Source organism: Nicotiana tabacum, chromosome 3 (genome assembly GCF_000715075.1).
Source record: "Nicotiana tabacum cultivar K326 chromosome 3, ASM71507v2, whole genome shotgun sequence".
Lineage (NCBI taxonomy): Eukaryota > Viridiplantae > Streptophyta > Magnoliopsida > Solanales > Solanaceae > Nicotiana > Nicotiana tabacum.
In genome coordinates, this window is record NC_134082.1 from 79,018,647 (window position 1) to 79,090,735 (window position 72,089).

The 72,089-nt window shown below is 38.7% G+C and overlaps 1 long non-coding RNA gene across 1 annotated transcript; it reads left to right on the forward strand.

Annotated features, from left to right (window-relative positions):
• Positions 1-3,743: 3,743 nt before the first annotated feature.
• On the forward strand, positions 3,744-17,490 carry LOC107790443 (uncharacterized). The gene is made up of 3 exons (XR_001649042.2): positions 3,744-4,014; positions 4,104-4,203; positions 17,064-17,490. It is a non-coding gene; the product is annotated as an uncharacterized LOC107790443 (long non-coding RNA).
• Positions 17,491-72,089: the final 54,599 nt, after the last annotated feature.

Genomic DNA, 72,089 nt, shown 5'->3' on the forward strand with positions numbered 1-72,089 from the left:
TAATTCCTCTCTTTACAATTCAAGTCAACAACCAAATTTATACTAGGTAAATTTCTTATTTTAGTTGGCAATGTAGAAGTGTTGGAATCACTGCAGTTGTGGTAGTCCTTCTCTTCTGCCTTTTTTTCTTCCTCCTCTCTGTTCATTATATTTTCAGCTCCCTGTTGTCATCCTGCATATGTATGTTAGGCGCTTCCTCCTTCCCTTGCCCTTCTTTCGTCAATATTTCATCAGAATTGGACTATTTTTCATCATTTTGCACAGCATAGCCATCTTGGTTCTGTAATTTGTCCCTAATCTCCGCAATGGATTAGTCATTTTGTTTGCTCGTCGATGAAGAGACAACATTCTTTTTGTTACTGTTTTGGGCAGGTTTGAACCTTACTTTGCTTTTCTTCTTTGGCATCTTCTTGGATTTCTTCTTCTTAGTTCTTTTTTTCGTGCTTCTTTCCTCCTTATCGATAATGGTCTTAGAGTTGTCAACCTCATCCTCCTGCTGCATTTGACCAGTGTCCATAGTCTGAGAATCAACTTGAATTTTGTCTTCCTTATCAACATTGTTATTATTCGTCGTCTTGTTCATAGATTGAGCATCGTCCTTATTTGTTGTCTCATCTTCATTTCCCTCCTCCTTAACTTGATTGGCCATTTTCTTTTCTAGCGCCCTGCAATTGACTATGTAGTGGCCCAATATCCGACAGTGTTTGCAATATTTCGGACGCTTCATATTCTAATTTTTCAGTATAACCTTTTAACGAAGATTTGTCATATTCCTGTCCCACTAAAATACTTTGTGACAATGGCTTCAACAGGTCCACCTCCACTCTAATTTTGGCCATACTAGGCCTAGTTCTACCGATAGTAGCAACATATAGAGCAAGGGGCATACCTACATAGCTCAATAACTATTTTATATAATGCCAGTCATGCATATGGAAGGGGAGAGCCGGCAGAAGAGCACAAGCCAGAGCGACTGGTAGATCCTCCTCTGGTTTTAAGTTCGGTGACCACTTTTGTAGCCACATTTGCATTCTGTCGATTTCAATTACTCTTCTAAACCAAACAGACTTCCAGTCATCCTCGTTGAAAAGGTAGATGAAGACGTTGTGATTGTCATACACCCCAATTCCGGCCGTCCCTTTTAATGGAACAATTTCCTTAAATCTTGACCTAGTTCGGTCAATTTGGGGACGGGGTCGAAGAAATCTTCCCACAATTGTGTACTTACATGAATCCGCCATTATGCCATAGTAGTCTTTTGCTTTGAATATCACTGCCGGCATGCCATTTTGAGTCGTGTGTCTTGCTATAAATTTTTCTTTATATTGCCGATTGGGATTTGGATGGGGGATCTAAGAGGATGTAGATGGGGCAGTGATGGTGTTTGCATATGTTGGTTTTCCTTGTTTAGGATCCTCTCTGATGGTCGATTCGCCTGTTGGGGGCGATTGTGCTGTCGTACGCACCGGTGGGAAGCCTCCAGGCAGCTCCATCTAGTGGAGCGTGAGTTGTACGTGCAAGGTCAGGGGAAAAGAAATAGCCGGTTTTGAGAGAAATGTTTTTAGAGAGAAAGAGAATAAAGTTAAACGGTATATGGATTAACTGACTTAAAACCATATACTAACTAGTATTAACAACTGCTTTTAAAAAAAACTAATATTAACAACTTTTGGATCCTGAAATAGGGCCCTTGAGAAAAGCCTTTACCTGCTTGGGCCTTGAGCAACCCACGCTGACAACCACGAATAAAGGTCTTTTCAGAAGTATTTCTTTTTGGAAAATTTACTTAGCTATACTATAATAGAAACCTAATTATCATCTTTAATTAGATTCTTTTGTAATTACATTTATATCTATATTTATAATTTATGTACAAAATCTTATAAAAGAAGAAAATTGAAAATCCCTTAAATCTGGCCATTATTTGTTATTATCCACGATACCTACCCCCATTTCCAATAACCCATCCTACATTTTCAATTCTTTTCCTTTTCCAACGGATTTCAAACCCAATATTTCTCTTTCTTACTAATTATCCAAAATTTCTCTTTCTTTTTGATTCTTCTTATATAACTCGTTCAACCTTATCCTTCTCTGTATTCTTAATTTATATGACATTTTTTATAGAGATCTTCCCAAATTGCCATGTCTTTACTAAAATTTTATGGGTTTGAACTTCGATTTGCAACTAATCTCTTCACTGATAGGTAAAAAAATCTGAATTATATTATAATTCTATTAGATTTATTTAAGAATTGTACCACAATTGCATCAAAACTGTATGTAACTTATAGATGATACATCAATAACCAAAATAATACTTGATACAATACTAATATAATTATAATACCATGTTATATTATATTTTTAGTTTAGATTTGTGACTAAAACTTGAACAAGATGAAAATCCTAATTGTATCATAATTTTCTAGAAATGCATCGTGATTATATTTTAATTGTAGTTGTACCATAATTATTACAGAAATTGTATACAAATGTATGATAATTGTATTTTCATTGTATATTACTACGAGCATTTGTGAGTTTGAGACCAATTTCACAAGTTGTATCGGGTATTGCTTTGGGTGTTAATGTACCATTTACCAGTTAGACACAATTGTGATACAAGTATGATATAATTATATTTTAGACATTGATATATCAGATACAATTCAAATACAATTATGATACAATTCCTACAACCACTTCTTTTTCGAGTTTCATCAATCTGAAATTTTACTTAAAACAAACTCTATACTTAACTAATCTCCCTCAAAACTGAGATATAATTTCCAAAGAATATTTTTAATCATTTGCAAGAATATCCAATCCAAACAAATAACAAAATCTAAAAATCTGAATATAGAATTCAAAGCTTCAAAGCATCTTAATGGAACGACATTAAGAATAATTCTGGCAACAATCTGAATGTTTCTTCATGTTCAATGTTGTCTAGTCTCCCAGCAAAAGAACGACGCAATTGACAATTTTTTTAGTAATATAGAGTTGTCGTCAATGATAGGAAGAGAGAAGATGGAGAATTTGGTGTAAATTTAGGGATTTTGATATAAAAAAGGAGAGAGAAGCGGAGAGGGAAAAAATGGAAAGGATGAATTTGAATATCTTAATTGAAGACACTAATAATGGAGTGAAAACCCTTTAAGGGGGAATATATACAATTTGTAAGAAAAATTTAGATACTTATTAAAAACTACAAAACATCGAGAAAATAGGTAAATAAGTTTCTATTATAGTATATATAGAGGAGAAACTCCCTTTCTTTTTAGAGTTAAAGTTTTATAGGAGTAAGTAAATTAACAACGTGAATAATTTCTATATTATTTGTGTAAGTTATTCAATTAAAGTTAAAATTGAATATTTCTAATTGCTATATCAAGTATGATATGAAATAACTTGTTATAATAGGCTAACTTAACATGGTAGCGTAATAATTTTTATAGTATTAATGCCCAGAATCCAGTTCAAATTTTAGGCTAGTTTCACTAAAAAGAAAAGGGACTTTTTGCGGCAACATTTAGTGGCGACTCTATTTGTTGCAACAAATATTATACTAGTAGCGGCGACCGTTAAAGTCGTTGTTGAAGGTAAATATTTAGTGGCGAGATTTTTACGTTGCCACTAATATGTGCTACTAATACTGAAATTTTATATTCTGCTAAGAATATAATTTTGGTTACGTAGTTAGCAGCGACTTGTAAATAGCCGCCTCAAAAAGGCAACTTGTAGCTACTTGGTCACTCCAAATAGATTAATTGATTTTGTCTTAAGATAAAAAGTACTACAAAGAATGTCCAAAAATATCAAATGTTCTCTTTGCTAGGTTTTCTTGCTCCAATACTAGTTCTTTGCTGCACTTCTTCTTTGTAAAATTCTAAAATTTTCTCTACTCGACACCTCAGAATCTCTCAAATCGCTAAAATTACAACATGTGAACCATTCGGTAGAGACAACTCAAAAGCCCTAATCACACATTGTGAATTGTGACTCCATAAGGTATGTGCTCAAATCCTAAATCATTTACAGTGATAATTATATTATCAGATTTTACCTCAAATTTCTCTGACCCACTTTAGAATCTACAGGAATAGCCTATCATCTAAAGCCAAAGAAGGAAGGAGGAAAGTTCAAAGTTTGAAAATCATTCTGAGGGTAAGCTATTCGAAGCCATTCGAAGGTTTGAAGGTACAAAATCTATCTATCTCTACTTTTATTTCCCAAGTTTGTCGATTCTCGGTCTTAATAGTGGTCTCTCAGTTATCACTTTCTCTGGATGTGGTGAAAGGTTTTTTCTGTAAATTCTAGGCCTTTTGGTGTTGTTATTGTGATTGAATGTTCGATATTAAACTGGGTATCTCAAATTTAGTAATTTTTTCAAAGAAAAGGGCTTTTTTAAGGTTATATTTACCTGGATTTTTAGCTTTGAAGATATATTATGTTGCTTTTTAAGTATCTGAGTGTTAAGAAATTTCCTGAAGTGTTTAATTTCCATATCATGAGCATTATTTCTTGTTTTAGTCCCTCCCTAATTCATTTATGAGCATTCTTCATTTCAGCCTAATATATTCTACTCTTTGTACATTCTCTATGTATGTAGAAAAATGGCATATGTCACGACCCAAAATCCACTAATCGTGATGACACCTAACCCAACCCGCTTGGTAAGTCAACTAATAACTATCCAATTCCATTAAAGTCAACCAAACAACTAAATTGAGAAGTTAACTAAATTTTATACATTCTCCAAGGACTGATAGTATAAATCATGAGCTTCTAAGAATAGATTTCATAAAGCCGATATGAAGAAAATATATCTTCTGTTTGAAAAATACATAAACAGAGTTTTATAAAGCTAAGGCGACCATGAATAAGAGGCAGCTACATCAAGGACGCAGGTACACCTTCAAATCCAACAACCATCAGCAACATCGGCATCCGGAATCTGCACGCAATGTGCAGGAAGTGCAGTATGAGTACAACCGACCCCATGTACTCAAAAAGTAACAAACCTAACCTCAGGTTGAAAGTAGTGAAGAGCTAAGACAGGATCAGGTCCAAAGCCAATATTTCCACAACAGTTCATAACAACATAAATGCAAGTATAAAAGAGATATCTCAAAAGTAAAATACTCAGCTCGTTCACAGTTCCAGAAAATGGTCATGCTTTTCAAATATCTCAGTGAAAGAAAATCCTAGATCTCTTACGAAAATGCCAAAAGTACGAGTAAGTTTGAAAACTATAATTTTCCAAATATCCTTTCCAAAATAAATAAAATGTTTTATTTTCTTTCCAAATAACAAGTATAAAGTGCTTCTCCATATCCACATATCAATGTATATAATAAGTCATGAATGACGTGATACTATATAACATGAGGAAGAATGCATCTCTATGCCTATATCTCATGTATGCATGGGAATGCCATGTATCTCAGAGATAAAACATGTACTCACACTCTCAGAGTACTCAATGTCATTACCTTGCATCCTCTCTTACTAAGCTCAATGCTCAGCACACTAAATCACTCAGCGTTGTATAATTAACTGTTGCGGCGTACAGCCCGATCCATATATATGTATAGTCAACTGCGCTCACTGGGGGGTGTACAGACTCTGAAGGGGCTCCTACAACCCAAGCACTATATCGCTGCGCCGTGCAACCCGACCCAATATCGTTGCGGCGTGCAGCCCGATCCATATATACTCACAATCAGGCCCTCGGCCTCACTCAGTCATCACTCTCTCTAGTCTCGCTCACAGGCTCAAAATGTCATGAAACTAGCCCGACAACAATGATATGATGCATCAATAACAATATCTAAGACTGAGATACGATGTGAATGCATGAATATGACTGAGTACATCAATGGAAATCAGTGAGATGATAGCAAGAAATAACCACTATGGGTACAAACAATATCAGCATAAAGCCTAAACATGATATTTAGCATGATTGACAGCTCAATTACTTTATCACATGATAAAAATACAAATATCAATAAAAGAGGGCCATTATACAGGGCCATGGGAACAACAGAGTCCCATTTCACTGGGTGCACGCCCACCCGCCTGTCACCTAGCATGTGTTTCACCTCAATACCAATCACATAACACATCGTTAGTGGTTTCATACCCTCAGCACTAAGCTTAGAAGAGTTAGTTATCTTAAACAAGCAAATTCCGACACCGAGTAAGCCAATCAATGCTCCAATAATCCCATCAATTGCGTTCCGACCTCTGAATGGCTTGAAACTAATAAAAAAACTCAAATACATCAAACAATGCTAAAGGAACCAATTCCAAACAAAAAAGATCAAATCTTTAATCAAAAGCTCAAAATCGGCCAAAAAGCCCATCCCAGGCTCGCACCTCGAAACCCAACAAAAAGCTCAATATCCGTCAACTCATTCAATTACAAGTTCAACCATACTAGTTTCACTCAAATCTGATTCCAAATCGGTGTTCAAAACTCAAAAATTCATATTATGAAACACTAGGTCAAAACCCCCAATTTCTTCTTTAAAATTCATCTACCAAAAACTAAAATCGAAGATAGTTTCATGAAATATAATCAAAACCGAGTAGAGAACACTTACCCCAATTCATGTACTGAAAAGCGCCTCGAAAAATTGCCCAATTCCGAGCTCCCCAACTCAAAATATGTTAAATACATAAAACTCTCGTTTTAACAATGTTCTGCCTCATTTCTTGTGCCAAAATATCTCGAAACTCACTTTTGATAACTCCAATGGATTCCTTGTGAAATTCTAGTCAAGTTAGATTGTTGAATTACTCCATTTAACCTTATATTGAAGTAGATATGTTGGTTTCAATATTTGGAAATAGTGCAAATTTTTTTAAATATGTAGCAGTGGCAATTTCCTAATTAATATGAAACAAATCTGGTAACCCAATTCTTAGTAAAATGACAATAATATCCTCATATGATGTCCAAATTTGATGATTCTTTTTGCTATGGCTCCGTAATTACGATATGGATCTAATGATTCAATAAAAATAGAAATCGGAGATCTTTTGTTCAATGTGGTACCATTTATGCTTGAAGAAACGACGTCGAAACATAAGAAAAACGAGCGCAACACAACCCAAACCTATCTGAAATTCACCTGAGCCCCTTGGGACCCCATCTAAACATACCAATAAGTTACATATCGTAATATGGACCTACTCGAGGCCTCAAAACACACATAACAATATCAAAACAACGAAATGCACCTCAAATCAAACTTAATGAACTTCCGAACTTTCAACTTCCAAAAACTTACACCGAAACATATCAAATCAACTCGGAATGAACCCAAATTTTACACACAAGTCCTAATACATCATACGGAGCTACTCGTTCCCCCAAACTACTGAGCGAAGTGCAAAAGCTCAAAACAACCGGTCGGGTCGTTACATCCTCCCCCATTTAAACATATGTTCATCCTCGAACATGCCCAGAGTTGTTCCAAAAGCCAAAAAATCGTTGTATAACCTTACCATGCACATATTCGGGGGTGATCCGATGTCACCTTATCCCATATAGGTCTGATAACATAGCATGATTGAAATTCCTTAACCCAACCTAGCCCATAAGCCTTAGAATCAAAATTCTAACATTCGGAATTTTCTATAAGATTAGAGTCTCGCATCTACACACTGTATAAGTCTGAACAAGCTGTATCAAGCCATACCCGTAACTCAAGACGTAATCATATAATATACCTCAAAACTCAAATACTTATAGCGATAATTTCTAATCACAGTAGCTGCTCAAAATAACCTAATGTCGGTAATAAACCTTTTATCAAACAAAGCCTCGTTCTAGCACCTTCATATACTGCCAATGATGAAAGGAACACACAGAAACTCATAACATTCACCAGATTAACAAGTTGTGGAATTCTCTCTCCTTTGATAGGAACTATAGCAAATTTCTAAGCCGATCAACAACAATATCCTTCCAACCATGTTGTAATCAATTCCAATAGTATTCATTCTATATCTAATAACCCAATCTCATCCAACACGACCACTCTAGCGACATGACACATCAATACAATTTGAAGCCACAACCCATGCAATCCGTGCACCAATAAGTAATAGTCCAAATATACTCAAAACATAAAAATGACTCAAACGAGGGAACCATCCCGCAAGCTCAACGAGTACTGCTACAAAGCAATGCTAAGAGCCTATCACACACCGCAAAAACCAAAACACATGAATCTAACACAAAGGGTTATACCTCAATATAACTTTGCTGCAATGTGTGACCCTATCCCAATGTCGGTCCATTTTATATTCCTCGAGCCGCCTTGCTCAAAATCAATTACCACACAAAATTTGACATCAATTACCCAAAGTACATTACAATAACCACAGAGGGCAAATAACATAATGCCATTATCCGAAAAGAACACAGCCAACACGCGATTAATCACACAATACCCGAATGCTCATCTTGCTCAAATTTCTGTTATAAACCCAAATAGAACCGCACCATGTGTGCTTATAACCAATGATTCACAACTCCTCGTAGCATAGAAGAGTAACTCATAGGTCATTTCAGAACACGAACAAGCTTAATAACAACCGAATAACATATCTCTCAACAATAGCAGTTCGGTGTCAACCAATTGACCCCCAAATCAACTCTAGTCATCCATAAATAGATAAATAATCCTCCGAAAGTCTACAATGACTGAATCATAACACATACTATCAGCTGGATAGCTTTGGCCACACTTTATAGTCCACAACCATGCAAAAATCTGCTTCTGAGAGCTCCCAGTCTACAAATCCATAGAACACATGAATCACCATATCCGATCCCAACTCCACCGCCTGAATGTCTAACACATCTCTCATACACGATCATCCCGTGAGGAATACTTCTATAATTCTTCTATGCCACAAAGAAAAATTTGAACACCGACAGTCGATCAAATAGGAGAATACCATAGCGTGGTATGAACACCAACGTCGATCCACATACAGTCAATCATTCTGCGAGGAATACTTCTATAATTCTTCTATGCCACAAAGGTTTCCGCAAACGTGTGCATACCATAGCATACATAATGCTACCGACTGCACTGGCATAAGGAATCTTTGACATATGCTCCACCTCATCCTCGGAATGAGGCATTTGTAACTCTGAAAGTTTAAAATAAGGAGCTAATGTTATACTTACAGGCTTGCACGTATGCATATTGAATCTCTCGAGAACCCTTTCAATATACCTCTTCTGAGAAAGATGTACAACACCGTCTTCTCTTAAAATCTCCATACCAAGGGTTTTCTTTGTAGCTCCTAAATTCTTCATGTCAAATTCCTTACTCAACAGTTTCTTCAAAGCATTTATCTACCTATCAAATGCACTCCTTGAGAATTCATGTGTAGTCATGAATGCATCAAACCTCTTGTACCACTGTCTAGGGGATTACTTCAAACCATCCAAAGACTTCTTTAGTTGGCATACGTGATCTTCTTTTCCCTTAGTTGGCATATGTGAACACCAACAGTCGATCAAGCCATACCAAATAGTAATTGTTAGTGGAAACGTAAAAGAAAGAACACAAGATTTTACGTGGTTCGGATCAAAATAATCCTACGTCCACTAGAGAACAGTTGCCTTTTTAATATTAACAAAGGAAGGGGAGATTTCACAATTACACTAAAGAGAATTTCTCTCTTAAATCTTTACTCACTATAATGTATTGTATTATTTTGGGATGGTTCTACAAATAAAAGAGTGCATCTATTTATAGAGGTAAAGTCCTCCTCTTGATGTCATTGATGACATCAAACTACCTCCTCTTGATGTCATGAGTGACATCAAAGGAGGAAGCTTCCTCCTAGCATCCACACCAACTCTTTCCACCGACTCTTCCAATTGCCACGCCATTGTTGACTAAACATAAACCAACACTTTCAGTAATGTTATTTACCTAGTCATTTGAAACTATCCATGTTGCCTAAGGACTCATGACCTCCCCTTCAAAACTGAACCGTGATCTTTCACATGCAAATCTCAATCCTACACAACATACCGCATATATACTATGCCATCATACGAATAATAAAAATTACTATACATCACATGCTCCTTATGCCAGTAGAAAATATACTCCTCGAACCGTGGTAGAAACTATTAAAATTGCTTTGAAACCCATTTGCACATAATTAAGCCATCAGAACTAAATCTCTCTAACTCAACCAAGCTACGCAAGTTACCAAAACCCAAGAGTATCGCCACATAACACCTATAGAAACCCATCACATCATACGCACCCAAAAAACCTATCATATCCATTACTATGCCGATCCAACCTACTACTAAGCTATCATATTTCTTTGAGTTCCTTCTGAATTACCTTCAAATTGATACTCCTCCTCGGCATAATACCACAGTCCTCAACCAAGACTCACCACACGACACCCTAAGATAAACCACACCGCCCTAAGGCTCATAAGTTGCTGAATGCTCTTTTAATCACCCCAAAAGTACCACAACCGAGATACCCACTTTGAAGAGACCTTCTGTGAATTTAAAGTTGTTCATTTTACCTTCCTGATACTGAATGTAGAATCCATAGTGATATAGAAATACTGTGAATCTCAACACCATCCAATGTAGCCCTCCGATTCTAGCCATGTACAAATCTGCAAAATTCTCAATTGCCACATTTAGATCTTACATCCATTAGAACCATTCTTGAGAGTCTTCCACTCTACTCAGATTTCAATTAAACTGATCAAACGAACCGAATGACCTGTTCCCCATTAGCACAACAACACCCAAGGAAGTAATCCACTTTTCTAAGCAACAGAGTGAATCCCTACTCTATGCACGCTACATCCTTTACAAATAACAACTCAAATCATTCCGTGATTCTCATATACTCATAAAGTTTACCCAGAATTTCCTTTACTCAAGTCATCCTCGATCTCATGCTTTGCAGAACATAACTCATTTACAAGTATACCTCAAACCGAAACCAATACAACACATAATCGTGACATCAACTTATCAATAGCGGACTCCTCCACTTAGATCAAAGCCATGGATCAAAACACACCATAACTCCTAATGCCCATACTTTATTACAACCATAATATCGTAGGGAGATTCAACTGATTCCTCCATAAGCTCATGTAACACAAACCATATAATACCTCAAATCATTTGCAAATCTCGTATTCATCCTTGTAATAGTCAAGCCAACTTTCACAAGCGATCCAAACTCAAATTGCACTACATATAATTCACTGGTAAAAGAGAACTCTCAATGAAACAACATAGAGATCACACAATCTCAGGACATTCCGTAGGAGATAACCCACCTGCTTAGCCTCAAACTGACATCTTTCTATACCCTTCCACAATCATAACTATTACGCAACCACTTAATCTTCCCGAGTCTGAACTCATGTTACGACATGAAAATCTACTTCTCTCCTCAACTAAACAACATGAAAAGGATCCTTCAACACACCCATAACTCGAGACTATACGTCAAATCAAGATGGAAATCAAGCACCAAATAACTCTTTCTACACCACAAGAAAACCCTTCTCGTCACATTCAAATCATATGAACACATCTCGCGGTCACATCATACTCATCACATAGCCATCCAGCCACAAATTCCACTAATAGGGACACTTCCGGGCATATAAATCCAAAAGCACATGCTCACACAATCAACACCTCAGTGCTAAAGCTATAGTCAAAACTTAGCCTCAAGTACTCTAGACTGGCCCATCATCAGCATACTGAAATTACATCTCGCACCTCCTCCATAGAACCACAAGCCATCGATGAACAACTGATACCGAGCGCTCACATGCATATACGAATACGTGGAAGGAATTCAAAGAGTTACGCTTCAAGCTGAATCAATGTCGCACGATAAGGAAAGAAATATGGAAAGTATATCCTAAATGTCCTGTAGCCTCTCGAAGATAGATATGGATGTTGTCATACCGATCCGCAAGACTCGACTAGACACTTGCTCATGACTTGTCGAACCTATGAACCTAGAGCTCTGATACCAATATGTCACGATCCAAAATCTATTAGTCATGATGGCACCTAATCAAACCCGCTAGGTAAGCCAACTAATAACTATCCAATTCCATTAAAGTCAATAAAACAATTAAATAGAGAAGTTAACTGAATTTTATATTGGAACAGACACAAATACATCTCAATGACACACTACAAGAGAATCAATATCTAACAGCATCGCAATTGAATGACTCAATTCATATCCGACAGTATCAAAATCCCCACATATCATACTTCGAAGCACATCTTAGCTCAAAATGAGACAACCACATACTAGGGAAACAACATAAAGATGGTATCATCATTAAGAATGTTGATGTTTTCAAACAGAAAAATGAAAACTTCGAAAGTTCTTTGAGATAACCTGATTTGACAAAGAATATCAATTATATATGCTGAGTTTAAGACGTGACTCACATTCTCTCCTTCCTGAATTACATACAAGTATGTTGTAATGACCTGACCAGTCGTTTTGAGCATTTGCACTTCGCTCAGTAATTTGGGGGCACGCGTAGACCCATATAATATATTAGGACTTGTGCGCAAATTTTTGGTTCATTCTGAGTTGATTTGATATGTTTCGGCATAAGTTTTTGCAAGTCGAAAGTTCGGAAGTTCATTAAGTTTGATTTGAGGTGCATTTTGTCGTTTCGATATTTTTATGTGTGTTTTGAGGCCTCGAGTAGGTCCGTATTATGATATGGAACTTTTAGGTATGTTTAGACGGGGTCCCGAGGGGCTCAGGTGAGTTTCGGATAGGTTTGGATTGTGTTGCGCTTGTTTTTCTTATGTTTCGACGTCATTTCTTCAAGCATAAATGGTACCATATTGAACAAATGAGCTCCAATTTCTGTTTTTATTAAAGCATTAGATCTGTATCGTAATTACGGAGTAATAGAAATAAGAATCGTCAAATTTAAACATCGTATGAGGATTTTATGGTCATTTTACTAAGAATTGGGTTGTCAGATTTTTTTCATATTAATTACGAAATTGTCACCGCTGCGTATTTAAAAAATCTGCACTATTTCCAAATATTGAAACCAACATATCTCCTTCAATATAAGGTCAAATGGAGTTATTCAAAAGCCTAACTTAACTAGAATTTTACAAGGAATTCATTGGACCTATCAAAAGTGAGTTTCGAGATATTTTGGCACAAGAAATAAGACAGAACAATATTAAAATGAGGGTTTTATGTATTTAACATATTTTAAGTTGGGTGCTAGAAATTGGGTAATTTTTCGAGGCGCTTTTCAGCATATGAATTGGGGTAAGTTTTCTCTACTCGGTTTTGGTTATATTTCATGAATCTATCTTCGATTTTAGCTTTTGGTTGATGAATTTTAAAGGCGTAATACATACGGAGACACCTAAAGTTGGCACGATCTTTCACTTAGATACTTAAACTAGACCTCTCTTTCCAATTAGACACTTTTCCTAGGCAATTCTCATACCAATAAGACACGTTTTTTGCTGGCTTATTAATTAACCAAGCGCGTGTTCTGCAATCTCCGTGTACGTGGCAAAAGTAACCATTATAAATCGTGCCACATCATTTTATTTGTCCACCTCACTGTCCACCTCAGCTATATAGTGTTATTTCCACTAAAATACAAATAACTAGCCCTAAACAAACATCTAAACATATTACCAACCCACCCCTCCCCTCCGTCATCTTCCCCAACGACCCCCGCCCCCCTTCCTTTCCATCTTCATCTGCAAACAAAGTTGGCTCCCCTTCTCCTTGAACTTGAACCACCCCAAAAGACTCTTCTTCTCCATCCCTAAAATACCAGCCAGCGCCCACCCACAAACGACCACTACATCTCCACCTCTTTCCGCTGCTCAAACCTAACACACACAACACCAGCGACTGAATCTCTCCGCTGGCAGACCCCAGCAGTCGCACCGTCTTCTTCAGCCTCATTGTCTCCATCCCCGCCACCAGAGCTCGTCGCAAAACACCACTCTCTGCTGCCCAGAAATAACCACACACACACGCATAAATAGTGAACAGACAAAGAAAGAGTGACGAGAAGGAAAAGAGCTAGGTTTAGAAAGGAAAATTTCTGTTTACCTTCTTCATTATCCAGATTTCTTGACATAATTAATTTCAGTTCTGGCAGCTGGGTTAGGCTTCTTCTTCTTCACTTTATCCTTTTTGTTTTCTTCCAATCACAAATACTCACCTTTTCGTTTTCGGCTGAATTTGAATCTGGTATGGGATTCGAAAGAAGAATAGCGATTTGAGTCGGAGAAGATGACGGAAAGTGGAGGAGGCAATGGTGGAAATGGTGGTGGGCATAAAGAAGAAGAAGGAAATAAAAAAAACAAAAACAAAATCTGTTTTTTGGGCTTTTCACGCGCCCATATTGGGTGAAACTCACTTTATGTGCCAACTCAGCAAGAAGTGTTTAATTGGAACAAAGTTCATGTAACGTACGTGCTCAATAGGAACTCTCTTAAGTTCAAGTGTCTAAATGAAAGATCGTGCCAACTTTAAGTGTCTCTGTATATATTACGCCAATTTTAAAGAAATAATTGGGGGTTTTGGCCTAGAGTTTCATAATATGAATTTTTGAGTTTTGAACATCGATTCAGTATCGGATTTGAGTGAAACTAGTATAATTGAACTCGTAATTGAATGGGTTGACGGATTTTGTGAGTTTTGTCGGGTTCCGAGGTGCGATCCCGGGTTGGGCTTTTTGGCCGATTTAGGGCTTTTGATTAAAGATTCGACCTTTTTCGATTGGAATTGGTTCCTTTAGCATTGTTTGCTGTATTTGAGTTTTTTTATTAGTTTCGAGCTATTCGGAGGTCAGAACGTGCGTGATGGTATTCTTGAAGCATCACTTGGCTTGCTCGGTGTCGGAATTTGCTTGTTTAAGATAAGTAACTCTTCTAAGCTTAGTGATGAGGGTATGAAATCCCGAACTATGTGTTATGTGATTGGTATTGAGGTGAAGCACATGCTCGGTGACAAGCGTATGAGCGTGCACCTTTTGAAATGAGACTCTGTTGTTCCCATGGCCCTGTATAGTGGCCCTATTTTGTTGATAATTGTGTTTTCATCATGTGATAAAGTAACTGAGATGTCAATCATTCTAAATATCATGTTTAGGCTTTATGCTAATATTGTTTGTACCCATATTGGTTATTGCTTGCTGTCATCTCACTGGTTTCCATTGATGTACTCAGTCATATTCATGCATTCATATCGTATCTCAGTCTCAGTTGTTGTTGTTGATGCATCATATCATTGTTGTCGGACTAGTTTCAAGACATTTTGAGCCTGTGAGCGAGACTAGAGAGAACGATGACTGGAGTGAGGCCGACGGCCTGATTGTGAGGATATATATATATATATATATGTGTGTGTGTGTGTGTGTGTGTGTGTGTTGATCGGGCTGCATGCCGCAGCAAAATGTGGATCGTGTTGCATGCCACAGCGATATTAGGCCAGGTTGCACACCGCAACGATATAATGCTTGGGCTGTAGGAGCCCCTCCGGAGTCTGTACACCCCCAGTGAGCACAATCGACTATATATATATGGATCGGGCTGTACGCCGCAACAGTTAATTATACAACGCTGAGTGATTTAGTGTGCTGAGCATTGAGCTTAGTAAGAGAGGATGCAAGGTAATGACATTGAGTACTCTGAGAGTGTGAGTACATGTTTTATCTCTGAGATACATGGCATTCACATGCATACATGAGATATAGGCATAGAAATGCATTCTTACTCATGTTATATAGTATAACGTCATTCATGACTTATTATATACATTGATATGTGGGTATGAAGAGACACTTTATAATTGTTATTTGGAAAGAAAATAAATTTTTTTATTTATTGTGCAAAGGATATTTGGAAAATTACAGTTTTCAAACTTACTCGTACTTTTGGCAATTTCGGTAAGAGATCTAGGATTTTCTTTCACTGAGATATTTGAAAAGCATATTTTCTAGACCTGTGAAAGAGCTGAGTATTTTACTTTTGAGATATCTCTTTTATACTTGCATTTATGTTGTTATGAACTGTTGTGAAAATATTGGCTTTGGACCTGATCCTGTCTTAGCTCTTCACTGCTTTCAACCTAAGATTAGGTTTGTTACTTTTTGAGTACATGGGGTCGGTTGTACTCATACTGCACTTCCTGCACATTGCGTGCAGATTCCGGATGCCGATGTTGCTGATGGTTGTTGGATTTGAAGGTGTATTTGCGTCCTTGATGTAGCTGCCTCCTTGTTCATGGTAGCCTTAGCTTTATAAAACTTTGTTTATGTACTTTTCAAACAGAAGATGTATTTTCTTCATATCGGCTTCATGAACTCTATTCTTAGAAGCTCATGATTTGTACTACCAGTCCTTGGAGAACATATTTGACTACTCAGGTATATCAAAAAGGAAATTAAAATAGACTTCAGCATTTATATATGTAGGAAAGTGAAACAGAATGATGGAACCTGCTTACTGCTTTTGAACTGAATCTTTGGTAGTGTTACAAGTAGAAAATACTTGTCCTACTTTTTATTTGATATTGTTTCCCAAATATAGTTTGAGTTTCTTACTTTAATGGTTTCAAACATTGAAAAGTATTGAATATGAACTGAATCAAAAAGTTACAGGGGTTTAGTGATATTTTTGCATCTGGCTCCAATTCCAGATGGTTGTTTACTTTTTATTTTATTAATATATCAATTCTTTGAAGGAGGAGTTAACTTTCTAAATGCTGATAAAACGGTAAGCTGTCAAGAAATGTGTTAACATGGTTCGCTGCATCTTTTATCATACAATAATATAAATTTTCAGTGATTCAGTTGTTCTAAGTGTTTCACAAATATAGTTCATGATGCTTGTATCTTTAATTTCGTAAATAGAATCAGTACTGAAGTAGAACCTGTGCTTTACTGATTAAATTTGGTATGAATATCAAACGTAATATTACATTTGTGTTTAGGATAAATCTGAAGCTTGTGGCGGGCTGCGAAAGCATAAGTTGCAAGCCTTTGTGTTCAGTACTATGCAAAAGCTTTTTTGAGCATGGAAAGCCGAGTTGCAAAGGAATATGGAACAGGAGTTGCAAAGGAGGTGGGAATAGGAGCGTGAACAAGTGGATATAGAACAATAAGCTGCTTTCATGACCCGAATGCAGCAGGTACTGCTAATATTTTTGTACTCTTCATGACCTGGTATTATCATAGAAGGAAATTGGATTCTATATCTTCAACATGTGGCTTTTTATCTGAATCAACCTGAATAGACTTTGGAACTGAATTGTAGTAATTACTGATACTTGTGTTTTTTGTTAGAATGAATAAGATATTGTAAGCCTGCATTATTTACATGCTCTTTTAAATATGGAACTTTGAAAGAGGCTTCTCCGATCTGATGTCTTAGCTTCTTCTAAAGCTTTTGACCCTTATGTTACAGCAGTAAACTTCAATTACACCAAAGCATGAAACTAGCAAGTTCCATCGAACTAGGTCCATTTTCTGCAATTAAGAAGTTTACTTTTTCTGGTGTCTTTTCTATGAAAATAATTTGATAGTGATAATATCAAGATTATACCATATCCTTCCAGGATTTAGGGTGAAAAAGATTGTAAACAAGTCTTATGCACTTATTTATAACATTAGCATGTATCATCTGTTGAATATCATTCTTAAGATACATTCCATTTGAGCAACACATGATCTGTTTACTTGGTAGAATTATTGCACATTGAATTTCAGATGGATAGATATATGAACAATCTTCTTTCTGATAGAATAACTCTCGCACAAAGTACACTGCCTTGTTCTATTTAGAGTTGATCTTTCATTTATGTCTTGGGATTATTGTCACCCCTTTTACTAGTTGCATAAAATTATGAGAATTGTCAAAGTGATCTTGTGTTTTTTTTTTTGGGCCATATGTATATGCGTAGAATGAAAATGAACAATAATGCAGTCTGTATTGTAATATACTTTTTAGTAATGGAAGTAATTTTAATATTTTATTTGAGAAATGCTTTTGGGTGTTTGTTGGACAATATTGGATTCTCTTAATACTTGTAGGCAATTGATAGAAATATATTTGTATTTTAATTTTTGACAATTGGTTGCCACTAGAAATGTAGTATAATTTTAGTCATTATAGTTGCTGAATGAATAAGTTTTAGTGGCGATAGAACCTTGTCACAAAAAATTAGTTGTAGCGAATTGAGATAATGCTTTTTTGTAGCGACTACAGTCGCCGCTAAATATCGTTATGTGTTGATAATTTAATAGTTTTATTTAGCTCGAACTGAGTAACAATTATATATTTAGCGTTGTTCTAACCAAGTGTCCTGCGCATCCGTGTATGTCCATTAAAGCAACTAATTTAGTGTTTCACATATGACTAATTAATTTAGATTCAATCTCTCATCTATATTTTATTATGTTAATTTGAGTGCCTCTTGGATTACTAAAGAACTTGGTTCTTTACTTTACTCCTTATGCGTAAGAAAAATAAGTAGCAAAGTAAACTGTTACGATCCCAATTTCTCACTGTAGGATATCATGAGACTAGGTAAACCTAACTCATTCTGAATATTAATGGAATTTAACGGACTTAACTGCAATACATTAAATAATATGTGTAATAACATAGTTTAACCAACATCAGTTACATAACGCCAAAACAGGTAGTACAAATCATAATCTTTTATAAGAGTTACTAGAAATAATAATACATCAATGTCCCGGAATAATAGGAAACAATGGAATTAAAATACAACAAAAGGTGACTTCAGAGCCTATGAACGTCCAGCAGGTGTACCTTGAAATCTCCAGTCGCACACGCATAAGTCTCCCAACCAACTCATCCGAAGTACCTGGTTCTGTACAAAAATATGCAGAAGCGTAGCATGAGTACACTACAGTGGTACCCATTAAGTATCAAGCCTAACCTCGGTAGAGTAGTGACGAGGCCAGTTCAAGACACCTACTAGACATTTAAATGTTTACATGATATAACATAAAGCTAACAAGGAAAGAACATCAATATAAGGCCAATACCAGAAGGATTTCAAATTACAACCAATAGTGAAAATAGTGGGAGCACGAATGGCAACGAGTGATAACCAAGTAACTAGGCAACAACATGGCCGGGGAACATATGAAATATGAATGTGTTCGAGTAAGGGAAATCGATGATAACTCAATCAATCAAATCATCCTAATGCACGAATTTCAACAAGAATTAACCCAAGTACCACTTCTCGTAATCTTAGATAAAAAATTCATAACTTCCAAACCTTATATACATGGCACCTCATGCCCACATATTTCAAATCACTCCCGCATGGCAATATTCACGTGCTACCATGTACATAGTATTCATGTCAATATTAACTAAGATGACCGATGAATAATTTAAACACAATCTCAAACTTGAATACAGTAAAGCGTCAAATGAGATATAAATCCTAATTTAGGATTCAAATAAAGTAAAATAAAGAAGAGGTTGTGTAAATAAAGTATCAGATGAGCTTAGTTTAGAAATAAATGAGATGGAACAAAATATCGTATTTAAGCAAAGTAAAACATCAATTAAAGTTAGCGAGTTAAATATATAATTTGTTAAAGTAAAATGTAATAACAATTTTTAAGTAAATTACAAAACAATAAGATGATGAGTAAATTTGGGAAACCAATTAAAGTAAAAGTGTAATAACCATTTAAATTAGTAAAACGCCGAATGAGATACGAGTTTTATTTTTGAAAGACACACAAGTGAATCACTTTAAGAATTCTTTCATTTGAATCCGCTAAATTATCAACAACTCGATAGGATATAAGTTAATGACCCCGTGCATATAAATTCACCTTGACAATCAATTTATCAAGAAATAATAGAGGCACAAATTTGGCATATTGAAGCAACACAAAATATCACGTAGAATGCATGATTCGCACAAGAAGTCAATATCCTTCCATTATCAGAATACTAACAGTTAATCAAATACGATGAAGTTATTTAAGAAACAACAAATGATCCTACATAAAATTTACCATGGGAATTACAACCAGAAATGAACTTAATAGCACAATAATTACAACATGTACATCTGTTGCAGCGTGCAACCCGATCTCACACAGTAATAACATATCCGTTACGGCGTGCAACGCGATCCCATACAATATCATCATTTATCAATATCATAATCCTCCCTTATTCCACTATATCATCATTTTCATTACTGTTGCAGCGTGTAACCCGTTCCCTAAGCCACATAAATTATGCGAACAAGTTACAACCAACTACTGTGTGCCACATGATCAAAAGAAATGACGAGGCTACACAAAGAAGTCACAACGGATGGAAAAGTTATAATTCACAAAATTAAATAGCAAGGAATGACAATTCCATAAACCAAGACACCATTTATGAGAATCAATTAACAATTAAGGCATATAGTAGATAAACACATGAATTCAACAAGTAATTGCAATTAACAATTAGCATAAATGGTGAACTTGACAACAAAAGATAGAACATGTACTAACAACTTCAGGTAAAGCACGTAAGAGCAATCCTAACGAAAAAAGATATAACATGAAACGATAGCTATAATTAATTGCATGGAAGAAGCCTTACGGTCTAAACAAGTCAAATACCACGTATAAGTTCGTGTACACACGCGTCACCTTGTGTACACGCCTTCCACATAATTCAAATAGCATCATCAATCCAAAACCTAAGGGGTAGTTGTCCTCACACAAAATTAGGCAAGATACTTACCTCAATTCGGCTAAATTAATACACAAATTAACTTTTTCTTTACAAATTCACCTCCGCTCGACTCAATGTAGCCTAAGACGACTTAAATACATCAAATAATGCAAGTGAAAATAATTTCAATTAATAAATTTATGATCTTTATACAATTTCCAAAATATTAACAAAAGTCAACCTCGGGCTCGTCTAGTCAAAACCCGAGTACAAGGGTAGGTCTTGACTACCCAATACTTCACGAGTCCATATATGTGTTTTGTTTCCAAATCCGAGTCCAATTCGACTCTCAAATCCCCAATTTTTATTTTCAAAACTTTTACTCTCAAGTCCATATATGCCATGTATATTTTCAAAACTCTCAAATCTCTAAATTTCCTCGTAGATTCTCATGAATTTGGTGTTAAATCTAATATATTATCACGAAATATAATTAAAAGTTGATTAAAATTACTTACCCAATATTTGGTATGAAAATCCCTCCACAAAATCGCCTCCCATCAAGGCTAGGGTTCAAAACATGATAAAATGAAGCTACGTCTTGGAATACTCAGCTATATGCTGGTTGCAGATGTCGCATTTGCGACACGGGGTTCGCAAATGCGAACCCCGCAAAAGCGAGCATTTCATCGCAAAAGCGAAACATGCGACTTTATGCTAAAGCCACATTTGCGACCAAATTCATTGCAAATACGAAGACAACTGCCCTCGCAAAAGCGAACTATAACACTTCGCAAATGCGAGGGAGCTCTTCGTAAAGGCGATGTAACGACCCGACCGGTTATTTTGAGCTATAGCGCGTCGTTCGGTGATTTGAGGCCATGAGTAGTTTCACTTCAAGTATTATAACTTGTACGCGTGGTCGAAATTTAAATTTCGGAAGTTCGGAGTTGATTTGGAAAGAAATTCTCATTTTGGAAGCCTTAAATTGTAAGAATTGACTAAGGCTAGATTTTTGAGTAAACGACCTCAGAATTGGGATTTGAAGGTTCCAGCAGGTGCGTATGCTGATTTTGGACTTGGGCATATGTTCGGACTGGGTTTTGGATGACCCGAGAGCATTTTGGTGCCTATTATGGAAGTTAGTATTTTTGGAAGAATTTCATAAATTTGGGTTGAAGTGCATTTCAGTGTTATCGATGTCCATTTGGGATTCTGAGTCTGGGAATAGCTCCATATTGTGATTTTGGTATTAGGAACGCGTCTGAAAGTGGATTTGGAGGTACATAGATCATTTTGGAGTCATTTGGCAAAAATTAGAAATTTGAAGGTTTTGAGGAGCTTGATCGGAAGTGGACTTTTTGACATCAGGGTCAGATTCTGATTCTAGAAGTTGGAGTAGGTCCGTAATGTTGAATGCGACTTGTGTGCAAAATTTGAGGTCAATTGGACGTGATTTGATGGGTTTCGGCATCGAATGTAGAAATTTGAAGTTTTAAGTTCTTTAAGTATGAATTGGGGGGGGGAGGGGGGTGATTTGTGATTTTAGCATTTTTTGATGTTATTTGAGGGCTCGACTAAGTTCGTATGGTGCTTTATGACTTATTGGTATGTCTGGTTGAGGTCCCGAGAGCCTCGGGTTGATTTCGGATGATGAACGGATCAAGGTTTGAAGTGAAGAGCTGCTAAAGTTTGAGGACTGCTGGTGTAATCACACCTGCAGAGTGGGCACGACAGGTGCGAGCCCCCAAAGGCAGAAAGGGAGCCGCAGAAGTGGAAAAAGGACTGGAGCAGGGGGAGTTGCAAGAGCGGACATTTGGGGGCACCTGCGGGCGCGCAGGTGCGAAGGCGAAGTCTGCAGAAGCAGAAAAGGGCGCAGGTGTGAAATAGACGCCGCAGAAGCGGCTAGTGACCGTAGATGCGAAAGTCGTATGGGAAAAAGGGTTCTTTTAAAATTGGGATTTGGCCCATTTTTTCTCATTTTCTCTTGGTTGGGCGATTTTTGGGGAGCTCCAAATGGGGATTTCATCATTCAAGTCAAGATAAGTTATTCCCACCTTACTATAAGTTTAATACATGTATTTTATAAGGATTTAAAAATGAAAATTGGTAGAAATTGTGGGATTTTTGGCAGAAGACCTGGAAATTTTATTTTTGGATTTTGACCACAAAATTGGACATGAAATTTAGAAAAAGTTATATATTTGAGTTCGTGGTGTTATGGGTAAAGTTTATTTTCGAAAATTTTCGGAATCCGAGCATGTGGGACAGAGGGTAATTTTTATTAACTTTTCGATCTAAATAGGATTATAATGAGTATATGAGTATATATTTATGGATTTGCTCATTATTTACTAGCTTTGGAGCGTTGGGCATCGGTTTGAAGTGTTGGAAAGGCTTGGGAGCCGGCTATGGAACTTCGGAGCGAGGTAAGTCTACTTTCTAACCTTGTATGAGGGAATTAACCCCATAAGTGAACTAAATTAATATGTGCCTTTATTTGTGGGGGCTACGTACGCACGAGGTGACGAGAGTCCGTACATTGCTACTATCCATGCCTATGTCCGGGTAGTTTAGGCTTACATCATGCCTTGTTGATATTATTATTAATTTATGTTTATTGTTTGCCTTAAGAAGAAGCGAGATTTAGTTTGCTTATTAAATATTTGAAAAGGAGTTGAAATTGAGGAAATATTTGGGATCTTAAAAGTTTTCATTTGAATTTCATATTTTGTAAAAGAATGGAAGAATACTATAATAACTTAAGAAATCTATGTGTAACCGCGTCGCAAGTATGATTCGCGAGCGGGGAAATTCCTTAAATTTATATTTGACTGTGTGTTAAGTATGATCCATGAGCGGGGTAATTTCTTACACTTAAATTTGATCGCATCGCAAGTATGATCCGCGAGCGGGGTAACTCCTTCTACTACTCTAATGGGAGCGGGTCGATTGCCTCAGCAAGTTAATAGATGCATCTACGATTTGCGCCGCTTGACACTTGGCAGTGCATAGTTTACTTTTATGTCAGATCGGGCCGTACGCCTCGGTATTTTCCTATATATATTATCATCATGGAATTGTGCGTAATCTTTGGCAAGAAGTCAGTGTATCTGAGAGTTTTTCCCTGAATTGAGTTATGACAATCTCTTTGATGAAATCCACTATATCTATATATATGCTCCGATTACGGAGGGAACTTGCAAGTTGACAGATTGAGTAAAATTGTAAAGAGGGGAATTATACCACGCATTTTATACTTGTCTATTTCACATATTTACTTTGTTTCATATATATTCACTTCTTTACTGTACCTGATATTATTGGACCACTAATAAGTATCGAAGTCGACCCCTCGTCACTACTTCTTTGAGTTTAGACTGGATACTTACTGGGTACGTATTGTTTTCGTACTCGTACTACACTTGCTGTGCATTTTTGTTGCACGGGCACATGTATGTCTAGTGGCCTAGTGGGTGCAGCGACATGGTTGATACAGAGACTTAGGTGAGTTGCATCTTATGAGACGATCCGCAGCCAGCAAAGTCTCCTTTAGAGTATTCGTATTTTCTCTTTCGTCCAAACTTGTATTCCGCACAGTTATTATATTTCATTTTATTTCCTAGTAATTGTGCATGCACTTGTAACACCGGGTCCTGGGATGATTATGCGATAATCAGTATTGAAATTGGAAAATACTATTATTATTCTGTAAAATTCATCTTTTACTAGTTAAGTTAAAGGAAATTTAAGATTTCAAAAAATTAAAATGATAATTTAATTAACTATTTTGTGTTGGCTTGCCTGATAGTGGTGTTCGGTGCCATCACGACCTTTTAACAGATTTTAGGTCGTGACAACATGGTATCATAGCAGTAGGTTCACTTTGGTCTCAAGAGTCATGAGCAAGTCTAGTAGAGTCAGATCGGTACGGTGACGTCTGTACTTATTTTCAAGACGCTACCTGGTAGTTAGGAGCACTTCCCTTCTTTATTCCTCATCGTGCGATTTGATTCCGTTGAGGCTTATGACATTATTTCCTCCTATCCAATCTTATGCGACTTCAAACGCTTGCTATCGATCGGTAATTGAGGAATCGTAATGGTACTTCGGATGTGGTGCAGGATGTTTCTCCTTGCATAATTGATTAGGCTATTGTCGTCGCCTTGCGGAAGGATATTCTATCATTTCAGCTCAATAGCTGTACTTCTGAGAGCTTTAAGCCTATGCCGAGGTTGCTATGATGCTCATGAGTTGTTATCGCACAATATTGATGTTATGGTAGGATGCTTGTCTATGTGCCGGGGTAGTGAATGACCTAAAAGGAGGTTTACTTAGTACATGATTCAGAGATTCAGTATTTTATTTCCGGTAGAGGAAAAGGCAATCAGACTATAAATGTCCAGGTATGGGTTGATGGAGAACGAGAATTGGTATTTTCGATCATGGTGGAATTTTCATCTGTGATGTGGTGTCATTGTCCTTGTTGAATACGTTAAGTTCACCGGTGTTATGGTTTTCTTCAATTCACCTTTGGGTAGGGTAGCTTGAAATAGTGCCAAAGAAGCGGCTATCAGAGATCGCGGTGTGTGGTGGCTCAGGATTTGAATCGATGTTCCTGGTGTTGATGGCTCGAGAAACATGGTCTTTGAAGGGGTTAAAATTTGTTAGTGATCTAATGGTTCATATGCAACAGAGATAGATATTTACTTAAGGCAACAATTGGGCAGCGAAGGATGAGGAAGGACATGTGGGAAGTGTCATGCGGTAGTTAAATTTCTAGAAAGCCAGGTGTAAGAAGCAAAGTCGAGTAGTTGCTTTACGGAGATGGTTTGACCAAAGTGGGAGAGTGGCAGAGTAGCATATGGGTTCAATGGTAGGATAACTACATATGTTGAGAAAAATGTAGAGTGATTTCGGATTCATGGTAGACAATGACTAGGTCTACGGACTTAAATTTGGAATATTGGCTATTATACGGCGGGAGATTGGATACGACAAAAAATAGTTGCTTAATATGAAGAAGGGTACAACATGACTTTCGATTGGAATGTACTGTCGGACCTTTTAGTTGATGACCACGAGGAGTGAATGGACTCGTACTGCGAGCGATGAGCACGGGATCAGGAGAGGTTACTGATTTGGTAGTAATTGTACCTAGTGCAGCGACGTTGGAAGTTGTTGGCATGTAATTTCAATAGGTGGGTTATCTCCTGCGAGCAGGTCAGCGCTCTCGTGGCCTATGAAGCTTCTATGAAGAATTCTACTGGCTATCCAGTGAGAGGATGAATATGTAAACATAACTAGTGATTCAGAGTGTTCATGAGATGCTTAACATGATGATTTCGAGGAGTTTGGCAGGTTGATTATGCAAGATCATGTCCATGATGAAGAAAGAATCTTGGTGGGTTCCAGGTTTATGCAATGGTAGCTTCAAGCTAAGTGGGAGAGCCCCACCACCTACGATTGGATTGTATGGTTATATACTTATGATGTTTCTGGTTATCAGCATATTAATGGGTTATTGCAACTAAGGAAAGAGAACATCAGTGGTAATTTGAGCAAAGGATTTGAGGAATGTGTTATATAATTGGCATTATCGATTCATGTTCAGGCTTTGAGAAGACTCAAGAATTATGCTTCGTGTAGAAGTAAGTTACAAGGAAGGTGATTCAGCTGGGTGCTTCCTTGAGAGAGTGTTCATGTGCTAGTAGAGCCTTGGAGTTGATTATATTTGGGACCAATTCAGAGTGGGCGACTCTCAGCAACGGACCTAGTGGATTCAAAGGTTAAATTGTGGTGCCTAAGGATTTCGAGTCCATAGTATGGCTAAGTATCGATTTTTTGCAGTGGATTATAATATAGGATCTTGGAGTGTTTTTCATTACCACTTGTCTACGGTGTAGTATAAGAGGAATGCAAGGAAATAACTTTGGATATATAGAAGAATTATCAGAATAGATGTACTAGTTGAAGATGAGATTATGCGCACGAGGAGGGTACAAAATGGTTCGTAGTTTTGAGACAATGTGGTCTTGTGAAATGGGGTCACTCAGGACGAGTGCGGATTGAGTTTGCTATGTTTTGAATGGAGCTATTATTATTCCTAAGGCAAGTCCAGGGTAAATTAAAAGAAGTCAGATCGGTTAGCAATGGTTGAATCGCCATAATTATGGCAATGATCAGCTCCTTCAGCGTGTTGAGTTACTCATGTGATTTGTGATGGTACGTGCGAGGTTTGGCGATCGCCGTAATTGATTTTATTTGGAGGCTTTCGAGTATTATGGCCTGTTATGTGCAGATGGATCCCGAAAGGGTTATGGTGGTTTAGACCACTACTTGAGGTTGGTATTTTCTGCAGATATACGAATTCAGTCATGTGTTGCAATGGTCCTCTTGAAATGAGTTAAGTAAAAGTTTTCTATATGATGAAGTATTTACCCTATTAGTGGTTGGGGAGTTATGAGGAAATTCTTGTACTCTCGCTTATTGGTATGTTAGGCACAGTGAGCGGTATGGGGATTGGAAGTTGAGGATCAAGGTTGTCATTGGAATTGGCAAGAATAGCATGAGCTCGGATGAGCGAGAAAAGCCTCAGATTGTTAGAGTCAGCCGATATTGTCTTTAGCGTCACCTGAGATCGGTGTCCTGTGGAAGAGCCTTTGTGTATTGATTGTGGATTCTTGATTTGCTTTATCGAATTAATGTGGCCGGTGGTATGAACATGTAGACTTGCTAGCTGGTGCAGAAGGTCATGAGAGCGTATCCCATGGGAAGATTATATAAATGTGACGTGTAGTCGCTTGATTGATCAAGGATTGGAACCAAGTATGGATATTTTGGTATTATCGTTCATGGGAGATTTTATGCCTGAAGGGAGCTCGGTTCATTTGGCTGTGGACTGTAGAAGTTTGTTCCGGGTCGACGTCTGTTCTTGTGTGTTATGGAAAAAGGGTTATTGTGGATCCTTAAAAGATTATTAGCCAGTGCGGTACGATCAGAATCAGCTTTAGGTCTATGGATGGGACCAAATATGAATGTGGGCTCTATATTAGGATGGATGTGTTCATTTCAGCATAGCGCTCCTTATGGAGGAGTATTCAAACTTTGGATTTTATTTCATCATCGGCTATTTCATGTAATACTATATTGTGTTGTGCGAGTTGTGAAACAGCTTGATAAATTTTCTGTGTTGAGAGTTTGCATAGCGAAGTTGTTATGTGAGCAGGATGGCTCTCGAGAATTTAAGATAATATATCGCACCTTAGTCGTGCTTGAGTTTTGTAGCGTACAGTGCTGTCGGTCTCCCCAAGAATTTGCGTTATGCACTCCGCGTGCTCGTGGTTGATATTCGGGTATTTTGTAGGTATGAGCATTCTAGCTCAGTAAGTAATTCCTTATAGATTATTCTGTGTGAATCGGGTGGCACACCACCACAGACATGTTGTTTAGATCGGGTTGCACGTCGCAACACTGTGATGTTGAGTACAGTCCCCTATATCATTTCTTGAGTATTTTGCTTCCCATTTTTCTGAGGAAGGTTCATAATGCCTTCGATTGTCTAAATTAGTTACGTGGGTTGAGTAGTTCTTTCTAGAGTTTGTGTTCCCTATGTATTACATTCGAGTGGTAGCTTAATGACGCGTTGTAGCATCATATTAGAGTTTTAGCAACATCCGAGGTGGCTTATTTCCTGGGCAGCTTATACTGGGTGAGACGAGATTTTTGGACCTGGGATCACTGCGATAGGATTTGTATAAGGCACATTAAAGAGTGATTATCAATATTTAGTTCAGAATGAGGTAAAGGTTCTGGTCAGGAGAATAGAACCAATGATTTGTTGACTCGGTAGTTGGTTATGAGTTTCTACACATCTCTTCCGTCATGGAAGTATTGCAAGAGTTGGATCAAGACTTATATAATTCATGAGGAGTGTTGTGAGCATCAGATTCATGACATTTTGGCTATCGTTATCAGAGAATGTTATTATGGTCATGTGAGTTATGCAGTGCATAGTGTGGATTCAGCAAGGGCATGCAATCATGCATTGTTGCATCGTGTAGTGATTGATACGGTGTTCGTATGATGGGAGCATGCCTAGTAGAGAATTCAGGATGTTGGAATTGGGCTCTGAGGCTTATTTGACTAAGAAAAAGGGGGAATCTTCAGAATGGCTCAATCTAGTGTGCTCAACTGAGTTGTGGTAGCACGGGTAGGTGCGCGAGGTGTCAACTAGTGATTTCAGACAACTCTAGTGCAATTCTTATCACCTTCGAGGACGAATGGATGTTTAAGTGGGAGAGAATGTAATGACCCGATCAGTCATTTTGAGCTCTAGCACGTCGTTCGGTGGTTTCAGGCCATGTGCAGCGTCACTTCAGGTATTATGACTTATGCACATGGTGGGAATTTAAATTTCGGAATTTCAGAGTTGATTTGGATAGAAAATTCTCATTACCGAAGCATTAAGTTGGAAGAATTGACTAAGGTTGGATTTTTTAGTAAACAACCTCGGAGTTGGGATTTAAAGGTTCTAGCAGGAATGATGATTCCTGACTTGGGCTTATGTTCGGACTGGGTTTTGGATAACCCGGGAGCGTTTTGGCGCCTATTGTGGAAGTTAGCATATTTGGAAGAATTTTATAAATTTGGGTTGAAGTGCATTTCAGTGTTATCGATGTCTGTTTGGGATTCCGAGTCTAGGAATAGCTCCATGTGGTGATTTTGTTATAGGGAGCGCATTCGAAAGTGTATGGAGGTCCATAGATCATTTTGGAGTCGTTTGGCGAAAGTTAGAAATTTGAAGGTTTTTGAGGAGATTGATTGGAAGTGTACTTTTTGATATCAGGGTCAGATTCTGATTCCGAAAGTTGGAGTAGGTTTGTAATGTTGAATGCGACTATTGTACAAAATTTGAGGTCAATCGAACGTGATATGATGGGTTTCGGTATCAAAAGTAGAAATTGAAGTTTCAAGTTCTTTAAGTTTGAATTGGAGGGTGATTTGTGATTTTAGCGTTGTTTGATGTGATTTGAGGGCTCGACTAAGTCCGTATGGTGCTTTAGGAGTTGTTGGTATGTTTGTTTGAGGTTTCGGGGGCCTCAGGTTGATTTCGGATAGTTAACGGATCATGATTTGAAGTGAAGAGCTGCTGAAGTTTGAGGATTGCTGGTATAATCGCACCTACAGAGTGGGCACCACAGGTGCGAGCCCGCAGAAGCGAAAGGGAGCCGCAGAAGCGCAAAAGGACTATAGCAGGGGAAGTCGTAGGAGCGGACATTTGGACGCACCTGCAGGCTCACAGGTGCGAAGGCAAAGGCCGCAGAAGCAGAAAAGGGCACAGGTGGTAAGAAGGCGCCGTAGAAGCGGCTAGTGGAATGCAGATGCGAAAGTCGTCTCGGCAGAAGGGTTCTTTTAAAATGGGAATTGGCTAATTTTCTCTCATTCTCTCTTGGTTGGATGATTTTTGGGGAGCTCCAAATGGGGATTTTCATCATTCAAGTCACGATAAGTTATTCCCACCTTACTATAAGTTAAATACATGGATTTTATAAGGATTTAAACATGAAAATTGGTAGAAATTGTCGAATTTTTGGTAGAAAACCTAAAAATTTTATTCTTAAATTTTGACCATGAAATTAGACATGAAATTTGGAATAAGTTATATATTTGAGTTCATGGTGTTATGGGTAAAGTTTATTTTCGAAAATTTTCGGAATCCGGGCACGTGGGCCAGAGGGTGATTTTTTTGACTTTTCGATCGGGGTTAGAAAGTATTGTAAGAGGGATTATAATGAGTATGTGAGTATATATTTATGGATTTGCTCATTATTTACTAGCTTTGAAGCGTTGGGCATCGGTTTGAAGTGTTGGAAAGGTTTGGGTGCCGACTAGGGAATTTCGGAGCGTTGTAAGTCTCCTTTCTAACCTTGTAAGAGGGAACTAACCCCATAGGTCAACTAAATTAATATGTGCCTTTATTTGTGGGGGCTACGTACGCACGAGGTGACGAGAGTCCATACGTAGCTACTAGTTATGCCTATGTCCGGGTAGTTTAAGGTTTACATCATGCCTTGTTGATATTGTTATGGATTTATATTTATTATTTGCCTTGAGAAAAAGCGAGATTTAGTTTGCTTATTAAATATTTGAAAAGGGGTTGAAATTGAGGAAAAATTTGGGATCTTAAAAGTTCATTTGAATTTTGTATTTTGTAAAAGAACGAAATAATACTATAATTACTTAAGAAATCTCTGTGTAACCGTGTCGCAAGTATGATCTGCGAGCGGGAAAATTCCTTAAATTTATATGTGACCGCGTCACAAGTATGATCCGCGAGCGGGGTAATTCGTTAAACTTTTATTTATTCGCGTCACAAGTATGATCCACAAGCGGGGTAACTCCTTCTGCTACTCTCATGGGAGCGGGTCGATCGCCTCGGCAGGTTAATAGATACATCTATGGTTCGCGTCATTCGACCCTTGGCTGTGCATAATTTACTTTTATGTCAGATCGGACCGTACTCCTTGGCATTTCCTATATATATTATCATCATGGAATCGTGCGTAATATTTGGCAAGAAGTCAGTGTATCTGAGGGTTTTTGCCTGAATTCAGTTATGACAATCTCTTTGATGAAATCCGCTATATCTATATATATGCTCCGGTTACAGAGGAAATTTGCTAGTTCAGAGCTTGAGTAAAATTGTAAAGAGGGAAATTGTACCACGTATTTTATACTTGTCTATTTCACATATTTACTTTATTTCATATATATATTCACTTCTTTATTCTACCTGATATTATTAGAATATTAGTAAGTGTCGAAGTCGACCCCTCGTCACTACTTCTTCGAGGTTAAACTGGATACTTACTGGGTACGTGTTGTTTTCGTACTCATACTACAGTTGTTGTACATTTTTGTTGTATAGGCACATGTATGTCTAGTGGCCCAGTGGGTGGAGCGACATGGTTGATACAGAGACTTAGGTGAGCTACATTTTATGAGATGATCCGCAACCAGCAAAGCCCACGTCAGAGTACTCGTATTTTCTCTTCTGTCCAAGTTTGTATTCTGGACAGTTATTGTATTTCATTTTATTTCCTTGTAATTGCTCATGCACTTGTGACACTGGGTCCTGGGATAATTATGGGATAATCAGTATTGAAATTGGAACATATGATTATTATTATTATTATTATTATTATTATATATAATTCATCTTTTACTAGTTAAGTTGAAGGAAATTTATGATTTCAAAAATATTACAAGGTGAATTTAATTAACTATTTAGTGTTGGCTTGCCTGACAGTGGTGTCCGGTGCCATCACGACCTTTTAACGGATTTTGGGTCGTGACATGCGAACTCTTACTTAGCAACATCGGTTCATAAATGTGAGGGCTGCTTCGCAAATGCGGCTGTCACATTTGCAACAAAAACACTACAAATGCGATGAAACCAGTACCAACACTAAAAAATTGAATAAAATCAATCTGAAACTCACCCGAGCTCCCGAGGCTCAACCAAACACCCACACTCATTCGCGTGATCAAAACGACAAAATAATCTCTAGAATCACGAATCGGGTACTAAAACACATGAAAATCATAATGAACTTCAAGATCTTCTAGCATCGCAACCATGTGTTCGAGCCATATCAAATCAACTCCAAATGATACCAAATTTTGCAGACAAGTTCTATATGACGAAACTGACCTATTCCAAGCCCCGAAACCAAAATCCAAACCCGATAGCCTTAAAATCAAACCATGGTCAAACTTAGGAAAATTCCAAACCTTTAAATTGCCAACTTCTGCCAAATGGTGCACAAACCTTCTAGAAACATCCAAATGCAAATCTGGGCATACATCCAAGTCCAAAATCACCATTTGGACCTACCGGAACCATCGAAACACCGATTTGAGGTCAAATATTCAAAAGCCAAACCATGGTCAATTCTTTCAACTTCGAGCTTCTCAAATGAGAGTCACTCCTTAAAATCATTTCTGAACCACTCAAAAAACTCCGAGCCGATGATGCACGCAAGTCGTAATACACTATGTGAAGCTGCTCATGGCCTCAAACTGCCGAACTGGATGCAATTGCTTAAAATGACCGGCCGGATTGTCACATCCTCCTTCACTTAAACATACGTTCGTCCTCGAACACGCCAGGAGTCATTCTAAAGCTATCAAATCACTGAATGAGCTCACTATACATACACCTGAGGGTGATTCCATGTCACCCCAATCCATGTAGGTCTGGCAACGCAACTCAACTGAAGGTATCACTTCATCCTTAGTCTATAAACCTTAGGACTAAGCCCAATCTTCAACAATAAAACTCATCATATGACCCCGAGTCTCACATCAATACACTGTATAAGCTTGAACAGGATGGGTCAAGCCATAACCCTAACCCAGGGTACAATCAACTGATGTTCCATATGACCCCGATGCTAGCAGAAATAATTTTCGGCCACCACAGATGTCTAATAACAACCCGGGTACCGGTAATACACTTCATATCAAATAAAACCGTTTTTAGGACCGCCACAATGTTGTCCATGATAAAAGAAACATACAGAAACTCATAACCACCCATAAAATTAACAAGCCAAGAAGCTCTCCCGTCCGTCAAGGGGCATTGCCCAATTCTGAGCGAAAATAGCATCATCCCTCCAAACACTCCTCATTTTGATACGACAATGCAACTCTCAGCTCTAGAAACCTCATCTCAGCCATTACAAGCAGCTTAACTAACAAATCATCATGGCACCATAGGGATCCTCACATAACACGATTCGTACACCAAAAAGTAATAACTCAGACATGCAGCAAAATAGAAGGAAAGCAAGGTACGATGATTATCTAACAAGTGCAACTGATATAACAACAAAGTACAATTTCATCAACTTATTCCACATAGGGTAAATGGAATACAAAATAAATACAAGGAAGGGTATCTTGCATAACATCCATTGCGGCACACAACCCGATTCCAAATATATTAATCCACATAGGGATACCCATCGAGCCAAAGTGCTTGGGCTCACTGATCACATGTATGCCAACATCAAGCACTATAGAGTGCACAAATATAACTATTGGAAGAGGAATAAAATTAATACAACATGGAGGAAAACAAGCACAACTAAGGTGCATCGAGCAAATCAACATCACGAGGGCTACCTTGCCCATATCACCATAAGGCCTGAATGGAATTACAACATGCGTGGAAAATAATCTTACAATCTCACAGCCTATTATAGCATAAGAGAGAAGCACATAACACATACTAGGCAAAACTAACATCCATCCTTCCCGGTACTAAACCCCTGATAGCAACTTCACAAGGGTAACCAAACCTGATCTTATATAGAATACACATCCTTGTTAGGCTTTCAAATAGCCCCAAAACCAATTCTAATAATTCCCAAACAGGTAAATAACCTTCCAAAAGTCTATAGCAACCTATCCATAGCATGCACCATTAGTTATCATATTCTTAACATTTTTTCACAATTCATAATAAAGGGATTGTTCGCTAATGAGAACATCCAGCCCCGAAACCGCATGAATACAAGAATTTCCATACTCGATCCTGACTACGCTGACCAAAGGGCTGATATATCACTCATACTCCATCATCTACGGAATCACCCGCATATATCTTCCATGCCGCGTAGCAAAACCTAAACTTCAGAAGCCCCTAGAACCTGATAATCACCGTACCATTCGCCAAACATTCGCAACACAAATCATATGGTGTTTTCCTAAAATTCACGCTCTTCACATGTGATACCTAATAATACTAGAATTCTATTAAATTCTAATATTTATCTAGAAGGAAACCATAATGCACAATATATTCCTTATGTCCATAGCAGATAGCCAACTCAAGTTGTGGTTGACACTATCGAGAACTCTCTGAGACTCGTTCATACATAACTAAGCCATCATGATCGAATCTCCCCACTTAATCGATTCATGCAAATAGTCTCACCCAAGAGTAGTGGCACAAAAGCCGGTAGAGAATCAACACCCAAAAAGGGACCAATTACCCCCATTGCTATGCTAACCCAACACCACCGGGCTGTCCCATTTCTTCGGATCCTTCTCCTTGTCGGTACACAACGATCCCAGAAACAAAGCTCAATGGAGAAGATCCTAGCACGGACCACGTAGCCAAGAAGCTCACAAACCACTGTATTTCCTCTAAAGCACCCCATAATGTCGCAACCAAGATGCCCATGCTAAAGCGACCTTCTGTGAATCTAAAGTTATTTTTCTAACCTCCTTGATACTAAAATGTAGTATTATTAATGATGTAGAAATACCACAAGTCCCAACACTATCCCATGAAAATCTCAGATCTTAATCATATACAAATTTTGGGTGTACCTTTCAATACTATATACATACACCTCAGGTGAAAACTAATATAACACCTGACCCTGCAATCTGCTCGTCGATAGTGGACTCCCCTACTTGGAGCGAAGCCATAGTACATAACATCCGATGAACTACAATACTAACCTTTATCGTAACACCAATCATAAGATACCTCTAGTCATCTATTAAGCGCATGTCCTCCCTTGTGACAGTCGAAATTGCTTCGTCCAATGCCTAGAATGATAGTATGCACCTTTCACTAAGTAGAAATCCATACGAACTACATAGTCTCTAATACCACCAACTATCCTTAACCCAACCTCCACCTCGTGACTCTACCATGATCGCGACGACTAGGCAACTAATTAAATATTCCCAATCTTATACTTATCAACCAGATGCCAGAATCCCATACACCCCCACATGAACAGCTGAATGATCTTTCAATACATCTGCATCCTCAGTCCGGACGACATGTTAAGATAAAGGTTGAGTATCTCTGTCTCCCTCGTAGCCCATCTGCAACATCACAAATCGTTGGCGCATAGCTAATACCGAGTGTGCAATATCATACATGAGTGGATACAAGGGAATGTAAGTACAGACGTCTCTGTATAGATCCGCAAGACTATACTAAACCTACTTATGACTTGTAGCACCTATGAACCTCGGGCTCTAATACCAACTTGTCATGACCCCAATTTCACATCGTAGGATATCGTGATGGCACCTAGTCTCTAAGCCTAGGTAACCTAACACATGCTGATTATTAATGGAATTTAACTAACTTAATTGCAATACATTAGATAATATATGTAACAACATAGCTGAACCAACATTAGTTACATAACCCCAACACTGGTAGTACAAGTCATAAGCTTTTCTAAGAGTCACTAAAAATAACAATACATCACTGTCCCGGAATAATAGGAAATAGTAGAATTAAAATATAATAGAAGGTGACTTCGGAGCATGCGAACATCCAACAGGTGTACCTTGAAGTCTCCAACCGCACATGTATAAGTCTCCCAACCAACTCGATCCAAATTACCTGGTTCTGCACAAAAAATATGTAGAAGTGTAGCATGAGTACACCACAGTGGTACCTAGCAAGTATCAAGCCTAACCTTTGTAGAGTAGTGACGAGGCCGGGTCAAGATACCTACTAGACATGTAAACCTTTGCATGATATAACATAAAGCTAACCAGGAAAGAACATCAATATAAGGCCAATAACAAAAGGATTTCAAATACAATGAACAGTGAAAATAGTGGGAGCACGAATGGCAACGAGTGACAACCAAGTAATTAGGCAACAACATGGTCGTGGTACATATGAAATATGAATGTGTTCGAGTAAGGGAAACCGACGACAACTCAATCAATCAAATTATTCCTAATGCACGAATTTCAACTTGAATTACCCCAAGTACCACATTTTCAAAATCACATATGGAACCTTGTGGCCACATATTCAAAATCACTTCCGCATGGCAAAATTCATGTGCTACCATGTACGTAGTATTCGAGTCAATATCAACTAAGATGACCGATGAATAATTTAAACACAATCTCAAATTTCAATATAGTAAAGAATCAAATGAGATATTAAGCCTAATTTAGGATTCAAATAAAGTAAAATAAAGGAGAGGTTGTAATAGAGTATCAGATGAGCTTAGTTAGACATAAATGAGATGAAGCAAACAATCATATTTAAGCAAAGTAAAACATCAATTAAATTTAGCGATTTAAATATAAAATTTGTTAAAGTAAAGCGTGATAACAATTTTTAAGTAAATTACACAACAATAAGGTGATGAGTAAATTTGACAAACCCACTAAAGTAAAAATGTAATAGCCATTTAAATTAGTAAAACGCCGAATGAGATACAAGTTTTATTTTTGAAAGACACACAAGTGAAACACCTTAAGAATTCTTTCATTTAAATCTGTTAAATTATCAACAATTCAATCAGATATAAGTTAATGACCCCGTGCACATAAATTTACCTTGATGATCAATTTATCAAGAAATAACAAAGGCGCAAAATTTGGCATATTGAAGCAACACAACATATAACGTAGAATGCATGACTCACACAAGAAGTCAATATCACTCCATTATTAGAATACTGACGGTTAATCAAATATGATAAAAAATACAATGAAGTGATTTAAGAAAAAACAATAATCGTCCTAAAATAAAATGTACCATGAGCATCACAACCGTAAATGACCTTAATATCACACACAATTAAACATGTACATCTGTTGCGGCGTGCAACCCAATCCTATACAATAATAACCATATCTGTTGTGGCGTGCAACCCGATCCCATACAATATCATTTATCAATATCATAATCCTCCATTGTTCCACCATATTATCAATTTCATTACTGTTGTAGTGTGCAACCCGCTCCCCAAGCAACATAAATTAAGCTAACAAGTTACAACCAACTACGGCATACCATGCAATCAAAAGAAATAATGAGGCTACACAAATAAGTCACAACAAATGAAATATTTACATGAAAATTCACAAAATCAAATAGAAAGGAATGACAATCCATAAACCAATACACCATTTCTAAGAATCAATTAACTATTAAGGCATTGTAACGACCAGACCGGTCGTTTCATGAGGTACCACTGCATTTCCCCCATTTCACATCTTTATGTCTTGTTCAGCTATATTATGTGGTATCAGGCTGGTTGGTTCGGGTTCGGAGTGGTTTTGTAGAGGAATGAGACACTTAATCTCTTTTGAGTAAGCTTAAGTTGGAAAAGTCAACCGGATATTGACTTATGGGTAGAAGCCTCAGATGTGAATTTCGATGGTTCGGATAGCTTTGTTAGGTGATTTGGGACTTAAGAGCGTGATCGGAATATGTTTTGGTGATCCGTAGAAGATTTAGGCTTGAATTGGCAAAATTGGAAATTTGGCATTTTTCGGTCGGCAGTGGGAATTTTGATATTGGGGTCGGAATAGAATTCTGGAAGTTGGAGTAGGTTCGTTGTGCCATTTGGGACATGTGTGCAAAATTTCAGGTCATTCGAACGATGTTTGATAGACTTTTTGATCAATTGTGGAATTTGAAAGTTTATAAGTTCTTAGGCTTGAATCAGAGGGTGATTTGATGTTGTTTTGACCGTTTCGAAGGTTGGAACAAGTTTGAATATTGTTAATGGATGTGTTGGCATGTTTTATTGAGGTCCAGAGGGCCTCGGGTGAGTTTCTGGTGGTTAATTGACCAATTCTTGATTTTGGAGAGTTGCAGATTTTTTGGTATTTTTGTTGCAGAGGTTTGCTCTTCGCATTCGCGAGAGGGCCCTCGCGTTCGTGAAGAGATGTTGAGGGAGGCAAGTGAGTTTCCCTTCACGTTCACGATGCTGGTCCCGCATTCGTGAAGGTTGAGTCATAATGTACATCGCAAACGCGTGGCATAGTTCGCGTTTGCGTAGAAGGGTGAAGCAGGCTTGGGCATTAGGCCCTAAGGCATCGCGTTCACGGCCATTAGAACATGTTTGCATAGGGCTAAGCTGAGCAAGGCATCACGTTCATGAGGTGGTGTTTGTGTTCGTGAAAGAGGAAGGTTTGAGCTGTGATTTTTTTATGCTTCGCGAACACGAGGCTTTGACCGAGTTCACGGAGAAGGAAATTATTCCTGGGCAAAAGGTTTAAATAGATGTCTTCGCGAATTTTAGCCAATTTTCACCATTGTTGAGCGGTTTTGAAGCTTTTTCAGAGCATTTGAAGAGGGATTCATGGAATAATGCTTGGAGGTAAGATTTTTGAACCCAATACTCGATTCTATGGTAATTTCTAACTAATTAGACATGAAATTAGTGGGATTTAAAGCCTAAAATTAGGGAATTAGGGCTTGAAATTGGAGAGTGTAAATTGAGGATTTGAGAGGCCATTTGAGGTCCGATCATGATGTTCTTGGTATGTATGAACTCGTGGGAGGATAAGGATTCTATTGATGTGATTTTCATTGGATTCCGAGACATGGGCCCAGAGGTTGGCTTTGACCAATTTTGGGATTTTTGATATAATTTGATTATTTTCGCGTGGGCTTTGTTCCTTAGCATATATTGATGTTATGGTTCCAATTTTGTTAGATTCGGGGCATTTGGAGGCCGAATCAAGAGGCAAGGGCATCACGGGCTAGAGTTTGGCTTGGCTTGAGGTAAGTAAGGCTTCCAAACTTGGTTTTGAGGGTTTGAAACCCCGAACTACGTGTTCTATGATTACTATTGAGGTGACGCAAATGGCAAGTGACGGGCGTGTGGGCGTGCACCATGAGAATTGCGGCCTAAGTCATTCCATGGAACCACTTAGTCACTCTTTCATGCTGATATATGTGTTGTAATTATGTGATTAAGTGAATGAGCTGCAAATCATGCTAATTATCATGTTACGGCTTCACGCCAACACTGTTGAGACCCAAGAGATCATTTCTTGCTATCATGTCATTAGCTTCATTGATATTCTGTACTCAGTCCTGTTCATGCATATTATATCATGCCTTAGTCTCGATTATTGCTATGTGACACATCATATCATTGTTCAAGATAGTATCATGACATTTTTGAGCCCATGTGTGTGAGACTAGAGAGTAATGACTGAGTGAGGCCGAGAGCCTGATATTGAGTGACAGTATGGGATGGGGATGCATGCCGCAGCGAGATACTGATCGTGCCTTCTTTGGCTTGATATAGCACTTGGGCTAAGAGGATCCCCTCCGGAGTTTTTACACCCCTAGTGAGCTTAGTTGATGAAATTGAGAGATGGATCTTCCCTAGACATGGATCTTGACGAAGTATTTATACCTAGAGATGGATCTTCTCCACAAGGCTGGAATAGCCTTCCTCGGTACCAGATGACTGTAGTCAGTGATATATATATTCCGGGATGGATTTTTCCTACGCCGGATGTTCCAGGATGGATCTTTCTTGGGCCGGATGACCATACACAATACCGAGTAGTTGAGCACTTGTGATTGGAGGCATACAGAACATTGATCATGCTATATGTGCATTGGTACTTAGAGATTCCTGAGCTTTATACTCCTTACTGGTCATATTGTATTTACTTACTGCTGAGCATTTACTAGAACTGCAAGCATGTCTACTTTTCTATACAGTTATTGGTATACCTGTTGAGGTTTTGTTTGTCACTACCTGTCAGTCCATAGTTTGTACTTGTTACTTACTGAGTTGGTGAACTCACGTTACCCTATTCACCTTGTGTGAAGATCCAAGTATCTCGGGTCACGGTAGCGGTTACTGATCATATCAGTTAGAGACCTTTCCTTGGAGATAGCAAGGTAGCTGTCTGGCGATCGCAATCTTGCCTTCTCCTTCTTTATATTCCTCTTAGTATATTTGTTGGATATTCTCAGACTATGTTAGTCTTGTTTATTTGGACAATTGTAGTATTTTGCTCATGACTTAGTGATACCCGAGGTCGGGCTTGTATTTCTTTCTACTTGTTTTGATTTTCTAATTTTACCTTTTATCGAATTTCTGTTAAACATATTGTTTTTCTTAAGTTTTAAATAAAATATGGAGTATTTGGAAATAAGTTAGCTGGCCTAGTTTCACGATAGGTGCCATCACGACCGGGTCGGTTTTTGGGTCGTGATATGTTGGTATCAGAGCCTAGGTTACATAGGTCTCACGAGTCATGAGCAGGTTTAGTAGAGTCTCGCAGATCGGTACGGAGATATCTGTACTTATCCTCGGAAGGTTGTAGAACCTTTAGGAAAAAAATCACATTCTTAAATTCTTACTGGTCATATTGTATTTACTTACTGCTGAGCATTTACTAGAACTGCAAGCATGTCTACTTTTCTATACAGTTATTGGCATACCTGTTGAGGTTTTGTTTGTTACTACCTGTCAGTCCATAGTTTGTACTTGTTACTTACTGAGTTGGTGAACTCACGTTACCCTATTCACCTTGTGTGAAGATCCAAGTATCTCGGGTCACGGTAGCGGTTACTGATCATATCAGTTAGAGACCTTTCCTTGGAGATAGCAAGGTAGCTGTCTGGCGATCGCAATCTTGCCTTCTCCTTCTTTATATTCCTCTTAGTATATTTGTTGGATATTCTCAGACTATGTTAGTCTTGTTTATTTGGACAATTGTAGTATTTTGCTCATGACTTAGTGATACCCGAGGTCGGGCTTGTATTTCTTTCTACTTGTTTTGATTTTCTAATTTTACCTTTTATCGAATTTCTGTTAAACATATTGTTTTTCTTAAGTTTTAAATAAAATATGGAGTATTTGGAAATAAGTTAGCTGGCCTAGTTTCACGATAGGTGCCATCACGACCGGGTCGGTTTTTGGGTCGTGATATGTTGGTATCAGAGCCTAGGTTACATAGGTCTCACGAGTCATGAGCAGGTTTAGTAGAGTCTCGCAGATCGGTACAGAGATATCTGTACTTATCCTCGGAAGGTTGTAGAACCTTTAGGAAAAAAATCACATTCTTAAATTCTTGCCGTGCGAATCTGTTGATTTTGGTACTAAACTTCTCTTATTCTATTCTCTCACAGATGGTGAGGACACGTGCTACCGGTTAGGACGGACGACCACCATTATCACCAGTTGGGGCCACTAGAGGTCGAGGTCGCAGTCGAGGCCATGGTAGGGGCATAGGTGTAGCCCGTACAGCAGCTAGGGCAGCACCCGTAGATTCACCAGCCGCCCCAGTTCATGATCAGGCTCCAGCGAGGGATGCTCCAGCAGTACCAGCTCAGGCACCGTCTGTGCCTATTGTTATTCCGGGTCTCCAAGAGACCTTGACTCAGATTTTAACTGTGTGCACCAGTCTTTCTTAAGCGGTCGTAGTTACTACCATAGTAGCTATTTCTCAGACCGAGGGAGGCACTCAGGCTCCCGCCGCCCGTACACACGAGCAGGTTGTTCAGGGACTACAGACACCGGAGACGCCACTAGCCCAGCCGGTTGCACCTGCTTAGGATTATGTGGTTCCAATTAAGCCTGATGACAAGCAACGTCGATTGAAAAGGTTTGGTAGACTTTAACCTCCTACTTTCAGCGGTGCAGAGGGTGAGGATGTCCAGGGGTTCTTGGATAAGTGTAGAGGATGTTACGTACATCAGGTATTTTGGAGATTAGTGGTGTCTAATTTACTATTTTTCAGTTTTCTAGGGCTGTCTTTACTTGGTGGTAGGCTTCTGCAGCGCCCCTTACCTAGCATCAGTTCTCCATTCTCTTCCTATATAAGTATGTACCACATTCCGCAGAGAGGAGCTACGCAGGCAGTTCGAGCACCTGCACCAGGGGATATGACTGTGTCGCAGTATGAGATGAGATTCTCCGAGTTGGCCCGTCATGCTATCTGGATAGTTCCCACGGATAGGGAGAGGATCAAGAGGTTTGTTGATGGCCTCACTTATCAGTTACGGATTTTTCTGACCAGAGAGAGAGAGAGAGAGAGAGTATTTGGCACTTATTTTGAGAAGTTGGTTGACACTGCTAGAGAGATAGTCAGTTCACCGCCAGGAGCGAGATGAGAGGGAGGACAAGAGGTCTCGGTGATCTGGTAGCTTTGGTGGTGTTCTTTTGGGGGTCAGTTTCAGCACGACAGAGGCTGTCCATTCAAACATGCTCAGCCAGCCAGTTCGGGCCACCATGGTGGATCATCTAGACACGGTTCTTACAGTTCACAGTAGGGTCACTCATCTCTCAGTGCCCTTACAGCTCAGAGTTCGGCTCAGGCACCATCAGTTCAGGGCTTATCTATGCCTGGTACTTCTAGTGGATATTCCGGTGCTCGGGGCTCCCTTTTGGTCCCCACCTCCATTTGTTGTGAGGGGTTTCTTCGAGTGTGGAGATTTGGGTCATATCAAGAGGTTCTGTCCACGTCTTACGGGAGGCTCATCCTAGCAGAGGAGTCAGTCTTCGGCTTCAGCACTAGTTACTTCCCCACATGCTCAGTCAGCTCGGGGTGGAGGTTAGTCAGCTAGGGGTCGCCCTATAGGGGGAGGTCGATTAGGTGGTGATCATGCCCGTTTCTATGCTCTCCCAGCCATACCAGATGCTATTGCTTCAGATGCTGTGATTACAGGTATTGTCTCAGTCTGCCACAAAGTTGCCTCTATATTATTTAATCCCGGTTCCACTTTTTTATATGTGTCATCATATTTTGCCCAATATTTGGATACTCCCTACGAGTTTCTTATTTCATTTGTTCATATATCTATTTCGGTGGGCGATACTATTATTGTGGACCGTGTATATCGGTCGTGTATAGTGACTATTGGGGGTTTGGATACCCGAGTGAATCTCTTGTTAATTAGTATGGTTGACTTTGATGTGATATTGGGCATAGATTGGTTATCTCCATGTCGTGCTATTTTGGATAGTCATGCTAAGACAATGACATTGGCTATGCTGGGGGTGCCACGGATTGAGTGGCGAGGTTCGACGGATTATATACCTAGTAGAGTAATTTCATTTTTGAAGGCCCAACAGATGGTTGGGAAGGGTAGTCTTTCTTATCTGGCCTTCGTGAGGGATGTTAGTGCAGAGACTCCTACCATTGATTCAGTTTTGGCAACGAGGGACTTTCTAGATGTGTTTCCTGCAGACCTGCCGGGCATGCCACCGGACAGGAATATTGATTTTGGTATTGATTTGGTGCAGGACACTCAGCCCATTTCTATTCCACTGTATCATATGGCACCGACGGAGTTGAAAGAGTTGAAGGAGCAGCTTTAGGAACTCCTTGATAAGGGGTTTATTCGGCCTAGTGTGTCTCCGTGGGGTGCGCCTGTCCTATTTGTGAAGAAGGATGGCACTACGAGGATGTCTATTGATTACAGGCAGTTGAACAAGGTCACAATAAAGAACAAGGATCCTTTGCCTCGTATCGATGATTTATTTGACGAGTTTCAGAGAGCGAGAGTGTTTTCCAAGATTGATCTCCGTTCAGGGTATCACTAGTTGAAGATTAGGGACTCGGACATTCTTAAGACAGCCTTCAGGACCTGATATGGTCATTATGAGTTCCTTGTGATGCCTTTTGGGCAGACCAATGCCCCAGCAACGTTCATGCATTTGATGAATAGCGTGTTTCGGCCTTATCTCGACTCGTTCGTTATTGTATTCATTGATGATTTTCTGGTATACTCACATAGTTAGGAGGAGCACATGGAGCAGTTGAGAGTTGTGTTGCAGAGGTTGAGGGAGGAGAAGCTATATGCAATGTTCTTCAAGTGTGAGTTTTGGCTAAGTTTAGTGGCTTTCTTATGGCATGTAGTGTCTAGTAAGGGTATTCAGGTTGATCCAAAGAAGATAGAGGCAGTTTAGAGTTGACCCAAACCGTCCTCAGCCATAGAGATTCTTAGCTTTCTTGGTTTGGTAGGCTATTACCGTCAGTTCGTTCAGGGATATTCATCTATAGCATCACCCTTGACCAAATTTGACTTAAAAGGGTGCTCCTTTCATATGGTCGGATGAGTGTGAGGCGAGCTTTCAGCAGCTTAAGATTGCCTTGACCACAGCTCTAGTGTTAGTTTTGCCATCGGCTTCAGGTATATATATAGTGTAGTGTGATGCTTCGAGAGTTGGTATTGGGTGTGTGTTGATGCAAGAGGGTAGAGTGATTGTTTATGCTTCTCGTCAGTTGAAGCCCCATAAGAAGAACTACCCCATTCATGATCTAGAGTTGGCTGCCATTGTTCACACGTTGAAAATTTGGAGGCATTATCTGTATGGTGTGTCTTGTGAGGTGTTTACTGATCATCGTAGCCTCCAGTACTTGTTCAAGCATAATGATCTCAATTTTAGGTAGCGGAGATGGTTGGAGCTGCTAAAGGATTATGATATTACTATCTTGTACCATCCGGGGAAGGCCAACGTAGTGGACGATGCTTTGAGTAGGAAGGCGGTGAGTATGGGTAGTCTTGCATTTATTCTTGTTTGGGAGAGACCTTTCGTAGTTGATGTTTGGGCCTTGGCCAATCGGTTTGTGAGGTTGGATGTTTCAGAGCCCAGTCGGGTCTTAGCTTGTGTGGTTTCTCGGTCTTCCATGTTTGATCGCATCAGAGAGCGCCAGTATGATGATCCTCATTTTCTTGTCCTTAAGGACAGAGTTCAGCAAGACGATGCCATAGATGTGACTATTGGTGATGATGGAGTATTGAGGATGTAGGGTCAGATATGTGTTCCCAATGTAGATGGGCTTCGGGAGTTAATTCTGGAGGAGTCCCATAGCTTGCGGTATTCCATCCATCCGGGTGCCGCGAAGATGTATCAAGATTTGAGATAGCATTATAGGTGGAGAAGAATGAAGAAAGATATTGTGGGATTTGTAGCTCGGTGTCTTAATTGTCAGCAGGTGAAATATGAGCATTAGAGACGGGGTGGCTTGCTTCAGCAGATAGATATTCTATAGTGGAAGTGGGAGCGAATCACCATGGACTTTTTAGTTGGATTCCCACGGACTTTGAAGAAGCTCGATGCTATTTGGGTGATTATGTATTGGTTGACCAAGTCTGCACACTTCATTCCTGTATGTACTACCTATTCTTCAGAGCGGTTAGCAGAGATTTACATCTGAGAGATTGTTCGCTTGTATGGTGTCCCAGTTTCCATCATTTCAGATAGAGGTACTCAGTTTACTTTGCAGTTTTGGAGGGCCGTGCAGCGAGAGTTGGGTGCTCAAGTTGAGTTGAGCACAACTTTTCACCCTCAGCCGGACGGGCAGTCTGAGCGCACTATTTAGATATTAGAGAACATGTTACGTGCTTGTGTCATTGGTTTTGGAGGGTAATGGGATCAGTTTTACCGCTCGCAGAGTTCGCTTATAACAACAATTATCAGTCGAGTATTCAGATGGCTCCATATGAGGCTTTATATGCGAGGCGGTGTAGATCTCCAGTTGGTTGGTTTGACCCGGGTGACGCTAGGCTTTTGGGCACAGACTTAGTGCAAGATGCTTTGGACAAGGTGAAGGTGATTCAGGAGCGGCTTCGTATAGCGCAGTCCAGACAAAAGATTTATGCTGACAGGAAGGTCCGTGATTTGTCTTACATGGTTGGGGAGAAGGTTCTACTGAAGGTTTCACCCATGAATGGGGAGTTATGAGATTTGGGAAGAACGGTAAATTGAGTCCTCAGTTCATTGGGCCTTTTGAGGTGCTTCAGAGGATTGGGGAGGTGGCTTATGAGCTTGCTTTGCCACCCAACTTGTCGAGTGTGCATCCGATATTTCATGTTTCTATTCTCCGAAAGTATATTCGTCCCATGTTTTGGATTTCAGCACGGTCCAGTTGGACGGTGATTTGACTTATGATGTGGAGTCAGTGGCTATTTTGGAGCGTCAGGTTCGAAAGTTGAGATCAAAGAATACTGCTTAAGTGAAAGTCCAGTGGAGAGGTCGGCTCGTGGAAGAGGCTATCTGGGAGACCGAGTGGGAGATGGGGAGAAAATATCCTCACCTATTTGAGGCTTCAGGTATATTTCTTGAACCGTTCAAGGACGAACGTTCGTTTAAGAGGGGAAAGATGTAATGACCCGGCAGGTTGTTTCATAAGTTACCGTTCTGTTCCCCCATTTCTGCTTCTTTATGTCTTGTTTAGCTGTATTATGTGGTACCAGGTTGGTTGGTTAGAGTTTGGAGTGGTTTTGTATAGGAATGAGACACACAGTCTCTTTTGAGTAAGCTTAAGTTGGAAAAGTCAATGAGATATTGACTTATGGGTAAAAGGCCTCAGATGTGAATTTTGATGGTTCGGATAGCTTCGTTAGGTGATTTGAGACTTAGGAGCGTGATCGGAATGTGTTTTGGAGGTTCGTGAAAGATTTAGGCTTGAATTGGCAAAATTGGAAATTTGGCATTTTTCGGTCGACAGTGGAAATTTTGATATCGGGGTCAGAATGGAATTTCGGAAGAAGGAGTAGATCTGTTGTGTCATTTGGGACGTATGTCCAAAATTTCAGATCATTCAGATGAGGTTTGATAGACTCTTTGATCGATTGCGAAATTTGAAAGTTTCTAAGTTCATAGGCTTGAATCCGAGGGTGATTTGATGTTTTGATGTTGTTTTGAGCGTTTCGAAGGTTGGAGCAAGTTTGAATGATGTTATAGGATGTGTTGGCATGTTTGGTTGAGGTCAAGAGGGCCTCAGGTGAGTTTCAGGTGGTTAACGGACCAATTCTTGGTTTTGGAGAGTTGCAGATTTTCTTGTATTTTTGTTGCAGAGGTTTGCTCTTCGCGTTCGCGAAGAGATGTTGAGGGAGGCAGGTGAGTTGCCCTTTGCATTCACGATGTTGTTCCCGCTTTCGCGAAAGTTGAGTCAGAATGTGCATCACAAACACGTGGCATAGTTCGCGTTCGCGTAGAAAAGTGAAGCAGGTTTGGGTATCCGGCCCTAAGGCATCGCGTTCGTGGCCAGAGGAATGCGCTCGCATAGGCTAAGCTGAACAAGGCATCATGTTCGCGAGTTGGTGTTCACGTTCACGAAAGAGGAAGGTTTGAGCTGTGATTTTTTTGTGCTTCGCGAATATTTGCATCTAATTTTTGCCCTTCATGAAAATAACTCCTAAAAATAAACCAAAAAATAATTTTTAAGGGGCTTTAGAAGTTTTTCTTTATTTAGTTGCATTTCATGCATATTTTTTAAAATCATAGAAAAATCATAAAAAATTATCACGTTTTAATTTCATGCCATCTTGGGTCCAATTTGCATGTAGGAATTAATTTTATTAATAAAAATCACAAAAATGGTCATTTTTACATATTAGCTTTTAGTCTTTAGAAAATAGTATTTTTATTTAGTTTTACGTTAATTAGATATTTTAATAGATAAACAATTTTAATTTTTACAAATTATATTGATTTAGAATTAATTTAGGATTTTATTATATTTTAAAATCAAAGAAAAGAAAAATGAAAAAAAAAAGATTTTTGATTTAGTCTTCCTACCCCAAAATTAATTTTCCCTAAATCCAAGCCCAACTACCCTTAGTCCACAGATCCAAGCCCATACCCATTCCCCATTTGACCTAACCTAATTCCTACCCCCTATAAAATAATTCCTAAATTCTAGAACCTACGACCTAGACTAAAAAGATTGCACCAGATCTTACACCAAGAAAACTCCCAAAAAATTCCTAATTCCAAAGGTTGAAGAACGGCAACACCCAGCCTTCAAGTCCAAAAAATAATTCTGCCACTTCACCCCAATTTCAAAAATTGGAACATTTCTTTCTTTCAATTCAAAGAGCTAAGAGCTAAATTTCCCAAGAATCTCTAAACAATTAGGCAACCATCACCTTTGAATCTTGAAAAAGGAATCTTCATTCCAAAAAATGAAAGAACGACCGTCATCACCTTTGGAATCTCCAAAAAATTCCATTTTTCTTCTTTCTATTTGAGTTCAATTCTCCGGTTTCAAATATTGATTGCATTTGAGGCGTTTGGAGTTGACGAACGTGAGGTGCCGCTTGGGGTTCAAGTTCTTGATTTCTGGTTCAGATTTGGTCGGTGTACTCATTCAATTCCAATTCATTGCCGATTTCTCTTGATTTTATATCTGAAGCTGAATTTATTGAAAAGATTTTCAGATCAGGTTCATCCATTTTTTAACAACATCCCTTTGTTTTGAATTTTACAATATCGACTGTGGAGTGATCTATATTCACTTGAATTATTGGTTTCAAGAGTTTTGTGTGTGCATATTTTATAAAGCAGTAACTGCATTCTGCAACATTATTTTTTTAACCGTGCATCCTGCAATATTGTTTTCAGATATTTTTTTTGGTTTTCAGTTTGTTACCCATAGGGCTTTGACATGTTGCGTTTGAGTAATAGTTTTTCTGTAGCCTGTAGTTAAGGTCTTACGTTGTTGTGGCTGAGTAAGAGTTGCCCTTTGGCTTAGCTAAGGTTGTACATTGGCGTATGATGTTCATGCATGAATGGGCAAAGATATAATGGATTTAGTGATGGAACAAAAAGTGATGGTACATTGATTTTGATGGATATGAATTAAGCATTAAAGTGCAAAGTGGCCATTAGATGAAGATATTGGATTGGGTGTAAAATACTGGCTTTGACCTTTAAGATGTTTGTTTTTACCAATAAGAGCCATAGTTAATTAGCTTTGGGGGTTGTTTAAGAGTTAGTTTAAATAAAATAATCAAGAAGTGATTTAAGAGGGTGTGTGATGCAGTTTACAAATCGTGGGAAATTTTGGTTCATATTTGCTTGGTTCTAAGTTAAAAGATTGGAATAATTGACTTCTCTGAAGATTAGGCTTAATATTAATGCTTCAGTTACTTTTATTTTGAAGAAATCTTGTTTGTGTTTCTACTACCATGGAATGTGTAATTAGTTAATGATTTTGGATACTATAGGTTAGCTTGTTATTAACCGGATTTAATGAACTAGGTATATAAATGCATTTTATGTTCTTTATTAATTTCAGTCAAGTTGGTTTCCACTCTATTATGACAATAGCTATCGTTGCCTATGCAAAGTCAAGGCATGTGATTGTAAAGGTCTGTTGTGTCATCGTGCTTTAATCCATTTACAACAATATTATACAAGCTTAGGAAATAATCACTCATAGACATCGTAACTTGCTTTAGGCACGATTAATAAATCATCGTGACTATAGGTACGGCTCCCGCGACATAGTTATGATACCTAATTCTCAAATTCGGGTGTGCATTTCATGTGACCCGATCATAACAAATGTGAACGATAATAAAATAAACATGTAGCGAATCACGGGTGCATTTCATGTAGTGTGGTTTGCAGTGTATTCCAAAACGGCAAGTGTACGACAATAGTAACTTGTTCAAAAAAAATCCATAAATCCTAAAAAGCGATTCAATATAATTAAAAGAGGTTATAAAACTAAAATGCACAATAGGTTTAAAACGTGTAATTAATCAAATAATAGACTAATATTAACAGTTTAAGCGACCGTGCTAGAACCACGGAACCCGCGAATGCCTAACACCTTCTCCCGGGTTAACAGAATTCCTTATCTAGAATTTCTGGTTCGCGGACTTTTAAAAAATAAAAATTTCCTCGATTTGGGATTTTAAAATAAACCGATAACTTGGAACACCAAATAAACTATTCCATGTGGCGACTCTAATTAAATAAAATAATCCCATTTCGAATAATGTCACTTTAATTGGAAAAACTCCTATATACCCTCGGGGTGGTAAAAAGGAGGTGTGACAGCTCTGGCAACTCTACTGGGGATAAGAACCCAGAAATTATGGTTCATGATTCAAGAATTCGAGCATAGAATAGTTGTTATGATTGGCTTTTATGATTGTCTGATATTACGTATATGAGCCTAATGTGTTAAATGCCGCTTTTTACCGCTTTGATATTATTTGAATTGTATATATAAACTGTGAGGAAACCTTCTTCTCCCTGAGTCTTCTAAATCATCTGGGAAGTGTGCACTTCGTGTGACTTCTTTTCTATTAGAGTCATATCCCAAGTTTAGAATGAGGCTCAGACAAGTTGCAAAGCCGGTGAAGCTTCTCTATTCACGGTACGCTGCCCCTCTCGGCTTGAGCTGTCCGCTCGGTAAGCCAGGTTTAGAATAATACACCCAAGTTTTTAAACCTAGAATAACATAGCCTCATGCCGGATCCCTAGTAGATAGGTTTGTTTGCATCACATGCATCTGACTTTGGGAACTCAACACAGGGCTTGGGTCCATCTAGGACAGGTATACCCAAATTAAAAGATCATCCTGATGCATCTTACGTGCTACTTGCGTATCTGTCTGTTTCGGCTTGCATGTTGACCGGCTTCTAGAATAGGGAAAAAATCAAAAAAAATAAAGAAGAAAAAAAAATCAAAAATCAAAAACAAGAGTGAGAGGTAGGTATTTGAAAAATTCCGAAACTCTGCTGAAATTCTGAAAAAAAAGGAAAAAGAAAAAGACAAGGTCATTTCAAAATGAGCCCAAAATCTTCAAGTGCCATGTTTCTCAGTTCCGTCAAAACTGACCGAATTACGCGGGTCTGATTCTCACCGAATATGAGATACGTAGGCAAACCTCATCGGTTCTGACCCAATTTTCAAAAAATCCAAAAAAAATTTCCTTTAGTTCCTTCTTTAGAAATCTTTCCCTAGAAAATTCAAAAAAAAAAGTGTTTTTTTAAACCCAAAAAAATGATTTCTTTCTTTCTAAAGTCTTTCATATGAAAAAAAATAAATTTAATAAAAAAATCAAAATCCAAAATACGGGTTTCCTTTATTTTGAAGTATTTTTTCCAAAAATTTAAAAAAAAGAAAAAAAATTCTTTTCCTTGATTCAAAGTCTTTCTTTCGTAAATGTCATAAAACAAATTTGAAAAAAAATTGAAGTCCAAAAATATTTTTGCTTTTTCTTTAGAAATACTTTTGTAAATAAATTAAAAAAACTCAAAAATCCAAAACATTTTCTTAAAAGTCCCTCTTTCGAAAATTAAGAGGCAACTTCAAAAATCCAAAAATATTTTTCTTTCTTTCTTAGAAAAAGAGAAAACAAATAAAAATTCAAACAAAAATATTTTCATTTACTTTTAAAATTCCCAAAGTTCAAATCAAAAGCAAATGAATTTTTGGAAGTCTTTCTTTCAAAAATAATAATAAAAAAATCAAAATATTAAATCCCAAAAAAATATTTCCTTTCTTCTTTTAAAGCATTTCTTTCGAAAATTCCAAAAAGAAATAAATTATTAAAAAAAAGAAGATCAAAAATCAAAAAAATGTTTTTCTTTGGTCTTAAAGCTTTCATAGTCTGAATTTTATAAAAAGTAAAAAAAAAATAGTTTATTTATTTTATTCCCGATCTTCCCGAACTATGCAAAGATCTGATTCATGCGACGTCATGATACGTAGGCAATCCTCATCGGATTCGATCATAGTTATAAAATAAACTGAGTGAAAACATAAACTAAAAAGAAGGAAAAGAAAAAGAAAAAAGGGAGTGATAAGAAATAAAAGAGTGACAAACAAAAAGAGAAAAAGAGAGTGCCAAAAATAAAATAGCGGCAAAAACAAAATGAAAAAAATCAAGAGTGATTAAAGAGAGGCGGAAATAAAGAAAAGAGGTACAGAGTGAAAAGGGTTAGTTAAGGCCGGTATGAAATATGCAACCGTTCAAACACATGGAGGAAGAGTTTAACTGTTAGGTGCATTACATCCCAACGTGCGATTTCTTATATGTTAAATGTCTCAAAATTAACAAGGTTGTTGGGTGTGCAAACTAGCCAGGTTTTGGTGGTTGATTTTATTGGTAGTCTAGACTCGCCTCCTTCACAAGATACAAACACACAGATGGCCTCCGCAAGCAATCTACCAATCATCGGTCCTGAGGATAGCCCGGCGTTGGCTATTTTGCAGCTAGAATCAACAGCTGTTGAAGAGAATAAGATGTTGCGTCTCCGCATATTGGAAATGTGGGACGCCCGGTCTAATGGTAGGGAATCGCCAAGTACAATCCCTAGGTTCCCTGAGTTGATCCCCAGGTCAGGTGAGGTTACCAACGCCCCTGTGCCCAACCCGCTCATCCCATGCGAGCACCCTCCAATGTCGTCCAACGTTCCTGGCATGCCTTCTGTGGTTCGCCCCCAGGCGCCAGTTTCTAGAGCACCTCTAATATTGTTCTCTGCAGAACCAGTCTGCACCAGAGCACAACCAACTTTACCATGGCCGTATGTTGAGCCTCCAATGTTCACCTTTCAGGGTCCACAACTTTTATCTGAAATAGCATATGTGACCCCGTACTCCTCCACTCAACCTCCGCAATATGATCTCTCGGGGGAGCAAGAAAAGATTGTTAAAAATCTTGAGCAAGAGGAAATGGCTAGGAAGATGAAGAGCCTTGAACAAAGCCTGAAAAACATGCAAGGTTTGAGTGACCAATAGAGTGTCTCATATTCTGACCTCTGCATGTTTCCCCATGTCCACTTGCCAGCTGACTTCAAGATGTCAAAATTTGAAAAGTACGACGGGCACAGAGATCTGGTCGCTCACCAGAAACGATACTGTAACCAGTTGAGAGGCGCTGGTGGAAAAGAGGAGCTGCTAATAGCCTATTTTGGGGAAAGCCTAACCGGAATCGCTTCTGAGTGGTATACAGATCAAGAAATTACTCATTGGCACGTGTGGGACGATATGGCCCGGGATTTTTTCCACCAGTTCCAATATAATGTGGACATCGCTCCCGACAGAAACTCTTTGTCCAGTTTGAAAAGGAAAACTGCGGAAAGCTTCCGCGAATATGCTGTTAAATGGCGTGAGCAAGCTGCCAGTGTAAAGCCTCCAATGGACGAAATTGAAATGGTCACGGTCTTTCTACAGGCCCAAGAGGTAGACTACTTCTAGAACATGATGTCCGCTATGGGTAAGTCGTTCGCTGAGGCCATCAAAATTGGGGAAATGGTTGAAAACGGTTTAAGAACAGGTCGAATCTTGGGTCATGCTGTTTTTAAAGCCACATCACCAGATGTTCAAAATGGTTCAGAGGGTTTGATAAATGGAAACGGGAGAGAAGAAGAAACCATGATGGTTTCCAGCTCGAGGGGGCCCGCAGGTCATTGAACCAATCATATATGCTTCAAGAGGTCCCTCAACACTATTATCCCCTTTAAGATGCTACATATGTCGTGGCACCGCCTCCTTATGCGGTGATGAACGTACTACTTTACCCGCAGCCACAACATTATCCACAAAACCGAGCTCCACCTCCCATAAATGTCCACCCTTACCAAGCTCCATATAATCCCCAACCAAATGTTCCCCAATACAATCCTCGCCCAAGTAAGCCTTTCAGAAAGAATCAGTTTACCTCTATTGGTGAATCGTATTCAAGCTTGTTCCAAAAGCTAATCAGGCTAGATCTATTACAGCCAGTGGCCCTAAACCGGCTGAACCCCGAGTCCCCTTCGTATCGAGCTGATGCTATATGTGAATACCACTCTGGAGTAGTGGGACACAATACAAAGGAATGTTGGACCCCCAAAGGGGCAGTTGAATATTTGATTGAAGCTAAAAGAATCGTTTTTCGGGATGAAGAAACTCCTAATGTGATAAACAATTTATTACCTGCCCACAACATCGGACCAATAGTCGGAATGATTTGTGAAGATGAGGAATTTTATCCGGCACTGAAGGCCATTATGGCCATTGCTGAGACAGAAGAAAAGCCAAAAAACGATCGCCAAGCTTGAAAGTTCCCATCAGACGGGAGTCTCGGTAGCTAGTCTTGCTATCCTTTCTGCGTTCAGATTATTTCAGGGTGTGATCCAAATGTTTTACTTTATTGTATTACTTTCCGATGTAAACCCTTCTATCTTTAAAACTCAAAAAATAAAATAAAATTAACATTTCATTGTCCAAAAATTCTCTTTTATTAATCTTATCACTTTTCTTATTTCTTTTTAGTTCTGTTAAATGCAGATTTCAATAACATGATATGCTTGCGGACTTCATGCCCAAATCCTGAAACACTGTCATACCTCGAAATAATGAATCAAGAATTAAATTTCAATGAAGATAAGTTTAAAGAAATAAAACACAGAGTTGGAACAGATGAAGGAAAATTGGTTCCAGATTGGAAAGGTCTATACATGGCAACGAGAGTACTGCCAAAAGAGAGCGTTGTACTTGGGACAAATTGAAGAAATGTCTTTGAAACAAATGTCAATGCAAATGCAGACAAAGGTACTATGTTGGATCTTCTAAACAACATTAATGTTCTCCGGTTGGGATGAAGAAGGCTTTCTATCTTAGTATCCAAATATTCAACCCTTTGCAAACCCTTTGAGCCGGTTACTCTTCTTTGATTACCTTCTTTGGAACTTGAAAGTGTTATTAAAAAATAATAATAAAAAAATGATGAAAATAAAAAAATAAAATGAAAAAGAGAAGAAAAAGAAAAATACAAAAGGGGGGGGGGGGGAGAAAAGACAAAGAAAATGAAATGAAAAAAATGATGAAAAAAAGAGAGAGGAAAAAGAAAGAGAACAAAACAGAAAAACAAAATAAAATTAAAAAGAAGTTCCTGAACTACGTTCGAGTTGATTCTGAAAGTATATGTAGGCAGCCTCTCTCTGGGGTTCAGTCACACCAAAACAAAAATCCAAAGTCCCCTAAAAAGTGAAACTAGGGTAGATATTACAATGGTTCGGCGATGATCCCGCCCAAAAGGTTCCAAAGTTGTAACTCATTCCAAATAAATTTTTACCCAAGCCTTATTCAAGTCCTTCAGATCAATCGGTGAGAATGTTCAAGGACCAAAGAATACAGTTACTTGGATCCGATACAGTCAAAATGAGATAAATAAAATGAGAGAGTCTTATTGGTGAAAACCCACACGGGCACCGTGAGGCGACAGTAAACAAATAAATCAAAATGGGAGAGTCTTGTTAGTGAAAACCCACACGGGCACTATAAGGTGATGGTGAGAAGGAAAATGAGAAAGGTCAGCTCATGAAAACCCGCAAAGGGCACCCCTGATCGAAAAGAGGATCCCCATGGCCATCACACCGACAGAGTCCTGGCAAAGTTTCTCGATTTTGAGGCAAAGGTTGTGATGAATTTCTGAGAGTCGAACGGTTTACACAGATCAGGCATCCAGTCCAAAAGGCATGTCATGTTCATTGAAGTCCACATGTACCCCAGATAAGTCCTTCTTTTCTTTCCCCAAAAGGGACACTACTTGTTTTAAACTCATTCTTCATTCCATTATTTGTTTTCTTTGAATCCCTTTCGGTCTAACTCTATTCCGAAGCTGAGACAAAGAAGGGAAGACAAGACTAATTTACAGGGTCCTCATTTGACACGAGCAAATGTGCAATGAAGCACCCAGCCTCGTCAGAGGCATCAAGTCGATTTCGACCGGCCATGGTGGCTGATGTTTTGAAATTGAAAACTTTTGGAAGTTGAAAAGGTTGAGTCTTACATGGCTAACCGTCTCGGCAAAGATTTGAAAAATCCAAGGTACCCAAATGCTCAGAAATTGAAGTTGGAAGAAAGAAGCCAAAAATGAAAGGCCTATAAAGGCGAAATAAAGTTGGAAAAGGTTAAGTCCCACGCGACTAGCCATTGCAGCAAGTGTGAGGAGCCAAAAAGTTCCCCAATGCTCCGAATAGTTAAAAAGAAAAAAAAAAAAAGAAAAAAGAAAAACAACAAGTCAAAAGTGAAAGGCCTACGAAGGCAAAATAAAGCCGATAAGGTTGAGTTCCACCGATCAACCATCATGGCAAAGTCTGGAAAAACCAGAGGTTCTCTAGGGCTGAAATGAAATCGATCCCCAGGAAACGAGCAGTTGCAATCGAGATCTTCATCAAAGAAGCCGGGCCAAGATCAAGTGATTGAAACAATCAAGGCCACAAAACCAACCACCATTTCAAACTAACAATTGTTCTTTGTTTGAAAACATGAAATAGGTGCAATCTAAAGCAACCTTGCAAGAAGCAAGTGCAACCAAAGAGAAACTGTGCAAGGGCTAGAAACAACTTTGCAAAAATAATCAATCCAATAGGAAAGTCTCCTCCGAATTCTTTCCTACATCTTTACTCATTTTCTTAAAAAAGAAGAAGAAGAAGAAGAAGAAAAAGAAAATTCAAAATCATAGCAATATAGGGTCTCCACTCCCTAGTTGAATTTATTTTAGACATAGGGTCTCCACTCCCTAGTCACTTTTCCAATATAGGGTCTCCACTCCCTAGTTGAATTTATTTTAGATATAGGGTCTCCACTCCCTAGTCACTTTTCCAACATAAGGTCTCCACTCCCTAGTTGAAGCTATTTTAGACATAGGGTCTCCACTACCTAATCACCTTTCCAATATAGGGTCTCCACTCCCTAGTTGAAGTTATTTTAGATATAGGATCTACATTCCCTAGTCGCTTTTCCAATATAGGGTCTCTACTCCCTAGTTGAAGTTATTTTAGACATAGGGTCTCCACTCCTTAGTCACATTTCCAACATAGGGTCTCCACTCCCTGTTTAATTTACTTTAGATATAGGGTCTCCACTCCCCAGTCTGCTTTTCCAACATAGGGTCTTCACTTCCTAGTTGAATTTACTTTAGACATAGGGTCTCCACTCTCTAGTCTTTTTTCCAACATAGGATCTCCACTCCGTAGTTGAATTTACTTTAGACATAGGGTCTTCACTCCCTAGTCGCTTTTCCAACATAGGGTCTCCACTCCCTAGTTGATTTTATTTTAAGACATAAGGTCTCCACTCCCTAGTCGCTTTTCCAACATAGAGTCTCCACTCCCTAGTTGATTTTATTTAGTTAAAGGGTCTCCAATCCCTAGCCTGCTTTTCCAACATAGGGTCTCCACTCTCTAGTTGAATTTATTTTAGACATAGGGTCTCAACTCCTTAATCGCTTTTCCAACATAGGGTCTCCACTCCCTAGTTGATTTTATTTTAGGCATAGGGTCTCCACTCCCTAGTCTGTTTTTCCAACATAGGGTCTCCACCCTTAGTTGAATTTATTTTAGACATAAGGTCTCCATTCCCTAGTCGCATTTCCAACATAGGGTCTCCACTCCCTAATTGATTTTATTTTAGGCATAGGATTCCACTCCCTAGTCTGCTTTTCCAACATATGGTCTCCACTCCCTAGTTGATTTTATTTTAGGCATAGGGTCTCCACTCCCTAGTCGCTTTTTCAAAATAGGGTCTCCACTCCCTAGTTGATTTTATCTTAGGCATAGGGTCTCTACTCTCTAGTCTGCTTTTCCCACATAGGGTCTCCACTCCCTAGTTTATTTTATTTTAGGCATATGGTCTCCACTCCCTAGTCTTATTTTCCGACATAGGGTCTCCACTCCCTGGTTGATTTTATTTTAGGGATAGGGTCCACTCCCTAGTTTGCTTTTCCAACATAAGGTCTCCACTCCCTAGTTGATTTTATTTTAGACATAGGGTCTCCAATCCCTAGTCGTTTTTCTATCATAGGGTCTCCACTCCCTAGTTGAATTTATTTTAAACATAGGGTCTCCACTCCCAAGTCACTTTTCCAACATAGGGTCTCCACTCCCTAGTTGAAGCTATTTTAGACATAGGGTCTCCACTCCCTAGACACTTTTCCAACATAGGGTCTCTACTCCCTAGTTGAAGTTATTTTATACATAGGGTCTCCACTCCCTAATCGCATTTCCAACATAGAGTCTCCACTTCCTAGTGGAAGTTATTTTACGCATAGGGTCTGCACTCCCTAGTCTGCTTTTCCAACATAGGGTCTCCACTCTCTAGTTGAAGTTATTTTAAACATAGGGTGTCCACTCCCTAGTTTGCTTTTCTAACATAGGGTCTCTACTCCCTTGTTGATTTTATTTTAGGCATAGGGTCTCCACTCCCTACTCACTTTTCCAACATAGGGTCTCCACTCCCTAGTTGATTTTATTTTAGGCATACGGTCTCCACTCCCTAGTCTGCTTTTCCAATATAGGGTCTCCACTCCCTAGTCGCTTTTCCAACATAGTGTCCCCACTCCCTAGTTGAAGTTAGTTTAGACATAGGGTCTCCACTCCCTAGTCACTTTTCCAACATAGGGTTCTCACTCCCTAATTGAAGTTATTTTAGACATAGGGTCTCCACTCCCTAGTCACTTTTCCAACATAGGGTCTCCACTCCCTAGTTGATTTTAGTTTAGATATAGGGTCTTCACTCCCTAGTCTCTTTTCCAACATAGGGTCCCCACTCCCTAGTTGATTTCATTTTAAATATAGGGCTCCACTCTCTAATCTCTTTTTCTCAAGGATACACAATCCTGATTTTATTGCTTTCAATAAAGAAATAGATTAGATATTTTTTTATAAATAACTCACGAAATTTTCCGTGTTCAAACCGGGGCAGAAAATTTCGTTTGTTTGTTTGCTTTGGTGCTTGAACAAGTTTTCACCGTGAGGCACAAGATTTGAGATGACCAAAAGAAGAAGTCTCAACCCAAATAAAAGAAAGGAAGAACAAGAAATGAAGTTGAACTATAAGTGCAGAAACGGAGAAAAGATGCGGACTGCCCAAGATATGATTGAAGTCACAAGCTTTGCATATCCCACCTTGATCCGAATAGCTGAAGAAAAATGAACCAGCGTTCGCAGCTAATGAGCATCAAGATTCAGATCGGAGTCTGTAGGAAGAACCAACCAAGACTCAAGATCAAGCTTCAGAAGATTTATAGATAGGAATCTTGTAACTCGTAGCTGGTAGGTTTAGTTAGTCTTTCTCATTTTGTTTTAATGTAATAACAAGACCGCAGACTGGAGCCTCGACAGAACCTCACTCGACTCTCGAACTCATCACTCCAAAACTTCCAGAACTACACCTACATGATTCCTTTATAGCCAAGGATATGCAGGCAACCTCCGAAGCAAGGTTCGGTCAAACGTTTTTAAAATGCTTCCAATTGAAGTTTCAAATGGGCAAAAAGTGCTCGTAATTGCTCACTTTATCTTTGTCCGAAAGCTCTTCATGTTTCTGAGCAAAGAGGGGCAGTTGTGAGCACCAAATTTTTGCCCTACATGAAAATAACTCCTAAAAATAAACCAAAAATGATTTTTAAGGGACTTTAGAAGTTTTTCTTTATTTAGTTGCATTTCATGCATTTTTTAAAAATCAAACAAAAATCATAAAAAAATTGTCACGTTTTAATTTCATGTCATCTTAGGTTCAATTTGCATGTAGGAATTAATTTTATTAAGAAAAATCACAAAAAGGTCATTTTTACATATTTAGCTTTTAGTCTTTAGAAAGTAGTATTTTATTTAGTTTTAAGTTAATTAGTTATTTTAATAGATAAACAATTTTAATATTTCCAAATTAGATTGATTTAGGACTAAATTAGGATTTTATTATATTTTAAAATCAAAGAAAAATGGAAAAAAAAGATTTTTGATTTAGTATTCCTACCCTAAAGTTAATTTTTCCTAAATCCAAGCACAATTACCCTTAGTCCATAGACCCAAGCTCATACTCATTCCCTATTTGACCTAACCTAATTCCTACCTGCACCAAGAAAACTCCCAAAAAATTCCTAATTCCAAAGGTTGAAGAGCAGCAACATCCAACCTTCAAGTCCAAAAAAAGAATTCTGCCGCTTCACCCCAATTCCAAAAACTGGAACATTTCTTTCTTTCAATTCAAAGAGCTAAGACCTAAATTTCCCAAAAATCTCTAACCAAATAGGCAGCCATCACCTTTGAATCTTGAAAAAGGAACCCTCATTCCAAAAAATGAAAAAACGGCAGTCATCGCCTTTGGAATCTCCAAAAAAAAATGATTTTTTTTCTTTCTATTTGAGTTCAATTCTCTGGTTTCAAATATGGATTGCGTTTGAGGCGTTTGGAGTTGACGAACGTGAGGTGCCGCTTGGGGTTCAAGTTCTTGATTTCTGGTTCAGATTTGGTCGATGTAATCATTCAATTCCAATTCATTGCTGATTTATCTTGATTGTATATGTAAAGTCAAATTTATTGAAAAGATTTTCAGCTCAGGTTCATCCCTTTTTTTACAACATCCCTTTGTTTTGAATTTTACAATATCGACTGTGGAGTGATCTATTTTCACTTGAATTATTGGTTTCAAGAGTTTTGTGTGTGCATATTTTATAATGCAGTAACTGCATTCTGCAACATTATTTTTCTAATCATGTATCGTGCAATATTTTTTCGGGTATTTTTTTTATTTTGGTTTTCAGTTTGTTACCCATATGGCTTTGACATGTTGCGTTTGAGTAATAGTTGCTCTTTAGCCTGTAGCTAAGGTCTTAGGTTGTTGTGGCCGAGTAAGAGTTGCACTTTGGCTTAGCTAAGGTCATACATTGGTGTGAGCACGGGATTTTTGCCCTATGAGAATTACTCCCAAAAAAATCAAAATAAAATGGTTTGGTGTTGTTTGTGATTTATTTGTATTTTTGCATGTGCATGTGTATTTCTACTTTAATTGAGAAAAATACAAAAATATGTGTTGCATGCACATTTAAGATTTAATTGTGCACATAGGAATTAATTGAACCATGTTTTATTTTTAAGAGAAAGAAAATCACAAAATAATGTATTTTTTATATTTTTAGCATTTCATGTTCAAGTTATGTGATTTTATTTGATTGTGTGTGTTAATTGTTATTAAAAAGTTAGTAGTACTTTTGTAAATCAATCTAGTCCTATAAGTTAATTTAGGATTTTTGGAATTTTTTAGTTTTATTAGTTTAAGAAAAAAAAGACAAAATAAAGGAGTGTTAAGTCATATTTGGGCCAAATCAATTTAAAGTCAAAACATTATTTCTTCCCCTTTGAAATTGAAACCCGGATACCCAGCCTATATCCCATCTCCGACCCGGTCTGCCCCATAGCCCAAACAACTACCCCCTTCTTCCATTTTTCATTTTTCAACCCCAAAACCCTAAACACCCGCCCCCTCTTCTTTCTTCTTCTTCTTCTTCGAGACCCCAACACCCCACCCCTTCTACTTCATCTTCTTCGACGTCTTCTCCAGCGGCGACCACCAACAGCCCAGCCTCTGCCTCATTGTCGAAACCAAGCGACCAGTCTGCTTCTATTATCCCCATAACCACCAGCGAGCAACTCCAGCTCGAATGCCTGTCGACCACTCTTCACTCGAGCAACTGCCATCACCATTTCCAGTCGTGAACCAGCTGCCACACTAGACCTCACGTCGACCAGCAGCTCCTTCAAACGACCACCTCCATTCCCATCGACGAACCACCAAACTAGTGATGCAACCAACCAGCCTCACTGTCGACTCCATCAGCTCTTCGACCACAGGCGAACATCCATCTCCAAACCACCACGCCTGAGCTTCGTCGTCAACTGCTTCACGTCTTCCTCACTTCGTCGTTCACCTCCAGCCAAACCAGTCCGTCGACCACGCTGTCCGTCACACCCTCCATTCCAGTCAGCTCACATTTGAACACTAGGTCACCAGCAGTGGCACCATGAATCTTTTCAAGATGTTAAAGACAGTGTTCGATCGGATGTTCGTCAAATGCTTCACTCTCGCGTCGAGGATCCATTTCAAGTCCCTCTTGAAGTGAATATAGTTCTTGTTGGTTTTTAATGGCGACGGGGGCTACAAGTGCGCATAAAGGGTTCTAAGTTGAATTGTCTCTTGGTCATGTTCTCTTGATTGTTTTGTCTAAAACTAAACAAGTCAGATTATAACTTCTAGCAAGATATTGTTTCTGTTTTGAGGTTAGGTCTTAATTAAAGCTTTAATGATACTTCTTTGTTTGATTAGTCAATTTCATATTCTTTTACAAACAGTGACTATTCCTATAAAGGTTTGCTAGCATTTTTGGTTCAAATGGTTTCATTTTTGTGTATTGTTTGCTTCCCTGCTCTTGGTTGTTCATCATATTGTTTGGTTCCCTGCTCGTTCATGTTTTGTCTAAGTTAATTGTGATTTTGTTCCCAATAGAGTTAGTGTATTCCCTTGTATCTGTGTGAATCAATTTTGACCTTACTAGTTCAATAAAATGGTTCTGAATCATTGAATACTTTATCTTGATTGTAATGTTGTTGGATTTAATTTGAAGTTCAATTGATGATCGAGTTTAGTGATTTGAATCTACTTGTTTGTCCTATTAAGTTTGTTGATATGAATCTGACCATGATAAACTGGGCCCTAAGTGTTGTCAATTGGGAGTTAATCTCATATGATTTGATTAGTCAATTGTTAGGATTTCTCACTTAAGATTGGTTGTAGCTGCTATAGTTCGGTTAATTGATTAGGAGGATTGGATATAGCTGATGGGGTAGAATGGTAATTTCAGTAGTTTCAGGGGTATTTTTGGGATTTAAAGTCTTAAAAAATTATTAATTTGAGTGCTTCGTTCACTAAGCACTAATAATATTAAAATAATACATTGTTTAATACATAGTGGGGGACAAGACATATTGTAGTGGGAACTAATACATTTGTTTAATATAGTAGGATACAAGACATTTGCTAGTGGGGAACAAGGCAGAGTGGGGAACAAAGCATGCAAGTGTGGGGAACAAAACATAATGGTATGAAAAGCTTAAAAAGGATTGATTAAAATATGTTGCCCATACCTGTTTTGGGTTATAAATAGGGTCATTTCAAGACAGAAAAGGGGGCTGGTTTTTGAAAGGAAATATCAGTTCTCTTTCAGTCTCTTTTTTTCAGAGAGTTTAGGCTGGATTTTTAACATTTAAAAGTTCAGTAATTTGAGAGTAAAAAAAAAGGCTGTTTTTTTTGAACTGAAAAGGGGTTCAATTGGTTCTTCCTGAGTTTGCTATTGGTTATTGGCTACTGTTTTCATTGGGTGTTGCTGGAACTCTGCTGGTTCCTTCCTTTTTAATCTGTCACTGGGTTGTTCTGTCACTGCGTTGCTATGTTATTACTGTGGCTGACTGCTCTTTCGTCTTCTTGTATTTCTGTTATCCAGGTACATGTTCTACAACTCTCAAATTTAAAGGAAAGGAAGTAAAGAGTTGTTGGAATGGATTTTTGAAAATAACTATTTCTTTGTGTTTAATTTGATGTATAAGCAGTAGTTCACTTGATATTTTATAGTATGTATTGGAATGATTTTGAAATGCATAAACTGGACTGATTGAATGTATTTCTACAAACATGGAATATCAATTGTAATTAATCTTAGTTAGTGATTACTAGTTATGAAATATACTGTATTTAATTCTTTTGTTCAGTAGTCGTGAAACAGTTTCAAATAGTTTATGTCGCAAAACAGGTTCAAATAGTTTATAAAAATCAGCATGTTGGTTTAATAGGTCTAATTCTGAAATCGCGAGTCCACTTGAGTAAATAACATCATTTTAAATAGCAATGTAAATAATGTTAGTAACTAATGTTAGTTCTCGAATGTTAGTGATTAATGTCAGCTTGATGTCAGTTTTAAGCATTGATGCATTTTTCAACAAATCGTAAAAAGAGCTCAAAAATGGCTTTATATTCCACATAGTTAACTCCAATAATCCAATTCATATAATAAAGCTAAAGTTGAACTGGATCGAAATGGTAGCTGGTTCGTTAATATTTACAACGGCCGGCGGCGGATCTTAAGTTAGGTAGTGGGTTCAAACTAGAAGGTGTTTCCTTTTGTTTGGATCCGGACTTGAATTTGAAGCCCGAACTTTTAATGCTAATTGATTAGGATTTTTCTTTATTCTTAGAGACCAATAAATAGAAAATCATAGTCGCTTTAGGATATCCTTGAATAAAAAATGAGATGAGCCTCACCGAATAAAAAATACAGAATTGCGGGGCCCTCAATAAATATTTGTTTTAAAATACTTAGACATAGGGACGGTCCGTTTAGCTAATTTCACGGCCTTCCCCAAAAGATAACAACACGCAAGTCACTTCCGGTGCGCTTTAAATAATTTACTCTCTTAAACTCGGGTGCACATTTATGTGACCCAAATTCAAATCTCAACGAAGCCGAAATGTGTCGCTAATCACGGGTACATTGATTGTGACGTGGTTCGAAATGCATTTCCACGACATTGCAAATTCCTGTTAAAAATAATGAATGAGACAAGCCTCGACAAACAAAAATACACAAGTTGTGGGGCCCTCTATACGTGGTGGTAAAATTACTTAGACTTCGGGATGGGCCGCTTAGCAAAATTTCACGGCCCTACCCAAAATAATAATACGCTAGTCGCTTTAGGCGCGTATTTAGTAATGTTATCTTCTTAAACTCGGGTGCACATTTATGTGACCCAAATCCAAATCTCAACAAAGTTGAAATGTGTCAATAACCACGGGTGCATCGATGTGACGTGGTTCGAGATGTAGTTTCACGATGTTGCAATTCTCGATAAAAAATAATAATAATAAAAGCGGTAAACAGTTAAAATTTGCACATAGGTTCAACATGTATTAAAACCAGATAAATAAGCCGAATATGACAGTTGAGCGACCGTGCTAGAACCACGGAACTCGGGAATGCCTAACACCTTCTCCCGGGTTAACAAAATTCCTTACTAGGATTTCTGGTTCGCGGACTGTAATACAGAGTCAATATTTTCCTCGATTCGGGATTCAACCGGTGATTTGGGACACCATAAATCTCCCAAGTGGCGACTCTGAATCTTTAAATAAAATCCCGTTTCGATTGTCCTTTAATTGGAAAAACTCCCTTTTACGCCCCCTGCGGGGTGTAGGTAAAAAAGGAGGTGTGACAGCTCTGGCAACTCTGCTGGGGAATTAACCCAGAATCTTTGGTTATGGGTTCAGAATTCGAGCTTAGATAAATTGTTATATTTGGTTTTATCTGATTTTTTTGCATGTTTGGGCCTAATGTGTTAAATGCTGCTTTTACCGCTTTGATATTATCTGAACTGTATATAAAATGTGTCGAAACCCTTCTCTTCTTACCTCCGGGGATGTTGCTTACTGGTTGAGACTCCCTATTTTGTTAGTGTTATACCCTGAAATAAGAAAGAGGTCGGACAAGTTACAAAGCCAGACGATCCCGCGGGTCCTTGGTACGTAGCCCCCTCCTCGACTCGAGTTGTCCGCTCGGGTACACAGTCTAGAATAAATACCCAGGTTATAAACCTAGAATAACTCAGCTTCATGCCGGATCCCTAGTAGGAAAGTTTGTTTGCATCATGTGCATTTGACTTTGGAGTCTCAACACAGAGGTTGGGTCTGTCTAGGACAGGTGTACCAAAATGACAAAAAACCATCCTAATGCATCCAACTTGCTACCTGTGCATTTGTTTGCTTCAGACTCGCATGTTGATCGGCTTTTGGATACTTTTGAGAAAAGAGAGATAGAGGTAGTTAATCACCTGTTTTGAAAAAATCAATAGCGTCGAAAGAGTCTTGTTTTCAAAAGAAGTTTGTTTTATCCGCCCGAACTACGCCGGTTTGATTCTCACAGGGCGCGAGATACGTAGGCAACCCTCATCGGGTCCAACCTCCCTTTTTGCAAAAATAGCCAAAAATGTCAAAATTTTAATTTTCATCATAAATAAGTCGGGTAATGCCGTTCTTGTCAAAAATAGCCGAATATTCCCGAAAGGGACGCCGGAAGGCTGACTTTGCGTAAACAACCACTTTTAGTCATTTTTGGATTTTTGACCGGTTGACTCATACAGCCTTAAAATCTTCATTCTTGAAGTGCTGAAAGGCCGTATTTGCGAAATCTGTTTTTTTTTTTGAAAAATGTGTGTTAATTTTATTTTTTGAGTCAAATAAGTCTTAAATTTTAACACCCTAATAAATGTGCGGAATGAGCACAAGTTAGAATTTACACGTAACAATAGTGAACAAGATCCCTTTGGAGTTACATGTGTGGTGGGATGATTTGGGCGGATCAGAGTGCGACACGGTCAAGCTATATCTGGGAGGCCTCACTGGGTGGCTGAAGATTAATTCTAGGGGGATATCATAAAGGCTTTGGTTACATTTTTTGGAACACGGCCCACAATGTATTCCACTTCTCAGATTTTAAACGCACCCCAACCTTAGAAGAGGTAGCAGGTTATATGGACACTACTGAGGGGCTAAGGCACAAATATTTGATTCCTCCAAGAGCCGTCAATACGTGCCAGTTCATGGATCTACTGAAGATAAGCAAGGGAATCCCGTGCGCTGAGTCGGATAAAGTTTTTCTACTCTGCAGTTCATGGGCATATAGGAGGGTTCAATGATCCAAAAAGTGGGGTTGGCAGCAAAGGAAATCGGACAAAATGGGATGAACATAGGCGGTTCTCCTTCATGGTAGCATTCTGGGGCATGGTGGTGTTTCCCTGGAAAGACAGAAATATTGATTTAAAGCTGGCAGGAGTCGTCAAAACCCTGATTACCAGCAATAAAAGCTCGCTTGCCCATGATGGTATCCGAGATGTACCGAGCCCCCACAACTTGTAAAGCCGAGGCAGATTTCTTCAAGGGGTACATAAGCGCAAGCAAAGCATACGTGGCAAATAAAGAGGGATTACGAAGGGAACATCGCTATGTTGAGAGAAACAATGTCCAAGAGCGGATCTTTAGACAGGTCCAAGATGCTAGAACAGATAGGAAGCGCTGCTATGATCTGATGGCCCGAATGGAGAAATAGATGAATGAGTTTTAGAATCAACTCTTTTACAACGCTCAAGTGTTGGGGATGCGGAATCAACAAATAGAGCGATTGCTTATGGAAAGGGACAGAATCAAGGGAAGAATCGACGATATTGGGCACTATATCACCATAAAATGCCTGGCTTGTGAGGATATGTCCCGTACCACCTTCTTTGCTTCAATAATAATTCACGTCCACCAGGTCATGGAAGATTTCAAAGATCTATAGAGGGGCCTTGCACCAAAACCCGCGGCGAGGCCGAACGACGCCCCACGGGCGCCCAAAATTAAAAACTCTAAGACATTCATAGTTTGAAGTTTGTATGTTCTTTGTCTTCAGAGTCTGTTATTCGTTGGAGTTTGTATTTTCCCTTTTGCATAAAGTCTGTAGTCTGTGTCAAGTCCGTCAGTTTCCTTTCAAAAAGTGTTTTGCCTTGTAATAAATCGTTTTACTAATGAAGATTGAAAAATCCAAAAATGGTGTCTTTGTTTTTTCTCACTTGTGGTCAGAACTACGCACGGTCTGATTCATGCGGGGACATGATACGTAGGCAATCCATGTAAGATTCGACCACCATTAAAAAAAAGAGAAACAAAAAGAGAAAAAAAAAGAAGAAAAAAGAAGGAAAAAAAAACAAGAAAAAGGGAGCACAATTACAAGAAGCTGGAATGACGCACGTAACTGAAGCAAATGCATGATAGAAGGGGTTAATTGCCTAGCTGCATTGCATCCTCAATGTGTGTTTTCTTATCTGTTGAAAACCCTAACGCTAACAGGTTGCTTCCATTTTTGTCCTCTTTCAATAATCAGAAAGGTGGTTGGTTGTGATTCTAAAGTAACGCTTCCCTGCAACACGAAGGAAAAAGACAATGGCCGAGAGCAGCCGAACTAAGTGGGTTGGTACCGATGCCCGAAAGCAGTTGGATGAACAGGACTCCGGGTTGGTAGAAGAGGTAAGAATGTTAAGACAGCATGTAGCAAACATGTATCGGGCATGGATGACTGGGAAAGCACCACCCAGCCACCGCCTAGCTTCCTGAACTCTATCCTTACCCAAACACCACACACAATAACGGATGATCCTCCATACTCTCCATATCTACCCACCTATGACAGATTTCCCAGCCACCCGAGTAGCTCCATCACTCGTCGTCCAACTATGTTTTTTCAATGCTACTCCCCTCCCCGACGCTACTTTTCTCCTCGGGACTCCCAAAAACATGCTTCACTCTCCAAGTACCCAGCTCCACAAAATGCCTATCCACCCCCACGAGCACACCAGAAACCCCCTGGGTCAGGTTTTAGGCCAAATCAGGCATTTAGGAATGAGAGGTTGCTGAAACAAGGAAAGGCTCTCACCCCTATCGGAGAATCCTACGCAAGTCTGTTTGAAAGACTAAAGCATGCTGGCCTGGTTGAGCCGCTCCCCGGATATACTCCAGATCCACATGCAAGAAGCTTTGATCCTACTACACGATGCGCATACCATTCCAATGTCCCAGGGCATAGCATTGAGAGATGTCATTCATTAAAAAGGGAAATAGAAAGAATGATTTACGAAGGAGTGATTGCGATTGACGACATTAATAAAGAGCATGTGAACCCTCTTAGGATATTGACTAAAGTTGAAGATGTTGAAGCAGATGGTGATTTTGATGCGAAGCTCAGTGGCTAAGATGCTGTGCTTGGTAATTAGGAAGACGCTCCCTTTCTTGGTCAGCCGGAGCGGAGCTTTGGTGGTTCATTTTGTTATCATTTCTATTGTCCGGGTTATTTGTAGGGTTGTAATCCGGACATTGTCTTATGTCAAACCCTCTTATCCTTCCATTTTATCATGGTGGTTTGTTTAGTGTTGTCTAGGATTGTTTTAGCTTTGTTCCAAGGTTTGTACCCCAGTTGTTTTACTTGTTTCGTTATACGAACCATTTCACCGCTTGTCTAATGCAAATGCCGGTCATTTGTTACCTCCAGTCATCTTCTTTGTTCAGTTCTTTTTATCCTTTTGTTTTGTCTTTGTTCAACGCCGATTCTAGTGACATGACATGCGCACACAGTTTGGGCCTAATCTTAAGAGTTAATTATAAAGTCATTGGGAGATGATCGGGACACTTAAGGGAAATAAGAACAGCTCGAGATCATTTGAAGCCCGAGCCCTGTGAAACTGGGGCAAGTAAAACATAAAGAAAAACCATAAAAGCAAGTTAGCCATATTAACAAGGGGGTCGTTCGTGGTAAAGAAAGTGAGAGTATTGCCCAACGGTGCTTTAAAAATAACAAATGAAAAGGCGAATATGTGGATATGGTTATCAAGTCCGGCATAATCAGAAGATGCGGCGAATGTATAATTGTGTTGTTTGTGCTTGGCATGTTTTGAAGATTGGAATGACGAAGGCATTTTATTCTTCTATCTAAACACTTTATCCTTCGTTAACCATTTGAGCCTTATTGGTTTTCTTTCATACCCCTCGTCCAGAATCAGTAGCAAAGATTAGAAAACACAAGCATGGAAGATAAAGAAAAAGAAAAAGAAAAAGAAAAAGGAAAAGAAAACAACAAAAGCAACAAAACAATGAAAGAAAAAGAGAAAGGAGAAATGAGAAAAAGAGAAAGAAAAAGAAAAAGAAAAGAAAAAAATAAATAAGTGGAAAGGAAAACAAAAAAGGGAATTGGGAACTACGTTTGACCTGATTCCTCAAAGAGGATACGTAGGCGCTTTACGACTCGGTCATAGTGTAACAAAAAATCAAAAATCCCCAAGCAAGAAACTGGGGCAGAAGTTGTGTTTGATGTAAAGAAATCTAGTTCCGAAGGTTGTAAATTTTGAACCCAAATTGATTCGTTTTGAGCCGCTAATACCCTTTATTTCTAAGCCCTATCCAAAACCCCACGTTACGGTCCAAAGAAAGACCTTTTGACAAGTCTTCGAAAGATGCCAAGTCATGCAAATGGAAGTCAAAAATAACACTCTGATCCCCGGCAGAAAAGTAATAAAATGAGAGAGTCTTATCGGTGAAAACCTTCACGGGCACCTTGAGGCGGCTATAAGTTGAGAGAAAAATCAAAATGAGAGAGACTTGATAGTGAAAACCCTTCGGGCATTACAAGTCAAATAAAGATTGAGAATCATACAGGAAAGCACCAGACGAAGATTGTGAAAGGCGATTAATGACGGAGGATAGGCCACGTGTGCAAGTCATGACCAATAGAGTTGGTATCCACATCTGATAGGTTTTACTTTGTAGTTTTCTTGTTAGGAGTCATCTCCTTCTTTTGCCTTTTACTCTGTTCCTTTTTCATTTCCTCTTCTTGAGTCTCTTTGGTCAGAACAAGCGAGAAATGATTTCAAAATTTTCCATCAGCTTTCCAATTATACAAGACGAGATCTGACTAGTACATCAAAATGGTATAAGTCAGGAAAGAACAAGCGCAACGAGCTGGTAATAGTCAACGTGCTTTGAGGTTCGCACAAAATACCCAGGATTGGTCCATATCAATTTAGGGATAGTGCAACAAAAAGAGGGCCATGGGGATTGAACCAAGGGTATATCCGATGATGGGATTAACGAAAGGATGGACCAGTGTCAAGAAGGATATCCCCAGCAGAAATCGAGGGTTATAAGGACAGCGGAAATCAAGAAAGAACAACGCGGAAAACAATGGACATAATTGGGAAATTCATAAGAGACTTAAAGGTTGAGGAAATTCCAGTTCATGGACAGTACCGCAAAAGAAGATATGGAGTCTACACCGGAAAAAGGTATTTCAGTAACACAGACGATGGAGGGAGTGGTTAATCAATGAACATGCAAGATCTTAAAGTGGAATTAGCTGTCATGAAGATACATGAGGTCAGATAAGGTGACTGGGAAAATGGTTAAGAGGTTTGTGAATAAGGAATCGCCAAGAAGGTCGGAAGGTATCAGCCAAGCTTCAAGATGGTCTGACAACGCACAGATAGGAAAATGGTTGATAGCATCCCCAGCAGGAGTATCACAACCAACCACCACGTTTTAAACTGACCAAATTTTCTTTGATTTGAAGCAGGGACAGGGAATGTTACTGATGACAGAACGATGCGCCACAAGAAAGATTGTCAAACTGGGGCAGAAAATTTTCGTTCATCTCGAAACTTTTCGGGAAGTCTAACACAAGTTTGGTGAAAAGCAGTATCCCCAGCAGTTTTTCGGGAGAACGCAAAACAAGTTTTAAAGAAAGAAATGTTAGGAGGCAGATAACACGAGTTTTAACGGAGGTAGTATTTGAAAGAAGAAAAAGAAAAGAAAAAAAAAGAGAAAAAGAAAAAGAGGGAGACCAATTTCGCAAAATGAAACAGTTTGCAGAGGAATGAAACATCAGTCTTAAGGGAAGTAGCCTTTGAAGGAGTAAGAAAACATATTTTTGAAAAAGTGTTATCCCAGCAATTCGCAGAGAAATGAGACACCAGTTTTGAGGGAAGTAGTTTTGAAGAAGGAGGATAGTACAAGTTTTGAGGGAAGCAGTTTTGAAGAAAGATAATTCAAGGAAAATGGTTCAGGAGGTAAGGGGAAACAATGGCATTTTTATTTTCAAAGTTGTTGTTGAGGTCAGGTGCCCACCTGAAGAACAGAATGGTGATTTATTTTTCAAAGTTGTTGTTGAGGTCAGGAGCCCGCCTGAAGAACGGAATGGCGATTTATTTTTCCAAGTTGTTGTTGAAGTCAGGAGCCCTCCTGAAGAACGGAATGGCAATTTATTTTTCGAAGTTGTTGTTGAGGTCAGAAGCCCGCCTGAAGAACTGAATGGC